This window comes from Scyliorhinus canicula, chromosome 14 (assembly GCF_902713615.1).
Source record: "Scyliorhinus canicula chromosome 14, sScyCan1.1, whole genome shotgun sequence".
Lineage (NCBI taxonomy): Eukaryota > Metazoa > Chordata > Chondrichthyes > Carcharhiniformes > Scyliorhinidae > Scyliorhinus > Scyliorhinus canicula.
The window spans coordinates 103,851,700-103,923,788 of NC_052159.1; positions in this window are offsets into that span (position 1 = coordinate 103,851,700).

Sequence of the window (72,089 nt, forward strand, 5' to 3'; positions counted from 1 at the left end):
GCCAGTCCCTGGTCATGGCTTTGACCTCATCGGTGGAGAAGGGCAGATTGCGGGCCTTAATAAAGTGGGTAAGCCGGGTGAACCCCGGGTGTCAGAGGTCATTGTGGATAGCTCAAGGTAGGTCATCTTGCGCGCTGGCGCATGTACCGTGGGACAGGGTATCTGGGGGCTCGTTGAGCTTCCCAGGACGATATTTGATATCGTAATTGTAGGTGGAGAGTTCGATCCTCCACCTCAGGATTTTGTCATTTTTTATTTTGCCCCGTAGTGCATTGTCAAACATGAAGGCGACTGACCGCTGGTCGGTGACGAGGGTGAACCTCCTACTGGCTAGGTAGTGCCTCCAGTGCCACACGGCTTCCACTATGGCTTGTGCTTCCTTTTCGACCGAGGAGTGTCGAATCTCGGAGGCGTGAAGGGTTCTAGAGATGAATGCTACTGGCCTGCCCGCCTGGTTGAGTGTGGCGGCCAGGGCGACGTCTGACACATCTCTACCTGAAAGGGGACGGACGCGTCCACCACGTGCATTGCGGCCTTGGTGATGTCGGCCTTGATGCGGCTGAAGGCCGAGCGGGCCTCGGCAGTCAGGGGAAACGTGGTGGTTTGAATAAGTGGCTGGGCTTTGTCCGCATAGTTGGGGACCCACTGGGTGTAGTAGGAGCACAGCCCCAGGCATCTGAGGGCCTTGAGGCTGTGGGAAGGGGGGATTTTCGTGAGGGGGCACATACGGTTGGGCCCGAGGACTCCGTTCTCCACGACATAGCCGAGTATAGCCAGTCGTGTAGTGCGGAAAACGCACTTCTCTTTGTCGTACGTGATGTTGAGGGATTGGGCGGCCTGGAGGAACCTCTGAAGTTTGGTGTCATGGTCCTGGTGATCATGGCCACAGATGGTGACATTGTCCAAGTATGGGTATGTAGCCCGCAAACCGTGCTGGTCCGCCATTCGGTCCATCGTTCTCTGAAAGACTGAGACCCCGTTAGTGATGCTGAAGGGGACCCTGAGGAAGTTGAAGAGTCGGCCGGCTACTTCATAAGCAGTGTAGTGGCCTTCTTCCGGGCGAATTGGTAGCTGGTGGGAGGCCGACTTCAGATCGACCGTTGAGAACACCCGGTACTGTACGATCTGGTTGACCATCTCCGTGATGCGGGGGAGGGGGGCATCCAATTGCGTTAATCGGTTAATAGTCTGGCTGTAGTCTACAACCATTTGGTTCTTTTCCCCGGTCCGGACGACCACCACTTGTGCTCTCCAGTGGCTGTTGCTGGCCTCGATAATCCCTTCACTCAACAGTCGCTGGACCTCCGACTTGATAAAAGCCATATCTTGGGAACTGTACCGCCTGCTTCTGGTGGCGATGGGCTGATAGTCGGGAGTGAGGTTCGCAAAGAGCGAAATGGGGGAGACCTTGAGGGTCGTGAGGCTGCATACTGTGAGGTGGGGTAAGGGTCCGCCGACCTGTAGGGTCAGGCTTCGGTGACTGCTTTGGAAGTCTAATCCAAACAGTAGGGGGGCGCAGAGGTGAGGGAGGACGTACAACTTAAAACGGACGTACTCGGCGCCCTGCATCACGAGGTTAGCGATACAGTACCCCCGGATCTGGACCGAATGGGATCCGGAGGCAAGGGAGATGGTTTGGGATGCAGGGTATATGGGAAGGGTGCAGCACCTTACCGTGTCGGGGTGGACAAAGCTCTCCATGCTCCCGGAGTCGAAAAGGCAGGGGGTCTTGTGCCCGTTGATCCGGACAGCCATCATTGAGTTTTACAAGTGCTTCGGCTGTGACTGGTCGAGGGTAACTGCGTCCAGCTGTGGGTAGCCAGCACAGTTGGCAGTGTCGGGCTAACAAAATGGCGGACCCCATGAGTCGCACATGCCGGGCTGGGTCGAAGATAGCGACCAAAATGGCTACCACCACGAATCGCACGTGTTGGGCCGGGTCGAATTTGGCAACCAAGATGGCCGCCCCCTTCGGTCGCACGTGTCGGTCAGTGTTGGAGTCAGCGGGCACGATGGCAGCCCCCACGAGTCGCACGAGGCTGATGACGCGTCTGAAGGGGGTGTTCCGGGCAGGCACGCAGCCACGTTGCGGGATCGGCAGGCCTGTGAGTCCATGGGTCGGGCCTGGTGAGTGTTCGATTTCTGGGCTTTAGGTCAGCCCAGACAGACTCTGGCGAAGTGTCCCTTTTTCCCACATTCGCTGCACATCGCTGTGCGGGCTGGGCAACGCTGCCGGGGGTGTTGACCCTGACCGCAGAAGTAGCACTGCGGTTCCCGGGGCTGGACTGGCAGCCGCGCGGCACAGGCCCGCAACGTCGTCGGGTCCGACGGGGGTTGCAACGATGGCGTCCACGAGGGGTTCGCCGGGTCCTCGGGGAGTGCACTGAGGTACTGGTAGGCCACCTCTAATGAGGTAGCTGGTTTTACCGTGTCCTGCAGGTCAGTGGTCCCCTTTTCCAGCAAGCTCTGCCTGATGTAGTTCGATCGGACCCCAGCCACGTAGGTGTCCCAGATCTGTAGGTTCATGTGTTCCTCCGCGGTCACATCCCGGTAGCTCCAGTTCCTCGCGAGTAGTGTCAGTTTTTCCAGATACTCATCTTGCGATTCCCCAGCGCGGTGATGGTGAGTCGTGAGGAGATATCGGGCATACACCTCATTTACAGGCTGTGGTGAGATAACCACTGTAGTTATGCGTACTGCAGTAGGGGGATGTATGCCTGTACCTGTAATACAGGTTCCTCCGGTAAGCCCCTGCTGGCGAGCTCCGCCCACAGGGAGCTTATGTATAAATGTATGAGAGCTGTTCAGACCCTTAGTCTACTGTTGCAGATGGAGGGACAACATCGTACAACAATAAAGCCTCTATTGTACTAGTCTCTCGGCTTTGAGTATAATTGTTAGTTGTACCTCCATCTGCAACACAGGCTTTACGAAATGCGCCTTGAGGGTTGCGACCGCCGCCTCATACGTGGCCGCTTTCTCCACCATCACAGAAATTCGATGGCTCACACAAGCGTGGAGGAGTCACAGCTTGATGGTTTCAGTGGGAGGCGTTGTGAAGGAGTTGAGGTAGGCCTCGAAGTAGTGGAGCCAATGTTCAAAGATCTCCTTGGCTTCTGATGTGCACGCGGTGAGTTTGAGTTTATCTGGCTTTAGAGCGGCTTCCACGATGCTGTCGGTGGATATTAAATTGCGATACCGTCAATTCACTGTGAGACCGTGAGAACGAGTGAAGATTAGGCTTTAATATCCATGAAGCCACCTGCCAGAGTCGGCTGTACAAATGAGTGCCACCCACAGGTGGCCGGACTATATATGGCCCCGGTGAGGGAAGAACCAGAGGCGAAGCCCACCGGGGTTCCAGTACAGTACCTGGAAGTAGCCCGTATCATCACTTCCAGGTCATGGGTCACATTATTATACCGACAGTACAGACAGCTCATGCATTCGGTGAAGTACATTCACCACAAACTAACAGCAAAACTCTTAACTCCTCACCTTACCAACATGGGCTTTTTATCCCACCCTTGCTGTAGAATGAATGTAAAAATTGAAGGCCACCTGACGGATTGGCACATGCACTGAGCATAAAATTGCATGTGCTGCTGAAAATTGCTGTCAATTGCTCTTTAAATAGATTTAATTGCCACTTTAATTGTCGAAATCAGTGCATGTACACCGACCAAAGTATCACAATGCAATGCGATGACATTGGGACTCCCGCTTGACACCACTGCTCCCCATTCCACGGCCGTTCATGCTGACTGTGTACCCACTCGGCCAGCGCAAAATGGATCAGCCTCAGAGCAGTGAAGAGATTACACTCGTTTCTTAGTGTGCAACAGGTTTTATTCTCAAATGTCTGCTACAATTTAGAGCTCTGACTTTCAACTCTTTTCCAACCGTGTTCAATTTTCTTACACCTAGACTTTATCAATCAAACACAATGGGTATCAACAGTAAATACGTAATCAAACAATTGAACAGTAATGAAACTCCAGTGGAATCTATTGGCTTCCTTCCAAACAAGTGATTTCATGGCCTGCCTTGTGATAGGAAGAAGAGCCTCTGTCCACCTAGAACATAGAACATACTGTGCAGAAGGAGGCCATTCGGCCCATCGAGTCTGCACCGACCCACTTAAGCCCTCACTTCCACCCTATCCCCGTAACCCAATAACCCCTCCTAACCTTTTTGGTCACTAAGGACAATTTATCATGGCCAATTCACCTAACCTGCACGTCTTTGGACTGTGGGAGGAAACCGGAGCACCCGGAGGAAACCCACGCAGATACGGGGAGAACGTGCAGATTCCACACAGACAGTGATCCAGCGGGGAATCGAACCTGGGACCCTGGAGCTGTGAAGCCACAGTGCTATCCACTTGTGCTACCGTGCTGCTCACCTCTTACCAAGCCAATGATCTTCGGTTTTACATCAGCTGGAGGAGGGTGCTTGGGGAGAAACCATCTACACTGGGGGTTTTGCACTCCTGATTCAGTAGATTTCTGATTCATCATTGAGCCAACACTTTCAGTTCCATTGTCAGTTACTTCCAGGCATGTGCAGCTGGGCTCCATTTGTGGGATATGAGATCTGGAGGGGTGAGTCTGTGCACCTCTTTTGACTTCAAGGGACAGTCAAGTGGCTGAAACTGGTGTAGAAATTTCTCGACAAAGAAAGATCCAGGCCCAATGATTGCTTACCTTGTACATACTGATTTTAAAAGTTCTTATTTCAAGCAACTTTGGATTATCAAGCAGAACTTTTTCCACCTTGTTGAAGTCCGATTACTCAAATCATGATAATTAGAAGAGGCAGCGGCGAGTAAGAGTGTCTGATTGTTAAAAAAACCCTATCACATCAATTTTTTAGTTTTACCATCTACCTTGTATAGCAGCCAAATTGTTTTGACATGAACAAGCTCAATACCAATCGGGGAGACTGGATTCACAATTGCTCACTTTTCAGGAAGAATCAGTAGCTAGCAGTGAGAATCAACAAATGCCAGTGAATGTTTCTGTACCTCAGTCTGGGAGACATGAAAGCTATTGATGATGTCCCCACAATCACGAGAATGGAGATCAGTTAACAGAGTGTAGACCAGGGTTCAACTTAGGTCCTTGCTAGGGTGTGTGACTCAGTACTACATCAGATGGTGCATTCACTGACAGAACCACTAGGGAGCCATTACTTTGCATTTCTGATGCTGTGAATGTTTGCAATCGATCCTGGCTAGTACATTTATCTTGTTTAACTGTGGCAGCAGGGGAGTCTTTTTTAAGATTAGGATATTTACTGTGAAGTGGGCACTTGTCATGTGTGACCCAACAGAAGAGCATACAATTGGTTTACTATCAGTCAATTCAAAGAAATGTAACGTTTTATTCACTTCTCAGTTAGAAAGCCATTAAGCTTCACTTCAGAGATTTGTTCGCATAATTGAGACTGACACTCCATTGCGGTAGTGAGGCGGTGCTGCACTGTTGAAGGTATTGGGCTGGATTCTCCCAAAGTAGGGCTATGTCCGCACGCCGGCGTAAAAACGCTGGCGATTCACTCCAAAGGTTCCTGAAGAATGTTTGAGCCGATTCAATGGCTGCAGGGGGCTAGCAGGGACAGAGTGATTAACGCAGCTTTAGCTGCGGATACGGGCCCCCGCATTTCCTGTTTTGAGTCCGCGCATGCGCACGGGCGGCAGCCACGCCGAGCGCCACGGCGGACTCGGATTGCGGAGGCAGATGCAAGATGTAGGCCCCCCGATTGCCCGCGTGCATTTGCATCCGACCTTCTCGATCTGTCCCCTGGCCGTCCATAAGGGCCCCTCCCCGGTGCCGATCCCTCCACCTCCCCACCAGGGCAGCTGTGGATTGAGTCCGCAGCCACCATGCGAGAGTCCCGATCGGCCATCGGGAACTCGGGAACTCGGCCGGTCGGGAGTGGAGAATCACTTGGTGGGCCTCAGGCAATGACTCACCCAACCGTGCGGAGTAATTCGCGGAAACGCCGATTCCCGGGTCCCGGAGAGTTGCCGGACCGTCGCCGGGCCCGATTTTGATGCGGGGCTGCGGAGAATCTAGTCCACTGTCTTTCTGATGAGACATTGAACCAAGGTCCGGTCTTTGATCTTGGCACAGTATCAGAAGAAGAGCAGGGGAGTTCTCCTCATGTTCTGGCCAGTATTTATCCCTGGAACAATCAACATCACTAAAGCGTATTATCTGGTTGTGTTAACATGTGTAGACTAATTGGTGGCTGCATTTCCTACATTACCACAGCGATAATTCAAAAGTACTTCATCGGTGATGAAACACTCTGGGACATCCATAGGTCATGAAAGATGCTGTGTGAATGGAAGTTCTCTCTCCCTGCTTCTTTTCTGCGTTCTTCCTCTTCCTTCCTGCTGCTGGTTGTTTTCTGACATTAATATTAGGTGACAAAAGTCTACGACCAATCTCTCCAGACCACTTAATGGCTGCTGTCAGAAGAATGGAAAACATTTACTTTGAAACCTATTTTTATTGTGTTTATGTGAAATGATAAAATGAATTAGTGAGAGTTGCCAGATATTGCAAGAGTGTTATGCTGGAGACTGGCATTACTTTGCTTCCCTGAGGCATAACTATATCATGAAAACTGAACTAAGATGAAAGAAAGATTGTTTTCTAAGATGCTTACTAACTATTGCCATAACAGTAATAGTAATATATAAGCAACTACAATACCTGTCAAACACATTTACGACTTAAAAACTGGTAAAGGGTCTTTGCGGAAATGCAGTATGACCTTGTTATGACCACCTTCAGCCATTTTGTTCAGCTCTGGTCTTGACCAGTTCCTAATTTTGTTTCTGTGTGACTTTTGTTTGCTCCTTGATTGGTTGTTCCTTCCTGTGATTGGATTTCTTCTCACCCCATTCCTTTCTTCATATTCACACATACAATTTGTATTTATCGCTCACAATAAGAGGAGAAAGACAATGCACTCTTTAAAATCCCTTCTTAATTCTGATCTTAATGATAGTTAGCACTGACCAATAACAGCTCTGCCAATCTTGCCCCAATAATTGTGCAAAACCATTCTATCATCATAAAATCAAAATCTGATGATTCAGACCATTTGACTTGGAAATGTATTGTTGTTTCTTTACTGTCAGTGGGTCACAAATCTAGAACTTTCTTCTTGACAGCTTTATGGGTGTGCTTACAGCACATGAACTGCAGCGGTTCAAGAACACAGTTCACCAGCACCTTCTCACCATTAACGAGGAATAGGCAATAAATGCTGGGCTGGATTCTCCGTTCCTGTTGATGCTGGGGCAGGATTCGTGGACTTACACAGCAGCAAAACTAGTGCTGAACCTGGATTGATTCAACGACTGTGGAAGGGCTAACACCAGGTCCACGTGAAACACAATTGATTCCAATGAGAAATGGTGCAGGAATCGCCGGGTCCATGATTGACACTCAGGAGGCTGACAACTGCAGCCGCATGTCGACATTACAATCCCCAAACACATTCATCCCAGCCAACGAGATGGCACTGGTTGCACTGGAGCATGCCCATCCAACTGCTGGGTCGGCTGGCACCAGGGGGCACCTGGGAGGGGGTGCCCTGGAGGGACACCCATATGACCCATGGCCCTAAGTTCACTGCGCAGTCAGCGACATGCGCAGCTGAATGGCTGCTTTGCAGGCTGCAGCAATGGTGTTCCATGCCCGTCCTACCCGACCCCACAGCCCACCTCCTGGCCAGCCCCCGCTATTCGCTCAGGCTCTGGCAGAAGCCCCCGGCCAGCGGCACAACTGCCAACAAACTATGGTGATGCTAGACACTTTTTCCGTACCCCCTCTCTCTCCCTCATCACCCGGGACACCGATTTCATGCTTTTTAAAAGCACAAGTGAATCACGCCGTCAGGAATTCGACCCATTGGAAGCGGAGAATCGCAGAGGCCCTGGAGAATACTAGGGCCCACTAATGATATGCAAATGGTGTTTACTGTATGAGTGTCCTGGAGCACATTGACGCCGGTGTCGAGGTGATGGAGAATTGCGATTTGGCGTGAAATCAGCACCTGCCCCGATTTTGGTGTCGGAATTGATTCTCTGCCCAATCTCAGTACCTGATTTCACTGTCAGCCAATGGAGAATCCCGCCCACTTTGTTTTTGCGAGAGGCTCCCACATCCTGTGAATGAATATACTTTTTAAAATAAATTCAGAGTATCCAATTATTTTTTTTCCAATTAAGGGGCAATTTAGCGTGGCCAATCCACATACCCTGCACATCTTTTGGATGTGGGGGTGAGAACCATGCAGACACATGGAGAATGTACAAACTCTATACCATCAGTGACCCGGGGTCGGGATCGAACCCGGGTCCTCAGTGCCATAGGAGGCAGTGCTAACCATTGCGCAGCCGTACTGCCCTAGATAAGACTATATACATACAATATTAATTGTGGGCTGAGTATGCACATCTCCCTTCTCGCACTCCCGCTGTATTTGAGTACCAAGTCATATGGTTACATGTCACATGCTGTCTAGAGATGGGTAATGGTTGACAGAAGTTTAAATTGGATTCCTTTAAAGGTACATGTGCATGATATGACAACATCCTTCTTTTGGCCAAACTAGAGGTTTACCTTTAAAGAACATTGTGCCAGAACTTCCAAGCACTGGCAGTCACAGCTGAATTGCTCCACTGTTCTTTTCCCCTACCTTAGTCATAAGTTGTAACTTCCTGACCCAACCTTCCAACTGGAACTGAGTGAGAAAGGTGCAGTGCAATGAGTTTCCCAGGCCTTCAGTTCAGGGTAGCAGCACTGGGGAACAGGAGGCCATCTCTCTTTTTCTACAGCAGAAGCTGCCGTGAAGCTGGTAAGTTTATAGGTCACAGCGTGTTTGGGAATCCAGGGGGAAGGTAAGTGTGTAAGGTGATTGAGTAGGATGGGGGTGGGTGTCAGTGGGTGGGTCAGTCAGGGCAGGGTAAGGTGGTCAGATGGGTGGGTTGGGATTTACTTTCGGGGTCAGGCTGATAGTTAGGGGTAGGGAAGATCGTCGGGGTTGGACAGGATAGTCAGGGAGTCGACTGGGTGTCTGGAGGCTAGTCGGAGGGTGGGGAAGGTAGTCAGGGGTGAAAAGGGTAGTCGGGAGTGGGGGTTGGTCGTGGGGTTGGAAGGATGGTCAGGGGAAGGGTTTAGTTGGAGCATAGTCTGGTGGTCAAGGGGTAGTCGTAGACTGGGAAGGCCAGTCAGGGGATGGGGGTAGTCGGTTAGGTGGGACAGTAGTTGGAAGAGGTGATAGTCAGTGGTTGGGGGGCAGTCAAGGCGTGGGCGGAGTTGGATAGCAGGAGTGTAGTTGTGGAGGGTTTGAGGGGTAATGGGGAGATCAGCAGCTATTGGGGTGGCAGGATAGTCAGGGGATCAGGAAGGTATTTGGGTGGTGAGGGGGTCATCAGGCGGTTGGGAAAGTAGTCATCGTGGTTAATCAGGGATGGTGTGCGGTTGTGGGGAGGGGGATCCATGAGGGTGTGGGATATTAGGGGAGGGGTCCAAATGGTGCTTTGGGGTTTATGGTTCAGTGTTAGTTGTCTCGGTGTTAGAAGGAGTTTAATCTTCTACCTTTCACTGGGTAACTACTCTGGCAGTATAAACACAATCACGTGATTCAAATCGGACTTGTAGAATCTTCCAAACACAACAGTTGAAACTTTCCGGCTATTCACACTGGCGAGATTTCAAGGCGGCAAGCGATGCATTAAATGGGAAACTCCATTGTGAATGGAGGAACCAGAAATCCCACCACTGCCCAGTGGCAGACCATCTCCTACCACCACTAAACACACAGCGGATTGCACAGTAAATTCCGCCCAACATAATTGCTCATTGAAAGTTTGAACTTTCTGGGCAATTCCCATACAGTCCTTGCGTGGGGACCTCCAGGGCAGGAGTGGAATACCCCAGCCCATTCTTGTGTATGATACCCCAGAGATCTGAAGGAATGGGCCATTGATTGTGTCTGAACGTGATTTGACTCCCTGAGTTTACACAGTAAGAAGCCTTCCAACACCAGGTTAAAGTCCAACATGTTTGTTTCAAACACTAGCTTTCGGAGCACTGCTCCTTCCTCAGGTGAATGAAGAGGTATGTTCCAGAAACATATATATAGCCAAATTCAAAGATGCCAGACAATGCTTAGAATGCGAGCATTTGCAGGTAATTAAGTCTTTACAGATCCAGAGATAGGGGTAACCCCAGGTTAAAGAGGTGTGAATTGTCTCAAGCCAGGACAGTTGGTAGGATTTTGCAAGCCAAGGCCAGGTGGTGGGGGATGAATGTAATGCGACATGAATCCCAGGTCCCGGTTGAGGCCACACTCATGTGTGCGGAACTTGGCTATAAGTTTCTGCTCGGCGATTTTGCGTTGTCGCGCATCCTGAAGGCCGCCTTGGAGAACGCTTACCCGGAGATCAGAGGCTGAATGCCCTTGACTGCTAAAGTGTTCCCCGACTGGAAGGGAACATTCCTGCCTGGTGATTGTCGCGCAATGTCCGTTCGTTCATTTGTCTATATGTATGTTTCTGGAACATACCTCTTCATTCATCTGATGAAGGAGCTGTGCTCCGAAAGCTAGTGTTTGAAACAAACATGTTGGACTTTAACCCGGTGTTGTAAGACTTCTTACTGTGCTCACCCCAGTCTAACGCCGGCATCTCCACATCCTGAGTTTACACAGTCACAGCCTTAGCTGGTCATAGGTTGTTGTTTGATTGCAAAGTGATCATCTTGAGCTGTTTTGGCCTTCCTGGGTTTACCTTAAGCTCAACCCACAAAACAATGATAATGGTATGAAAATAGACTGTAGACTTGAAAGTTAAAATTAAACGGAGAAAAACAATATTTTTTCAGCCTTCCTGAAGCTGTTGGCAGCTTCTACAGAGTAGACTCTTTTTCTCTCGTCCAGTGTCCAGTGTTTACTCTGCCCTCAGTCTGCTGAAGAAATGGTCTAAATTTCAATTCTCCTCTGGAGAGAGAGTTCTGCTTAAAGTTAAATTCTCTGGAGCCAGCTATGTAATGACTGTTCCTGCACAAACTGTGCATCAGAAAGGTATAAGTTACTTAAGCTCTCTTTTTGTTCATTCATTTATGGGATGTGAGCACCACTGGCTAGGCCACCATTTATTTCTAATTGCCCTTGAGAAAGTGTTGTCATGTGAGTGTATCTTTAAGAAATGGCTGTTTATAAATGGGTGTGTATATAAATATCTGTAGTGAGAGTACCTATCTGAAATGGCTGTTTATTACTGCAGTGATGTCAGAGAGTGGGTGGAGCTGGGCTGTCTGTCAGCGTTTTACTTTTGTTTTAGGCTGTTTGCTGTAGGGTATGTTTTAGTTTTGTCTTCAGAGCTGGATAGCTGCAGTCTCTCTCGCTGTAATCTAAAGAATGTAAATTGATCCTTTGGTGATTTAAAACTAATAACTGCTCTCAGTAATCACTTTAACCTGATGTGCTTCTGTTTAAAGTTCTTTTTTTTAAGTCTTATGGATGTTAAAAGGAAAGCTTAAAGGATCACTTAGTGTTGTAGTCTTTGGGAGTTGTATTTGAATTGCTAAAATGTTCACTGTATGTTTTAAAAATGTTAACTTGAGTTCATAGAATAAACGTTGTTTTGCTTTTAAAAAATATTTTTCCATTTCTGCTGTACCGCACCTGTAGAGTGGGCTGTGTGCTCTCCATAACACAATCTATTTAAAGTTGTGGGTCAGGGGAACTCCATGATACACTTTGGGGTTCTCTAAACCCTGGCCCATAACACAAATCTTTGTCACATGATTGCTATATTTATGATGACTAGAACACCATAACATTGAAGATTTGACTGAGAAGAATACGAGCCCCAATCTATTCACATGCAGCAGAAGAACTGATGTAGAAATAAAACAACTCGCAAATACTCACCATTTATAAATGATTCTACAACACTGCAGGAATCCTAGACATGGTATCTTCATTCTCAAACATCACACTTGCTCCATTTAGCAAGCATTGCATCTGGTAAACTGTTCAACTCAGCTGGTTGGAGTCATAGCGAGCACAAAACAAACATGAGTGTGGTGGTTGGAGGTCAATCGACTCAGTTCTAGGGCATCACTGCAGGAGTTCTTCAGGGTAGTGTCCTAGGCTCAACCATTTTCAGCTGCTGCATCAATGACCATCCTTCCATCATAAGGCCAGAAGTCAGGATGTCCACTGACGTTTACACAATGTACAACACCATTCGTGACTCATCAGTCACTGAGGCAGTCCATGACCAAATGCAGCAAGATCTGTACAATATCCAGGCTTGGGCTGACAAGTGGGAAGTAACATTTGCACCAAACAAGTGTCAAACAATGAGCATCTCCATCACTCTTTGACATTTAATGGCATTACCATTGCTGAATTCCCCACAACCAACATCCTGACCAGAAGCTGAACAAGCCATATAAATATTAGCCACAGGAACAGATCAGAAGCGAGGAATCCTGCAGTGGGTAACTCACCTCCTGACTCTCCAATGCCTGTCCACCATCTACAAGGTACAAGTCAGGATTGTGATGGAATACTCTCCATTTGCCTTGGTGCATACGGCTTCAACAGCACTCAAGAAGTTTAAGACCACCTGGGTCAAAGCAGCTGTCTTGTTTGGCACCCCATCCACAAACATTCACTCCATCTGCCACTGATGAACAGTGGCAGCAGTGTGTACCATCTACAAAAGGCCCTTCAGGAACTCACCAAGGCTCTTTAGACAGTATCTTCCAAACACACAGCCATAACCATCTAGAAGGACAATGGCAGCAAATACTTGGGAACACCAGCACTGGCAAATTCCCCTCCAAGCCACTCACTATCCTGACTTGGAAATATATTGCCATTCAGTCACTGTGTCAAAATCCTTGAACATCCTCCATAACAGCACAGTGGGTGTACCTACACCACAGGGACTGTAACGGTTCAGGAAGGCAGCTCATCACACTGTTATGGACCAGGGTTTCAGGCAGTCACATACCTGTTGAAAGTCCGCTGTCCGCTGAAATTTTTGATGTGTCTTCAGCAAGTCCATCAGTGGAGCAACCGCGCGACAAAAAGTTTGCACAAATGTTCGATCAAATCCACTCATGCCAAGAAATCGCATTATTTCCCTTCGTCTTGAGGGTATCGGAAACTCCGCAACGAAAGTGACTTGGGCTTTTCCAAATTCACTTTTGGCTAGGTTTATCACCAAACCCGCCTCCTGAAGTCAATCGAATAACTCCATCAGATGTTTTAAATGTTCTTTCCATGTCTAGCTGAAAATTACCAGATCGTTGATGTATACCGCATGGTCTAGCACACTGGGCTAAATCGCTGGCTTTTAAAGCAGACCAAGGCAGGCCAGCAGCACGGTTCAATTCCCGTACCAGCCTCCCTGAACAGGTGCTGGAATGTGGCGACTAGGGGCTTTTCACAGTAACTTCATTGAAGCCTACTCGTGACAATAAACGATTTTCATTTCATTTCATTTCAATTGGGTAATCCTGAAACAAATTTATTCGTTAACCGTTGAAATGTGGCTGGTGCGTTTTTCATGCCAAATGGCATAATTTGAATTGGTATATACCACCTGGAGTCACGTCACAAAAACTGAAATCTCCTTTGCCCTTTCGGATAAAGGTACCTGCCATTAACCTTTAAGTAAATCCAGTTTGGAAATAAAAGTTGATTGCTCCACTTTCTCAATGCAATCCTCCAAACGTGGGATACGATAAGAGTCCGTTCTTGTAACTGCATTGACCTTTCTATAGTCCACACACAACCGTTGTGTACCGTCTGGTTTAGATACCATCACTATGGATGAGCTCCATTGGCTGCAAACCACTTCAATTATGCCATTTGCAAGCATACTCTCAATCTCTTTGTTAATCTGTGCCAATTTTAAAGGGTTAAGTCTACATGGATGTTGTTTCATTGGAACAGCATTTCCCACATCTACATCATGTGTAGCCATTTTAGTACTTCCCAATTTATCTCCACAAACTTACCCACGTGAAATCAATAACTCTTTCAGGTCAGCCCGTTTTTCCTCTGGACGGTTACTCAACAAATTATCCCAATTTTTAAGAACATCCTCGTTTTCCAATTTAATTTGAGTTATGTCAAATTCACAGTCATCTGGATTTGGTTCGTCACTTTGAGTTAGAATCATTAAAACCTCCTCCTTTTTCTCTCCTTCCCTTTCAAAGTACCTTTTAAGCATATTCGCATGACACACTCGGTGAGTCGTCCTTCTATCTGGTGTTTTTACCACATAATTAACCTCACTTAATTTCCTTTCAATCTGATAAGGTCCACAAAATCTTGCTTTTAAAGGTTCACCTACCACTGGTAACAATACTAAAACTTTATCTCCACTGGCAAAACTACGAACTTTGGATTTCTTGTCCGCTACCCGTTTCATCTCATTTTGTGCAACTTTTAAATGTTGTCTGGCCAATTCACCTGCTCCAATTAATCGTTCACTAAAATTTGATACATAATCCAATTATGTAATTTCCGATTTCTCACTCACCAATTTTTCCTTAATCAATTTAAGTGGTCCTCTTACCTCATGACCAGAAATTAGTTCAAAAGGACTGAATTCGGTTGACTCATTAGGTGCATCTGTTGCTCTGTTTATCTGGTTCTAAATATAATGGTCAATATGGTCACCTTCCTTGATCCTAATTGTGTTTGCTCCAGAGTCGCCAGGTATCTTTCGATACCGCCACAAGGTTCAAACCCGAATACTGATCAAAGAGCCAATACACCAGTTAGTTAGTTCAAAGTCATTACTATTTATTTACACACACAATAATATCTACTCATGCACGAAATACCACAAACTAAACTATCTCTAACGCTAACGCCTATACTAAACTTTGGGTGCCCACTCAGTCAGAGGAACAATGGCCGTTGTTCAGATCTGAGGCTGTTGGGTTTGAAGATGGAACAGCAGAACATCTAGGGTCGTCCGTCTGGTAGCGAGCGCTGACCTTGGACTTGCTTGCTTCTGGCGCAGCTGGTGGATGGGCCTCTCCGCTTCGAGAGCCGAATCCAAGAGAGCGATTCTCTCTCGGGGCCTTCTTCTTATACCCGAAGGGGCTTCGCGCACTTTTGGGCGGGTCTTGAACTTGGCCCCGATTAATTGGGCCATATCTTGATCACTCGTATTGATCTTGACCAATAAAGGGGTGGGTGCCCTGATGGCTGGGCATGTCTTTGGTGGCCGTTGGCCTTGCTTTGTTTGCGTCTTTCTGACGCCGGGATGTCTGCAATAGTATCGGTTACTTGAATGTCATTCCTTTGTTCCCGGAGATGGGCCATCAATATGCTAATTGACCTACAGTTTCAGTCTCGCCTGGGAGTTGCCTTCTCAATACGCATACAGGCTCTGTGCCTGCTTGCTTTCCTAACATTGTCCATATTTCCCTACAGTCATTGCGATCATCCATTTTGTATTCTGGAAGTGGCCATTCCAGATGGCTACACATCCCTAATTGCAAACAGTACAAATGGAATTCCTTTTTCCCAATCCTCTGGAGAATCGTGACAATAAGCCCTCAGCATTGTCTTTAATGTCTGATGCCACCTTTCTAACGCTCCCTGCGATTCTGGATGGTATGCAGTTGATTTAAATTGTTTTATTACCAAGCTATCCATAACTTCTTTGAATAACCTTGAGGTAAAATTTGATCCTTGATCCAATTGTATTTCTGTGGATAGTCCATATCTAGTAAAGAATTTAAGTAACTCGTCCACAATCTTTTTAGCTGTAATATTATGTACTGGAATTACCTCTGGAAACCTAGTAGACACATCCATTATAGTCAAAAGATATTTATTCCCAATTTTTGTTTTAGGAAGCAGTCCTACGCAATCAATTAGGATGCTTGTAAAAGGTTCCTCAAATGCTGGAATGGGTATTAAGGGCACTGGTTTTATCACTGCTTGAGATTTCCCTATCACTTGACCTGTGTGACATGATTGACAAAATGTAACTACATCTTTATGTCGTCCAGGCCAATAAAAATGTTTCTGGATTTTAGCGTGAGTTTTCCTTATTCCCAAATGACCTCCCACTGGTACCTCATGTGCAACTCGCAACACCTCCTTTCTATACCTTACCGGCAATACTACTTGATGAACCTCTGCCCACTTTTCATCCGCCTGCATATGTAAAGGTCTCCAGTTTCTCATCAAGACATCAGTTTTACAGTAATAATACTCCGGTATCCTCTTCCGTGTATGCTTTCGGATACATCCGTTTTATTTCTACATCTTTCTGTTGTAACTCCGCCAATTTTCCTGAACTAAAAATATCCACCTCATCCTCCACCTGTTCTTGTTCTTTTTCAACCATCTGATCAAAAATCATTTCTGATAATTGCACTTCAATTTCATCTTCACTCTTTGATTTCTCCTCTTGTCTTAACCTGTGGCTTTGCGACCTTGTTACTACACAATCCAGAAAAGTCCCAGGATATTCGTCCTTCAACACTTCAGTTGTCTGATTTTCCACTGGCTTATCAACCACAGTGGGCATCACTCCCACCTGCATTCCAGCTATATCATTACCCAAGATAAACTGTATTCCTGGACAAGATAGTTTTTCTATTACTCCTACTACCACTTCACGACTCTTCACTGGACTTTCCAACCTTACCTTATATAATGGAACACTACTCCTCTCACCCTGAATTCCATATTTTACCACCTTTTCTGGCAACATTCTTCCCAAACTACATAACTCCTCATCTCTTACCATTATAGATTGACTAGCTCCCGTATCTCTTAAAATTGTGACTTCTTTACCTGCTCCTCCTGATACACATGAATAAACTCTACCCACACAAGTAAATTCTTTAAAGAGATCGGGCACCTTTTTATCAATCACCTCTTGATCAGGCTGTATAATCTTTTTCACCTCCTTCACTTCACTTGGGCTTTCCTTTACCACTTTAACAAACCCCACTGTCTTATCCTGTTTTACCACATCAGCCTTCCCAGTGCTTTTCTTCCACCACCAACACTGTGACTTTACATGGCCTAGTTTATTACAGTGAAAACATTTGAAATTTTCATTTCTATTCCACCCTCCTGGATTTCTTTTTTAACCTGAGGTACACTCTCCTTATTATCTCCCATCAGATCACCTTTACCTTTACCACTTGAGTATTTCTCATGTCCCCAGTTTCTATCCCTCACAGGCTGAAACTGATGTTGGAAACCAAGCTTTGATTAATGAACTAATTCATAATCATCTGCCATTTCTGCTGCTAATCTCGCAGTTTTAACCCTCTGTTCTTCCACATGAGTTCTCACTACATCAGGAATTGATTTTTAAACTCCTCCAAAAGTATAATTTCTCTGAGAGCTTCATACATTTGGTCTATTTTCAAAGCCCTTATCCACCTGTCCAAATTACTCTGTTTGATCCTTTCAAACTCCATGTATGTTTGACCAAATTCTTTCCTTAAATTTCTAAACCTTTGTCTGTAAGCTTCAGGCACTAGTTCATATGCACCTAAGATGGATTTTTTGCCCTCCTCATATGTCTCAGATACCTCCTCCGGTAGTGATGCAAAGACTTCTGTAGCCCTACCTACCAGCTTTGTTTGAATCAGTAATACCCACATGTCCTGTGGCCATTTCATTTGTTTAGCTACCTTCTCAAATGAAATAGAAAATGCTTCTACCTCCTTCTCATCAAACCTTGGCAATGCTTGCACACATTTAAATAGATTCCCACCAAGCTCTTTCTCACTATCCTCATCACTATCATCCAACTCTACGTTTCCCTTTACATCTGCCCATTTTAACTGACTGTCATGTTTCATGGCCATTTTCTGAAGTTCAAACTCTCTCTCTTTATCTTTTTCCCTGCTCTGTATCTCCCTTTCTCTTTCTTTTTGTTCTGTTAGGGCTAGTCTTTCTTTTCTCCTTTCTTCTCTCTCGTTTTCTTTTTCCTCTCTCTCTCTCTCTTACTTTTTCCTCTCTATCTCTTTCTCTCTCTCTTTCATTTTCCTCTCTCTCTCTTTCGTATTTAAGCTGCTTTAATTCTTTCTCATGTTCCATTTGTTTAATTTTTAACTGAATTTTTGTCATTTCCAATGAATCAAACTGCATCTCAGGCAACTTTAAATGCTTAGCTACCGACATAATTATCTCATCTTTTCGCATTTTGTCAGGTAATGTTAACTGCAATGTTTTTGCCAATCTAACAGTCTGCATTTAGTCTGTAAGGTACTGCATGTGACCGTCTCCACCCCCAAAAACCTCTGAGCCTCTGAAAGAGCTATTGTCCACAACACACTCCCTACTTAAACTAAATACCACACCTGAAAAGCGACCACAATATGCTCACCCCTCACTGTCTTTAAGTTCACTAAGCCAATCCAATAGATAGACTTTTATCCCCCTCGAGCCCCCAATTTGTTATGGGCCAGGGTTTAGAGAACCCCAAAATGTATCATGGAGTTCCTCCGACCCATTACTTTTAATAGATTGTGGTATGGGGAGCACACGGCCCACTCTACAGGTGTGGTCCATCAGAAATGGAAAAGTATTTTTTAAAAGCAAAACAATGTTTATTCTATGAACTGAAGTTAACCTTTTTAAATCATACAGTGAACATCTTAGCAACCATCAATTCAAATACAACTCCAAAGAATACACCACTAAGTATCCTTTAAGCTTTCCTTTTAACATTCATAAGACTTAAAACACCTTTTACCAGAAGCACATTAGGTTTGCATCCACTACTGAGAACATTCATAATTCTGAATTCACCAAATGATCAAGAGATAGTCTTTTCATGGCAGAGAGATCAACAGTGCACCTGCTATGTCTGGGTTCAGCTCCAACATTGAAAACAAAACTAAAACACACCCTGCAGCAAACAGCCTAAAACAAAAGCAAAACGCTGACAGACAGCCCAGCTCCACCCACTCTCTGACATCACTGTAGTAGTAAACATCCATTTCTTAAAGGTACTCTCACCACAGATATTTATATACACACCCATTTATAAACATTTATTTCTTAAAGGTACTCTCACATGACATTGGTAAGGTAATAATGTGGGCCCTTTATTTAAAGACAAGATTACATACATAATGTTAACTATAAAGAGAAGTATACACATCTGCGTTGTAGTGCAGCTGCTGTATGTAAGAACAAGTTCATGGGGTTACACATCATATCATGTCTAAAGGTGGATAATTATCGACAGCAGGTTGAAGTAACCTCCTCAAAAGTACATGTGCCTCATTTCACAACAAAGGTTACTGACCTAAGAACAAAGTTACTTTATCTTGGCATTTGTTTTATTTTCAGTTGGTGGATCTCCATAATGCCATGACTTCACTACATTGATGCAAACTTTTAATTGCCCTATTCCAAATAGTTTGTTATTTGACCTTCGTTGATCTTTCACATTCTCACAATTGTCGAACAGGATTTCACAGAATAATTGTGCATTTGACAGGGGTAATTCAGCAAGGCTTTGTCATGACAGCAATTATTTTCAATGGCTTCACGTGGTTTAAACACATTACAATAAGAGAATGTTGTTTGTTTCTTTCTCACAAGTTTGATTATCTCCCAGTGCAGTCTAAAATTTACAAGTATGAAGTTGTTTTCATGTTTTAAACACCTATAGCTTTGGCATTCCAGATGTCATGCTGATGTTTGATATGAATATTTACCGAGGATTGATAATAAACTCCTGAAAAGATTGCATTGTATTATTGATCTTTAGGGGGTAATTTGTAATATAAGATTAATAACTAATAACTAATATTTTGAGATTTAAACAAATTAAGCAGGTTTAAGAATTCTATTTTTAAACAGACCTCCTGGTATTCAAAAATGAGCTGCCACTTAATCATCTGTTTTTTTTCAGGTTCACACTGAGTACTAAATAAGAATGAAGACTCAAAAACATTTAAAGTCTGAGAGTGAATTCTAAATTCATATTGAGCAAATCTAGGGGTGAAAACATTCTGTTTAGCTTTGAACAGTTGCCATATTTTGCTGACTTCTGCAAGCTCATTGATTGAAACAAGGCTGTCTGCTGAGTAACAAGGTGAGTTATGAATGATTCATGGTGACAGGCTGTATAACTGGATTTATTTCTTTGGTTTGATTCACTAATGCAACTGCTCCTATCTTTTCCACAAGGGCATGATATGAATTAGAGCAAGACCTTGATGTGGATTATAAGAGGGTAAAACCGTTGCAGAGTTCTCAACTAGAAGAAGTAATGGATGATATTTCATTATTGTTCAAAGTTTATGTTCATCGTTCATTTTTGCTGTCACATAAGAAGACCTTCTTGTTGGGGAAAAAAACATTTAACTTTCACAGTCCCCTTTATTGGCAATCCACCTGTTGCTCTCATCAATTCTGGATAGTCAGTCAGGTGCTGGAAATATCAGCCTTGGGATAAATTTAGATTGCCATCTCTGTTAATTTGCAAACAGGCCAAGTTGTTATTTGACACTATGAGTTATTTAGCAAATGATGCTCACACATTGAGACTCAGTGTGGTATCCAGCATGCTCTTGTTTATTAGAATGATGATTCCTGAGCCATATGTTGAAGGTGTTATGGTGAAAGACACAATGATAAATGTCTCTTTCAAAGAAAGTAATATCTAAAAACACTGATTTCCACTGAGATACAATGGATTTTTTTATTACTGAGAGACCCAACCAGGTATTATTTTTGGTAAGAAAATAGTTTCGTTGGGGTTGATCATTTAAGCAGCACTTCCTGAGACAATTGACATGGGAATTTATCACTTACGGAAGTTCTGAAAATGATTGAAACTTTTATTTCACTCTCAATGTAGTCAAAGTATTACATGGAGATCAGTTTGACATTTCTCTCCAGGCACAACGTAATTTTAAAAAAATAATGCTTCTGCTTTAAAAATGATATCCCAGAGGTGCGGATGCCTCTTACACAGAGTCTCTGGGACGGAAGGTTTACAGGCTCTGATCCAATGGTCACATCAAGTTCACACCCAAAGTGACGACCTCATCAGGGTTTTAAAAAACATTAAAAAAAATTTTTTTTAAAGTACCCAATTATTTTTTTCTCATTCAGGGGCAATTTAGCGTGGCCAATTCATCGACCCTGCACACCTTTGGGTTATGGGGGCCATACCCACTCAAACACAGGGAGAATGTGCAAACTCCACACGAACAGTGACCCAGAGCCGGGATCGAACCTGGGAACTTGACGCCATGAGGCAACAGTGCTAATCACTGTGCCACCGTGCTGCTCCCTCACCAGGGTTTTAATGATAAACTGAAGGGCATTCTTGTCACCTTGGCACAGGTAAGTGTAAACACATCTTGGGTGCATCTTAATAATTGTCTACCCACACCAGCTGGAAACTCTGCCAACAGCCAGCCTGTCAGGTTGGAGTAGGTGGAGGGGAAGAGTGACCACCCAGGTGTTTACACCTCATTTACCCCCATCACAGCCAATGGATTAGACTGAATGGTGCGGGACAATGAAATGACAAACAGCAGGCGGAGGCTCTACAAATACCCACATCCTCAATGATGGAGGAGCCCAGCACATCGGTGCAAAGGTCATGGTGAAAGCATTTGCAACCAGTAGTACTGGGTGAGTGACCCATCTTGGCCTCCTCCAGAGGGACTCAGCATCATAAATGTCAGTCATCAGACAATTCAATTCACTCCACATGATATCAAGAAATAACTGAAGGCACTGGATACTCTAAATGTTATGGGCCCTGACAATATTCCAGTAATAGTCCTGAAGACTTATGCTCCATAACTAGTTGCTCCCCTAACCAAGCAGTTCCTGTACAGCTACAATAGTGGCATCTACACGACATTGTGGAAAATTGCTTAGATATGTCCTGTCTACAAAAAGCAGGACAAATCCAACCACCCCATAAGTCTACTCTCAATGATCAGCAAAGTGATGGAACTTATTGTTGACAATGATCTCAAGCCATACCTACATTGATGTTCAGTTTGGGTTCTGCCAGGGTCATTTCGCTCCTGACTTCACTACCACCTTGGGTCAAACATGCACAAAAGAGCTGAAGTCAAGAGGAGAGGTGGCAGTGATTTCCCTTGACATCAAGGCAGCATTTGACTGAGTATGGCATCGAGGAGCCTGAGAAAAACTGGAGTCAGTGAGACTCTGGGGAAATCTTTCCACAGGTTGGAGCCATACTTAACACAGAGAAAGATGGTTATGGTTGTTGGAGGTTAATCATCTCAGTCTCAGGATATCACAGTAAGAGTTTGTCAGGGTGGTGTCCGAGACCCAACCATCTTCAACTGATTAATTAATAACTTTCCCTCCATCACAGGAACATAGGAAAAGGAGTAAGCCATTTGACCCATCAAGCCATTTCCACCATTTAATTAGATCATGGATGATCATTTACATCAACACCACTCTCCTGCTATCTCCATATAGATTGGTGCCATTTGTCTCTATATATCTATTGATTTTAGTCTTGAACGTGCTCAATGATTGAGTTTCCGCAGCCCATTGGGGTAAAGAATTCCAAAGACTCACCATCCTCTGAGTGTAGCAATTCCTTTTCATGTTAGTCATTATTTTAATACTGAGCTCTCTGGTTCCAGATTCACCAGCCAGGGTAAATATTCCATGTACATCTACCTTGTCTCGCTGTGTAATTATTTTGAAAGATTCAATAAGATCACGTTTCATTCTTTGAAACTCTTGAGTTTCCTCAATCTCTCCTCATAAAACTATCCTGCCATCCGGGGACTAATCTGCTGAACCTCCTTTGCACTCCCTCAATAGCAAGTATATCCTTGCTCGAATAAGGACCAGAATTTTCCAGCCCCCACCTTCCCTGCAAACCTCTCACCACTCCTGCAGCAGAGTGTCCCATGGTTCATGTGACTTGATTTTAGCCACTGGCGGGATCTTTTGGTCCCATGTATGGCTCGCCCATCCCACCGCCGGGAACCCCTGGTGGGCGTTGACTTCGGTGGGACTGGAAGATCCCACCAATGGGAAGGGCTGGAAATCCAGCCCATAATACCAAAACTGCACACAATGCTCCAGGTATGGTCTCAGCAAAGTTCTATACTCCTGCATTCAAATCCTCTTACGAAGAAGGTTAACACACCATTTGCCTTCCTAATTGCTTTCTGTATGGGCGTGCTAACATTTAATGACTCCTGAACAAAGATACTCAGCTCCCTTTGGACATCAATACATCTCAACATCTCATCATTTCAGAAATACTTTGTCTTTCACCAGATTCACCAGAGGGTGGTACTGAAAAGCATTTTGGGAGAAATCAGTGCAATCACCACAACTTGAACGGAATTGCCCCAAATATTACATTGCTGTAGTATTTCCATCCCGCCGTCCTCCTCAAACCAAATTATAAAAGAGGGAGAGAGAGACAGTACTTTAGGAGAGCTCCCAACCTGCGAGGGCCACTCTTCTGAGTGTGGATTTAAGAAGGCAGCTGATTGGCGAGCATATCCTCATGACTGTTTTTCTTTTATTAAAGTAATTTAATATTTAACAGAGGGTTAGTCGTGACAGTTGGTGGGGCTTGCTGTTTCACCTGCGACATGTGGTCAATCATGAGTGTTGACAACATCGCTGACAATTACATCTGCGGGAAATATATCCAGCTGCACTTGCTGACTGAACGAATGGATGGGTTTGAGCAGCAGCTGGAGGTACTAAGAAGCAACCAAATGGCAGAAAGCACCATAGATAGGAGTTATCGAGACGTGGTCACACCCAAGGTACAGGAAGATAGATGGGTGACCCCTAGATGGGGCAGGTTGTCAGTGCAGGAATCTCCTGTGGCTGTGCCCCTCTCTAGCAAGTATACCCTTTTGGATACTGATGAGGGGGATGGTCCATCAGGTGAAAGCTACAGTAGCCGGAGCACTGGCACCATGGCAGGCCCTGCTCTAGAGAAGAGAGGGGTCAAAGTATAATAGAGTAATACTAATTGGGGATTCGATAGTCAGGACACAGATAGGTGCTTCTGTGGTTGCAAAAGAGATTCCAGAATGGTGTGTTGCCTCCCTGGTGCCAGGGTCATGGATGTCTCTGAGAAGGTACAAAGTATTCTGAAATGGGAGGGCCAACATCAGATGTCATTGTCCACATTGGTACAAATGACATAGGCAGGAAGAGCAACAAGATCCGACAAAGACAGTGGAGGGAATTAGGTGGTAAGCTAAAAAGCAGGACCTCTGGGGTAGTCATTTCAGGATTTCTCCCCGTGCCACATGCTGGTGAGGCTACGAACAGAGAGATTGTACATGTGGCTAAAGAGCTGGTGCAGGGGGGTGGGGATCTTCAGATATGTGGATCATTTAAATATCTTCCAGGAAAGGTGGCACCGACAAGCAGGATGGTTTGCACCTAAACTGGAAGGGCACCAATATCCTGGCCGGGAGGTTTGCTAATGTGGTTCGGGAGGGTTTGAACTAGTATGGCAGTGGGGTGGAAACCGGAGCAGCAGGCCAGCAAGTGTAGAGACTGGGGAAGAGCTTGAAACTAAGTCAGATACAGCTAAGACGGAGAACAGGCAGAGGGAAGTCACACTGATCTCAGTGGGTCTGGAGGTCTGGAGTGCATTTGCTTCAATGCAAGAAGTATAACAGGTAAGGCAGATGAACTTAGAGCTTGGATTAATGTGGGGAATTACAATATTGTTGTTATTACAGAGACATGGTTAAAGGAGCGACAGGACTGACAGCTTAACGTTTCAGGATATCCGTGTTTTCGATGAGACAAAGCGGGTAGCAGAAAGGGTTAGGGAGTTGCATTATTGGTTAGGGAATATATCACAGTTGTGATGAGGGAGGATATCTTGGAGGGATCCTGCAGTGAGGTATTATGGGTAGACCTCATGGATAGGAAGGGTGCAATTGCAATGCTGGGGTTGTACTATAAGCTTCCCAACAACCAGCGGGATGCAGAGTAACAGACGTAGTCAGATTCTAGAAAGATACGAAAATAGCAGGATTGTTGTGGTGGGTGATTTTAATTTCCCCCATACTGACTGGGACTCCCTTAGTGCCAGAGTTTGGATGGAGAGAAATATGTGAGGCGTGTCCAAGAGGGTTTTTTGAATAATATGTTGATAGTCCAACCAGGGAGAGGGCCTTACTGGACCTAATATTGGGGAATGAGCCCAGCCAGGTGACCAAAGAAATAGTGATCATAATTATGTAAGTTTTTGAATACTCATGGATAAGGTCAATTCTTCCAGGTTTTGTGTCATCTGCACATTTTGAAATTGTGCCTCCTGCACTCAAGTTCAAGTCATGAATATAAACCAAGAAAAGCAGTGGTCCTAATACCGATCCCTGGGATGATCATCATTCACCTTAATCCAGTCCGAAAAACAAATCTTCACCACTATTCTTTGTCTCCTGTCACTTACTCCATACTGCCACTGTTCCTTTTATTCCATGGACTTCAAATTTGTTGACAAACCTATAAGGTGCACCTTTTTCAAATTCCACACACACCATCAAATGGATTCCCCTCATCATCCCTCTGTTACCTCAACAAAAATATTCCAGTGTTGGTTAACCACAATATACTTTGAGATGCTGGCGTTGGACTGGGGTGAGCAAAGTAAGAAGTCTTACAACACCAGTTTGAAGTCCAAAAGGTTTGTTTCGAATCACTACTTTCGGAGCGCAGCTCCATCATGCTCTGCCCCACCACTGGGGCTGGCTTAGCACACTGGGCTAAATCGCTGGCTTCGAACGCAGACCAAGGCAGGCCAGCAGCATGGTTCAATTCCTGTATCAGCCTCCCCGAACAGGCGCCGGAATGTGGCGACTAGGGGCTTTTCACAGTAACTTCATTGAAGCCTACTCGTGACAATAAGCGATTTTCATTCATTTCATTTCATTCACCTGCAGAAGGAGCTGCGCTCTGAAAGCTAGTGATTCAAAACAAACCTGTTGGAGTTTAACCTGGTGTTGTAAGACTTCTGACTGTACAATACACTTCAACAAATATTTTCTGTTTTTTCATAATTAATCCACATTTGTCCAAGTGATTGTAAAATTTGTTTCAGATTATTATTTCCAATAGGTTTTCCACTATAGTGGTTAAACTGACTGGCCTATAGTTGTTGGGTTTATCAAGTCACTCTTTTTTCAACAGGGGTGTGATTTCCTTTTGCTGCAGCAGCCATTTTGACTGACGTCCATCACGGTAAAGTCCATTCAGGTTTTGGGCTACACGCAAGCAATGCTCCTGCACGCGTCATTCCAATTTCAGTAACAGCGTGTCCCTCACACTAAGTGACCAGCCATGTATGGTACACATGGAAATCTGTAGTTGGCCTTCACCGTGCTGCTAGAAGTGGGGCTATATTATTAAATTGCATGACCTCAGGGTTTAATGTGAAGAAATTCTGATATTGTCAGCTTCAATCACAGTGGTAAAAACATAGGCTCTGCTTATGAAATAGATTGAAAGAAAAAATAAATATGCTTGAAGGCAGAAAAAACTTGCATTCTAAAGCACTTGCAGGACCTCAGGACATGACAAAGTACCTTCCAGACATGAGATAGTTTTGAAGTTTGGACACTATTACAGTACAGGAATTTGTGCATTGCAAGATCTCACTGACAGCAATAATGCAACGACCAAACAACGGGTGAAATTCTCCGTTTGAGAGACAAGTGTTAACGCCTAGGCTGAATTGCATATGGTTTGCGTTCCCATTGGGGGCGCTGTTTGTGGTCCAATTCAGGACATGCTAATGGGCCAGCACTCTGCCCACGTGAATCTAGAGCAATTCTCATTCCCGCCAGGGTCGGATTCGCTGGGACCGAAATTGGTGTTGGAGAGCTTGACAAGCTGGAGCTGCTTATAAACATTCCATTCCCCACACACATTCATTCTAGCCAAGAGGGTGACACAAAGGAGACCTGCCCCAAGGTTCACAGAGTCAGAGCTTGATAGACTGTTGGATGCGGTGGAGGAGAGGATGGATACCCTCCTCCCAGGGTGAGTGGGAGGCTCAAGCCCGTGATCGTCAACCTGGGAGGAGGTGGCCGAGGCACTCAGTGCTGTCAGCCTCACCAGGCGGACCAGTGTCGGAAGAAGGTGAAACAACGTCCTTACGGAAACTCGGGTGAGTCACTGCCTATGTTCTCCTGGCATCACTCCTGTCCCTCACCTCACACCACATCCCAACTCCCATAGAGGCTAATCAAACCCACCTGCCTACATCTCCCTCACATCACACCCTGCACCAAACCCAAACACCTGTTATTGTTCTCTTTTGTCAGGTGCCTGGCACACACATGCCACCAGCTACAGTGCCCCCCCCCCCTTCCCCCCCCCCCCCCCCCCATGTAACTCGCCTCCATGGTCTCACTATGTCCATTATGTATCCCCTGGAAAAAGGCTGCCCATAACAGAAGTGGGCGAGAGACGATCAAGTGGCCATCCCAGACCTCAGGGTTTTAACCGCGCCGGAACAGAGGGCGATGGAGTTAGCACAGGAGGTGCAGGAGTTGTTATCTCCGAGACAGAGGTTGGCATGCAACAACCAAGTGAGCTCCCAATGTAGAGTGATGTCCCAATAACAGGTGAATCACACCTCTCCCCCAGACCACTCTTTCCCAAGATTACACCACATGTCTTGTCTTTTGTATTGTATCATCAGACCAGGCCGGCCGGTCTGAGATACTTTGCTCCCAGCCACATCCCTAGCATACCTCGGAGCATCAGTCCGGAGAAAACACTGACTTCTCTTCATTGCTGGCACCTGAACCTTCCACCATCGCAGAGACTATAACCTCGGTCGGGCATTTTACTGAAGAGGCTTCTGGGTCACCTTCTGATTCTCACTCCACACATGCTGCAGCACATCAGGTGAAGGTAGGGACTCCCGAGGGAGTTAGAGGGCTGCCCGATCCCAGAAAACTGAAGTATTCCATACAGGTATCTCTCTTCTGGAAAGTATGATCCCATCACTGGTGGAGATGCAGATACGGAGCCAGAATTTACAGCAGGGGAAAGAGAAGGTATATTAGCAAGATGAGTATTCTCTTGCCCATCCAAATCCAACAGATACATGGTGCACTTCAGCTCCACCCTCCACATGTCGCCCTGAAACCCACCTCCGCCCCCTCAGCCATGCCCTGCTGATATTTCCCCTTCAACGCTGCACCCCCATCCCCATCAGTGAGTGACACCAGCCTGTGATGTCGGGAGCCTCTATCCTCACCACCTGTCCCTGTCAGCAGGGTACCTGTGGCTGACACAACCTGTTTCAGCGATAGGTTCTCTGTCCCTTGTCCTGCTTCCCAGTCGGGTGTACTGTGGGTGTCCTCATTGGATGGGCAATGCGTTATCCCACCAGCAGTGTGACACCTGGTTGTAGTGGAGAGGGTCACAGTGTGCTACCAATAGCCTCCATGCTCAGAGTCTTGTGTGTGGGCATGTCCTACAGTTGAGGGTGAGGCAGGGAAGTGTGCGTCTGCTGGGAGCTTAGCTGAAGTTTGATGTGGGTCCTGGGTGTGAGTCACAGATTGTTACAACCTGACTGGGTGCAGGATTGATGGGAGCAGCGGAGCAGCAGGCAGGCAGGACTTGGAGACAGCTGGTGGTCCTGTGGGGTGGGCTCGCTGATAGTGTCAGTGTTGAGGTCTCTTCCCTGACAGGGGCCGTGTTCAGGGAGGGTGCCAAAAGCCAAGGTTCATGTGTCCTTTGTTTAGGATGAGCTCTGCTCCTCCCCAGCTTCCCCTGCAGTGGGGCTGCGCTTCTGATTAGTGAACTAAGGACTGGCAGCACCTGGTTGGCCACTGATTGAGCTTGGCCACGCCCATCCCGTTGACGGGTCAGCTGGGGTCTGAGGGTTTCCAGAGGGGTGGCCTGAGTGGGCTCCGAAATGACCAGAGACACTGTGAACATTTACAGGACACAGTGAGCAGTCAGCAGAGTGAGCAGCCAGGGGCCTGTAACTTGTATCAAATGGGTATGTTTAAAAGAAATACTGCAATGGCAGTCTGAGCCACCTCGATCCCTAGGGGGACACCCCGAATCCACGGAGCTGTCAGCAAGTCGCTCCCCGCTACTCCCCCCGGCCGAAGCAACTACAATTTTTAATACTTTTTCAAACTTTGCTTACTTTCTCTATCCACGTCAGCAGCCATGGTGCCCAGTGCCCGTTTGTGAATACCTGTAGTAAATCATGCCCACGGGATCTCCGTCGGAGTGGGGGTAGAGCATCGTGGAGGTCTGGAGCACAGAGGGTCAAATATGCTAAATATATTTAAATGTATGCAAATGACGGTTTTGCATACTGCCGCCGGCGCAAGGTGCAACCAGGGAGGGTCCAGAGCATGGCCCCCGAATCAGCGTTGGGCACGGGCCTGGATTTTGGGCAGACGCCTGATTCTCCAACGATTGCAGTTCACGTCTGTGATGTCGCGGGTTGGGAATTTCGCCCAAAATGTATTTATGATATTAGTTAAAGGATATATTTTGAGCGGACACAGAGGAATTTCCCTGCTCTTCAGGATGCTGCAGTGGGAAATTCTAAGGCCAAATAAGTGGACAGACAAGGCTTCATGTCTTGTCCATCAAATGACACCACCAACAGCTCAGAGCTCCCCGGAACTGCACTGGAATTGAGACACTTTGCAAAGTTATATACAATCAGCGTTGATATCCATTTGTGATATGCTTCGTGTCTAGTTTTCCGCTTTTCTCAAATCACAACATGGATTTTCACTCAGCTGTACATGCAGAGGGCTGACAGATATCAGTGTAACGATCTGTACAGAATACCCAAATGAGATAGATGGTGCATGAGTTTACATTGAAGATGTATTGATAGACTAGTCTCATATTACTGTTAGGTATGGAGTTGCAAAGGAGTTGCCACAGGTGCATAGCTCAGTCATTTAGCATGTATCTGAACATACCTGTTAGTTTACTTGTTATATTTTATGTAAAGAACTTGCATCTAAGCTGTGCCTGTTATGGCCTCGGAATGTTCCAACATGCTTTACAGTAATTATGTCCTCTTGAAATGTGGTCAATGCTTTAATTTTGGAAGGAAAGCATTGAATATGCTCTCAGTAAGCTCCCACATCCTGCAAGGCAGTAAATGGCCAGATCTTCAACTTTCAATGTTGGATGCGAGATAAATATTGGCTTGGACATCAGGTAGAATTTTCCTGCTCTTTTTGAATGGTTCTATGGAATCTTTAACATCCACTTGAAAGAGCTAACTGGGCTTTGACTTTTCCCCTCATATAAAACGTGGCATCTCTGACAGTGTTGCACCCCCTCAGTATTGCAATGCAGTGTCAGCCTAGCTGATACGTTCAAGTCTCTGGAGCGGTCTTGAACCCATAGCCTTCCAGCTCAGCAGCAAGAATGCTCCTAGCTGGGCCCGTGTTGATCCAATATATGGAGGGAGAGAGAGAGAGAGAGAGAAATCAAGAGGGAATGACTGTATCATGAAGGATTGTGATTTTTATTAAATTGAAGAAAGTGACTGCTAAAGGCAAAAATTTAAAAAAGAATCTTTGTCTGACCATAATGTGTTCACAATGAAAGTCATCAGTTGTATTAGTTTAATTATTGTTATTATTACTATTCGAGTATTATCATAATTATCATAATTCATGTTAAGGTGGTTGAATTCACAGTGTCAAGAAGAAAGCAAAAACCACTTTAATACACTTAGAAGTACTTATTCTAAATACCTGCTGTCACAAAATATATATTATGCATTTGTTGGCAGAAGTAATTGGGCTTCTCAAAGTGGAAATGGAAGGCAACGTTGACAGGTTGATGTCAACTCTCTTTTTCATTGAAATAGTTTATTTCTGGTATTTTCATATGCAATATAGAACACAACGTTTTAGCTCTAGTATTGAAATTGGGCAGTTACCAAGTCCTTGTAAGTAATACTGAGGTGGTTTTTTAATCTAACGTGGCGCCTAATAATGTACAGCACGAAGTGTGAAAAGTAAAACATTAATGTGTCAAGGAGATCAAAATAGTAACCTTGCAAATGAGGCTTAGACAACTGATAGAACCCAGCTCAAAAATATCCAGCACAAAAGTAGATCACTTGTGACATTGTGAATGGTCACTTGATCATAGGTGGGGAGTCAAGCAGGCAGGTGGAGAAGGAATGATGGGTTGGGAGCAGAGTTAGCAGTTGGGTAGGGAATGTACAATTAGCAAGGGAGCAAAAATATGAGCAATCTATTCAGCTTCGTTTTAGATGCGGAAATTGAGAGGATTGTGGATAGGATAGAGAGGGTACAGAAAAATGTTAAGTTCCTAAACCCGACCCTAACAGTTGTTAGGGTACTGGACAAGAACCTCAAAAACTTTTTTTGATTTTGAAAATGGTGAGGAAAGGATACTTCGCTCCAGGAGCGATTCCACTGGCCAATAGGCATCTTTTATATCAAAACAAACTATATTCTTAACACAGTCTCGTAATCGCCTGGGAGACCCCCCCAAGTGCCATTCCGTCTGGTCCCCATTTGTGGAGTCCAAAGCTAAATGCATCTGGCTGGGGTCTCCTTGGCGAGGAGATTTGATCCCTGGCGCTGGTTAGATATATTTAACTGCAGACTTAAATATGCAAATTTGTGTCCCGCCCATTGTGGACGGTATCCAGATCGTGATAGAATAGAACAGTACAGCACAGAACAGGCCCTTCGGCCCTCGATGTTGTGCCGAGCAATGATCACCCTACTTAAACCCACGTAACCCGTATACCCGTAACCCAACAATCCCCCCCATTAACCTTACACTACGGGCAATTTAGCATGGCCAATCCACCTAACCCGCACATCTTTGGACTGTGGGAGGAAACCGGAGCACCCGGAGGAAACCCACGCACACACGGGGAGGACGTGCAGACTCCACACAGACAGTGACCCAGCCGGGAATCGAACCTGGGACCCTGGAGCTGTGAAGCATTGATGCTAACCACCATGCTACCGTGAGGCCCCACGGTAGCATGGTGATGTCTGGTGAGATCCTGTTACACCTCGCGAGGTGTGGCAAGCCGGGTAATTCTCATGAGAGGCCTTTCACAAGATTTACCATCCTCGCCCCATCGGAACTCGGGCACAATGTGGCCATTAGATTGTGCCCAATGTTTCAAATGATGTGCTCTCCAGGGAATCTCCAGGAATCATAACACAATTCCATTAGGCTGCCTTTTGTTAACAAATACCTGGATGGAATGAATGATGATCTCACTTTTATGACATCCTAATTATACCTTTTGCAGATATACCACCTGCCTGTAGGTTAAACCAGCACTTTGTTTAACATTACTGCAACAGATGTATTATACCTTAACCCAGGCTTTTAATAACAATACTGCACTAGATATATATACTACAATCTACATAAAAAATTCTTACATTCATCACAAAAGATGCATAAGGACATTTCAGGAATAGATAATTTCAGCTATAAAACAATTGGAGATGTTGGGTTGTTCACATTGCAACAGAGGAGGATGAGAGGAAATCTGTTTGAGGTGTTTCAATTGAGGGGCTTAGGAAGGAACTTTTCTCCTCAACAGATAAATCAATAACCAGAGGACATAGATTGAAGATAATTGGTGGAAAGATCAGAGGTGAGTTGAGGAGAAACCTTTTCACTGAGAGGTTTGTGGGGACCGAGAACTATTTTCTTGAAAATGTGACAGAGGAAGAAATCCTGATTGCGTTGAGATGAGCATGTGAAATGGCATAGTTTACAATGCTATGAGTCAAGTGTCGGAGTATTCTATATTCAGAAGGAAGCCATTCGGCCCATCGAGTCTGCACCGACCCTCTGAAAAAGTTCCCATTTTCCCATCCTCTGGGCTGCCTCCGCTGCCACGAAGCACACGGCAAGTTGCACGGAAAATGACTTAACCAAAAACGTGAATATGCACTTTAAGTGCTACAACCTGCAGAGCAATGGCCAAGGAAAGTGGGATTGGGCTAGAAAGCTCTTTCCTCATTGATCGAGACATGGTGAGCTGAATGGCCTACTTCTGAGATGAAAGCTTTCTGTTTCAGTTTTTCGATGAGTGACACGAGAGGAGTTGGCAGTGCATGGAAGCTGACATGGCTTCAACCAATTGAACAGGATGGTTTAGAGTGCTGAGGCAGAAAGTGATTACGAGAGCATCAGAGAAATAGAATTTTGGAATGATAAATGCACAAGCTCAAGTGTGGTACAATGAGGAAGGAACATATCAGAAGCAAGGATTTCTGTGGAGGTGAATGGAATTTTGGCAAAGGAGTAGATGTGAATAAAGAAGTTGAATGCTTGGCTGAGTAGTATTCTCAAGTTCCTGATGCAATCTGAGGTAGTAACTGGAAAGGTTAGTGGAATCTACATATAGATGCTGTCTGGAACCAAACAAGTTTGCATGAAGTTGAGGAAATGTTGTTTCCTCTATGTATTGAGGTTAAACAAATGGTTTATTTTCTGTGCCATGGACCCCCATGGCATATCTTCTGGCAGCGGAGGCAGTCTACCATTGGACAGTGGTGGAACCTTCTGGTCCTGCCAATGTCTACAGACTTCTGCCTGTTTCCCAACCCTCCGCCATCAGGGGACGCTCTGCGAGGGATCGCCTTCAGCAGAGCTGGAAGGTCCCATTTGGGGGAAGGGCTGTTGCAAAATGCATAGTGTGCAAAACTGGGAGGTAGAACCATTTACCATCACACATACGGAAACTGATGCTCTGATTGTTAATTAAGTTGAAAGGATAACATATAGATGATTAAGAAAAGATAATAAAGAATGGACCTCTAGCATACACATGTGCCATAGAGAGCATCCTATCTAGTTGCATCACAGCTTGGTATGGCAACTGTTCAGCTCAAGATCGCAAGAAACTGCAGAGTGTGGTGAACTCAGCCCAACGCATCACACAAGCTTGCCACCCTCCCATTGATTCTGTCTATACCTCCTGCTGCCTCAGGAAGGCAGACAGCATTATCAGAGACCCCTCACACCCAGGCTTTGGTCTCTTCCAGACCCTTCCACCAGGCAAAAGATACAGAAGTCTGAAGACCCGCACATCCAGACATCAGAACAGCTTCTTCCCCACAGCTACAAGACTCCTCAACAACTGTCCATCGGACTGATCTTTTCCCTGTAAGAACACTATTCATGATGCCCTATTCTGCTCTCTATAATCATTATTTGTTGATGTACCATTTGTCAATGTACTCTGCCAATATTTTATTTATTTGTTTCCTATGTACGCACTGTGTACGTTCCCTTGGCCGCAGAAGAATACTTTTCACTGTGCTTTGGTACATGTGACAATAACAAATATCAATCAATCAATACACTGGAGATGCCAGTCTGGGCAGAGGGACAGAGGCTGTGGCAGTAATGTGTTTCTGTCACTGTGACAGGTACAAACTCAACTAAGAGAGAACATTGCAACTGAAGTGGACTGCAGAGAAGAGATGTTGGAAGAAAAAGGAATTCTGATAATAGAGGGATCAAACAGGTCAAGGAGAAGAATAAAGCCCTGGTTGCAGTCACACGGGATATTGTTCAACTTTTCAACCAAAGTATAGCACCTCTGAGAGTCCAGCATTCTCTCAGAGCCTCACTAAAGTATCAGCTTAGGTTGTATGTTTAAATTCTGGAGTTGGCATTCTATGTGTCACCCGTTTGAAAATAAAAATATATTACACCTACTGGTTCCCTTTTATCCACCCTGCTTTCATAAAGGCATGTTGATTTTGCTTGATTTATGATTTTCTAAATATCTTGTTTCTACTTGCTTAATAATTCCCCTCCTCTTTTACCCAATGATAGATTTTAAACTAACTAGCCTATTGTTCCTTCTTTTTTGTCTCTCTCCTTTCTAGACAATTTGAAGCTTTCCAATCTGCTGGATTCTTTCTAGAATCTAGGAAATTTTGGAATATTACAATCAATGCGTTCAAGATCCTAGAATTCAGGTCATCAGATCGAGGGAACATGGCTGCCTTTCGTTCCATTTGATTTCCTCATACATTTTCTCTGGTGATTGTTTTAAATTCCTCCTTTCCTTTTACCCTTGATTTTCTATTATTCTTGGGGTGCTTTTAATGTCTTCTCCCGTAAAGACAAATGCAAACTATTTGTTGCATCGTTCTGCTCACCACATTACCGGAAGGACGTCATTGCACGAGAGAGGTAACAGAGGGCATGGACGTGAATGGAGAATTTTGACAATTGGGAATGGTCAGGGAGGCTAGAGTTGCTTTCTTCACATCACAACATAAAAGGCCAAAGGGAGATTGAATTGAGATGTATAAAATCATGAGAGGCCGAGAGAGAGTGGAAGGGAAAGAGGTATTTTCATGAGCAGAGGGATGAATAACCAGCAGGCATAGATTTAAAGTCGAAAGAGAAAATGCTGGAAAATCTCAGCAAGTCTGGCAGCATCTGTAGGGAGAGAAAAGAGCTAACGTTTCGAGTCCGATGGCTCTTTGTCAAAGCCGATAGATTTAAAGTCATTGGCAGAAGAATTAGCAGTGAGTTGAGCAGTGAGTGTTTTTCACCTGGAGTATATAGGGATTCTGGGACTCACGTGCTAAAAGAGTGACAGAGGAAGAAAGTCTTATTGTATTTAAAAGACACTCAGATATTCACATGAGGTGTTAGAACCAACAGGAAAATGGACGAAGAGCTGGAACATGAGATTAAACTGTATAGCTCTGTTTTGGCTAGTTTAGAAAATAGCCTCCTCCAGTGCCGTAAATGTTTCTATGTTTCTTGTCAAAGGAAGTGAATCTCATCTCAAATTACTAGAAGAGGCAGAAGAAGATTGAAACTGAAAAAAAAACAATGGCCGGGTTCTTCGTCGGCCGACGCCAAAATCAGGAAAGGTGAACTTGCAGAAAATCCGTCTTAGCGGCGAAACCATGGCTGCAATTCTCCGATGTCTCGACACGGGCGTCAACGCGTTCCACTCCGCACTTACAGTAAACAGCGTTTATGGGCGGGCCTGACTCAGTATTCTCTGGGGCCTCCGTGGTGCTTCGCCTCCACCGTGGGGAACTCCCGATAGCGAGGTGCACTTGTGCTTTTAAAAATCAGGAAGCAGGTGCCGTGGCTGATGAGGGAGAAAGAGTAGGTAGGACACGCAGAGGCACGACCTTGGTCTGCAGGTCCTGACACTGGCCGGCGGAGTAGTGGTGATGGGAAATGGGCTGTGGGGCCAGGATAACCCCCATAGGACTGAGGCGTATCCAGGCATGGACCTCCATTGCCGCGGCCTGCAAGGCAGCCATCGTGCTGCGCATCCCATTGACCACCATGGCCCGTGGTTCTTCAGGGTAATACTGCCCATATGGGTGCACCCACCCCACAACCCCTGCACAGCAGTCCCCTCTCCCCACCCAAAACCCCCGTATTCCACCTCCTACCCACCACCTCACCACCTCCACGCTGCACACTCCGCCATACCACTCCCTCACCCAACCAACCGCCAACCGCTGGCGGGCCCACACAAGGGAAACGGCCACAATAGACCCATGGGGGTGCCGGATGGGGGCTCTACCACCACGAACAAGGGCAGCACCAGCTGACGGTACCCCTGACAGCAGGGACGGATGCCAGGGCCAATAGCCCCACAGTGACGGGGCCAGGGGTGCAGAGATGGGGGAGGAGGGAGAGGGGGGCATGTGGGGGTAGGCGCAGTGCCAACCAGGACCATCGTGTATCTAACATGTCTGTCTTCACCCGCAGACCACGGATATTGGAATAAAACCAGCAATGGTGGCCTTCCTCCTCGTCGCCGCAGCCCTGGGGGATGTCCTGTGGCTGTACGAGCTGGAGCTGCTAACGGAGGTGGAAGCTGCAGCAGTGGAGTCTGTCCCAGAGGAACAGGAGGCAGCCAGTGAGGGTGGAGAGCCGGCCTCCCAAGTGGATGAGGAGGCAGTAGAAAAGAGGCATTTCATGAGGCCTTGCGTATACCGGCAGCGCCTGTCATTTGAGGACCAGCTGGGCCGGGCATGCCATTGAATACTCTGGCTGAGCAGGGAGACAGTGCAACATATCTGCCGGATCATAGTGCACCTAGCAACATGGAAGAATGGGGGAGGACACCCTCTCATGGTGAAAGTCAAGCTGAACATCTACGCCACTGGGTTCTTCCAGGCACTGAATGGGCACCTGATCGGTGAACAGGTGACTCCCTGCTGTCATGGAGGCCCTCGATGGCCAGTTGGCAAATGGCATCCATTGCAATATGGACCGAGCCCACCAGGATGTCAGGGCAGTGGGGTTCACCACCATCTCTGAGATGCCCTGGGGATGATCGAGAGGATGCATGTCGTCCTATGAGCACCTACAGATGACAGGTCACTCAACACAAACCAAAAGGGTTATCACCGATGAACGTGCGGTTGGTGTGTGACCATGAGATGTGCATCATGCATGTATGTGCCCGATATCTGGGCAGCGTGCACAACACCTTCATCCTGGCACACTCGACTGTTCCTACCTCAAGGAGGCGCACCCCCAGCTGGGGTTTGGCTCCTTGGCGACAGGGGTTATCTGCTGTGGTCGCAGTTGATAATGCCTATCCAGAGGCCACAGACAGACGTGGAGACCCATTACAACCATGCCCATATAGCAATCAGGAGCGTGATCGAGTGGTGCTTCGGCATCCTGAAGATGCAGTTCAGATGCCTGGGCTCCTTTGTGGGGGGATTCCAGTGTAGCACGAAGAGGGTCTCCCACTTCATGGTGGCCTGCTACATCTTCCACATCATCGCATAAATGGGGCGTGAGGTGCTGGAGGAGGAGGGTGAACCCCAGTCCTCGTCCGATGAGAAGGATGCAGGTGAGGGTGAGAATGGGCAGGATATGGGGCCAGGGCTGATACGGGAGGCCGCACACCGTGTGCGCTTGGATTGACATGCACAGGACGCTCTAATCATCTCCCAGTTCACCGACTGGAGGTGACTGGCCAGGGACACGGACACTGCAACCCACCTCCATACCCCTCCCTGGCCAACACCCCCACCCTGCTTGAACTTCCTCCATTATTCCATCTGTCTCACTATGTTGTGCGGGCCCTGCGTTGGCGGTAATTGCGGGTCTGACCCATGTGATGGGGGATGATGACAACCCGCTCTGTGTTCCGCATCATTTGACAACGTCTGACTCCTGCTCACGGTCGCACTTTCCACCTGTGTGGAAACACTTTTTCCTCGCACTTTTCTGTCTGTGGCCTCTGGATAGGCATTATCAACTGCGACCACAGCAGATAACCCCTGTCGCCAAGGAGCCAAACCCCAGCTGGGGGTGCGCCTCCTTGAGGTAGGAACAGTCGAGTGTGCCAGGATGAAGGTGTTGTGCACGCTGCCCAGATATCGGGCACATACATGCATGATGCACATCTCATGGTCACACACCAACCGCACATTCATCGGTGATAACCCTTTTGGTTTGTGTTGAGCGACCCGTCATCTGTAGGTGCTCATAGGACGACATGCATCCTCTCGATCATGTGAGCTGGCCATTCTATCACCCAGTCCGTTCGAATCCCTGAGGTGGCGGAGGTGGGGACGGTGAGGGTGGGGCGGGGGGCGAGGGATGGGGGAGAAACACCAGAGTGCTAAGTTCTGGCTGAACTGCCATCCCCGGGTCAATCCCACCCACAATGTCTGTCCGTTCCCCCACCACCACTCCTCTGCAATCCCTCTGCTGATGGCCCAGGCCAGCCCATGCCTCACACCCACTTTGACTGTTCCATGCTCTGGAGCACCGCTGCAATGTCCAGGTGGCTCTGGTACATGGTTGCCTGTGATAGGGCAGACCTGTGCTTGTCCTTGGCCATCGCCTACACAGATTGCCCCAGGCCTTGGACATGTTAATCCAAGGCTGAAACTTTCGACCCAAGGCCTCCATGGCGGGAGTGACCCATACGGTGTTGGCCTGGGTGGCACGCATGGCCGGCACCATCTCCTGCTTCTGCACGCAGTTGGACTGATCCTGGATATTCGCCGACAACCTCTCATGTAGTTGCTGGCTCTGCGACTTCATCTCCACAATCGATTGGACTGTCCGGTCCAGAAGCCCAAAACCCATCTGGATGGCAACTTGTCCCTTGCGTCGGTTTACCCTCCGACCGTGTGCCCCCTCGGGAGTTCCTATGTGGCAAGTGTGTGGTGGGCACCAGAAAGTGTCCAAGAAGCCTCTTCACTAAAGTGCTCAACCGAGGTGAGTGTCTCTGGTATGGTGGAGTGTGTTGGAGGCAGGCGTGACGGGAACTCAGTGTCCTCCCCGGACTTGAGCTCTGGGGTATCTCGGAATATGGGTCTTGCGTCCCTGTCCCTATCGGTTTCATCTTCGTTGCTGGTCGACTCAAGGGGTTCTGGTTGTGGTTGGGGTCACCCGAAGGGCATGTGCCAACACCAGCAGCTCTTGCAAGCACAAGACAAGACGCATGTTTACACCTTGGGTCGGGGGGAGTGGGAGTGGTGGGCCTGTGTGCGGAGGGCGCAGGGGATGTTGGGGTGGTGGTGGTGGAGATGGAGTGTGGGGGTGGTGTGGGTGTTGGGTAGAAGGGTGGTGGTGAGCATGGTGGCGGGGTGGGGGGTGACCCATGTGCCACGGGGAACCGCAACTCAGTGGGGCCTCACTTCCTCGCTTGCTGCCAACCCCCGTCCGGCGACAATCCTTTTCCCAGGCTCTCCAACGATGCCCAGTGCCCTCTGCCCTGCTGAGCCGTGGGGGGGGGGGGGGGGGGGGGGGGGGGGGGGGGGGGGGACGCGATTCACATGACGCCAGTCCGCCGATTCTCCGGTCATCAGAGAATCGCCGCCATTTGCGCCGGCGCGGCGCGGTCGGGGGCTACTCCATGCAGCCCCCCCACCGCCGATTCTCCATGCGAATGTGCCGAGTGGTTGCCGGGATAGGCCGAGTCCCGCCTGCGCCGTTCAAATGTGGTCCTGCCCGGCGGGACCTCGGCGTTCATCCTGCGGGGGGGGCGACCAGGTGGCGGGGGAAGGGGGTGTCCGATCCCAGGGGTGGGGCCTCCACTGTGGCCTGGCCCACGATCGGGACCTAACGATCGGTGGGCCAGCTTCTCCTGGTGGGGGCCTCTTTTACTCTGCGCTGGGCCCCTGTAGCTCTCTGCCATATTGCGCGGGGCCAGCGCGGAGAAGGCAACAACCAGCGCGCATGCGCGAGTTCGCGCCAGTCATAACGTGCATGTGCAAATTTGCGCCGGCTGCAGCATTCAGTTGCAGATCTGCGGCGCCCATTTGACAACGGTATCGCCAGCTGGTGCTCCATGAGTCACTCCAGTGCTGTGCTGGGCTTCTGTAGGGCGCAGGATCCCTGAATTTGGGGGTCTGTTAATGCCGTCGTAAAATGCGACGGCGTTTACGACGGTGTCAACACTTAGCCTCAGGATCAGAGAACCCCGCCCAAGGTCCTGCTCTCTCTCTCTCTCTCCAGAAAGGCTGTGAGTGCTGTATTTCTGAAACTACTGAGACGTGAATGAATCTAGAGGAAAACCTGGAACTGAAAGCAAAGTTTGAAGAGGGGACAGGTGCTGAAAACCATCATCTGAAATAAAGATTATTTTCATTTTACTTCTGATTTTCTTTTTTTTAAATGTTTTTATTAATTGTTTTCATTTTGTACAATAGAAAATGAACAAATGTCGACCAGATACAATTTACAAAAGCCAAACATTCGACATACAATGTTCTATGTAACCCCCAAAATCCAGAGCACCCCCCCCCCCCCCCCCATCCCCCCACCACCCTTTCCTTTTTTTTGACTATGAAATATTTTTATTGGAATACATAGGGCAGGATTCTCCAATTGCCGGCACCAAAATCCCGTTCGGCAAATTCTCAGGACGTCACCTGAGGCCCTCCCCCAATGTTCTGCCCCCGAAGGGCCAATTTCCCGTAGCCGTTGGCTGTGTGTCCTCTCAATTTTCGGGGACCTTGCATGGCGACTGTATACTGTGTCCAGCACCGCCACAGTCGGGGGGTGGGGGGGAGGAGGTGGGGGGGGGGGGGGGGCGCGGGAGGGGGGGAGCCATTCCACTGGCAGGGGGCTCTTCGGTGGGGGCTGGGGGGACTGGAGGGGGTTGGTCTGGAAGTGGCGAGGGGGGGTTACAGGGGGCACTGTCTGGCAGGCCGGGTCCATGTGTGGCTCGCACCATGCTGTACAGCGGGACTGCCGTAGGTCGCCGGCGTGCACATGCCCAGCCACGGACCCGGCCATTCTGCGTCCGTATCTGCAGGTAAAGCCAGGGGCTTTATGTGGCGCAGCTGCTAGCCCCCCACCAGGCAGAGCATTGGTGCTGGTGTGGCACTGACTTGTTGGTCTAAGACCAGACGCTTCCTCCGGACAGCGGCGCAAAATCGCAGAATCCAGTCCATAGTTTACAAAGGTGATTGTTTGTGTATTTGCATATATATAGTTTTTTCCCCTGTTCCCCTCTTTCCCCTGTCGATAGGCCCCACCATCCCTCTTCCCCTTCCCCCTTGTTTTAGGTGTTCCTTTGGGGTTTTGGTCTATTTAGACTTATTTTCTTGTGCTGGGCCGGCAGGGCCCTAGGCCTTGTAACTGACTCTGCTCGTCTGCCGGTTGGTATGGACTTTTCCGCCCGGGGGTTGGGAAGAGAATTTGGTGCCCCTCCCCGTACCGGTAGGTTGGCCTTGGCCAACCCCCATTTTGTCCTGGGCCCCTCGCCCCTGCCGAGGGGCCCTGTCTTTGTGGCCTTGTTTTTGGCTCCCCCTTGCCTATTACGACTGTTCCCACCCTTCCACTCCTCTCCCTCCCCTTTGCTCTATTATCTGTTGACTTCAAACAGGTCCAAGTTGGTGAATGGTTTTCCACGTTTCGGGTCGCTGGTCTCCTCTCTCAGTAGTGATCCAGGGACCCCTTGCCTTGTTGTTCCACTGATCAGCTCGCTCACCGCCGCCATTTCTAGTGACTCTGCAGCCAGGGCCGGCCCCAAAGGCACCGGCAACTCGGGCAGTCGCCCGGGGCGCCATGTGCTAGGGGGCGCCAGAGACTCGGGTCCCGCGCTATGCGCAGTTGGGCCGGTGCCACCAGCGCATGCGCGGTGGCCGCCCTCCCCCAGGGCGGCCCCCTCTGCCCACCCTGCTCCCGCCCCCCCCGTCCCCCCCCTCCGTCCGCCCCTGCCCCCCCGCCTCGGCCCCGCCCCCCCACCTCGGCCCCCCCCCCCCGCCTACCCCGGAGGGCGCTGAAGTTCAGCTTGCCCGGGGCGTCAGCAACCCTAGGGCCGGCACTGTCTGCAGCCTCTGGGGCTGCTGCTTCCTGGCATCTCTGCTGATCCTTGTATTGTTGAGGCTGAGGGGATGTTTTAGTTCACTTTCAGAGGAGAGCCACCTGATGTGCTACTGCTCAGCATATCGCTGTCACCGGAAGTCTACTTATAATTTTCACCCTTCTCCTCCCCTCTCTGTTTGTCTGTCTTGTATGTGTGTATGTGTGTGTGTGTGTAAATGATGGGAGGCAAGTTAAAGTGGGGAATTAGGAATTTGACAATAATTATCCAGCGATATTGCTGCATATTTAATTATAGTTTGTCAATAAAAAGTAATTGGGTGGGATTCTCCATCCCGCCGCACCAGAAAACTGATGTGGTGTGCCCCCACCGGCAACGAGATTCTCCATCCTGCCAGCCGGCCAATGGGTTTTCCCATTGTGGGCAACTCCATTGGTAAATCCCCAGGCGTGGGTGCGCTGCCAGCGAAATGGAGCATCCCGACATCGGTACATCCAGCCCATTGTCTTTACATTTACAAACCTGGTGACTGGAATCATCGGGCAGCCAGAAGGTCAAAGACTTTGGCTATTTTTCTAAGAATTATTGGTTAATTCACTGGTGTTGCGACTCTGGGTCATGTGGGGCGGGAATTGACCCCGCACTATCCCAGAGTGTCGTAAGATAATTCTAAAGCTCATTTGGGATCTTTGGAATGGTAGATGACAAAGTTTGGTTCACAGTATAAATAGAAAAATGACACCAGGGGCTGGATTCTCCAATTCTGGAGCTATGTCACCATGGCGGCTTGGGAATGATGGGAAACTGGTGCAAAAATGGCCACCGATTCCCCATTTTGCTGGGGGCTAGCAGGAGGCAGCATAGAGCACGGCTGGAGAATAGCCAGGTCTGTGGCTGCACATGCACATGGCGGCGGCCTGTAGAGGCCGCGCCGTGCTTCATGGCAGAGGCCACTCACGGACCCGGCCTGCAAAATAGTCCCCCCTTTCGGCTGGCACACGGGCCCCAGACCACCCCGCTACAGTGCCTCCAGGCCCGAATATGTCTCCCCGCTGCCCTCCCCCGACTGTGGCGGCACTGGACTGAGTCCGCAGCCACCACGCCGAGTTCCCGACGAATGAGACCACACGTGTCCCGCGCCGTCGGGAACTCGGCCGGCTGGGGGCGGAGCATCGAGTGGCGGGCCTCAGGCAATGGCCTGAGGCCATCGATACGTGGCACCGCGTACTCAGAGAGTCCGCCGCTTTGGAGGGTGCAGCGCATCGCGGAAGCAGCGCCGCCCCCTGAGTTTGTTGGGAATTTAGATTCTCCGGCCATTTGCTGAACGCAATTTCGGCGTCGGCGTCCGTAGAATCCAGCCCCAGGTTTGTAGTGATATAACAAGATGGCTGTGGAAACTGCTAAGATTTCTCTTCAGGTGGATGACTTGTCTCCGGTTTATTGGAAAGAGCTTTGAAAAGACAAGCTAGTTGAATTGGCAGGGAAATCAAAAATAGAGTTCCCAGCGAGAGCTAGGAAAGTAGAGATGTTCAACATTTAAATCTGAAAGATGTTAGGAACACAGAAGAGCCCATGAGGTAGTGTAACGTCAAGGACAATTTCTGGAGGGGAAATTGAGCTGGAGAGAATTTGGTTTCATAAGAATTCAGTTGCATAAATGTAAGAATTATTGGTTAATTCACTTGTATTGCGGCTCCGGGTAAAGTGGGACTGGAATTAACCACACACTATCTCAGGATGCTGTAACAGGGTGGCTGGCTGAGTGAAAAAAAAAATGTTTGGCTTGATATGGAGGCTGAATTCAATACACAATGATTGTGTATCAATGATGCTGTGCAAGAGATGGATGCAAATAGAGGGCCCTGCCCCCAAATTGAAAAATCATCTTACTTTCTGTTTTTTAAGATATGCTGGGATAGTTAAATACATGACAGAGGAAGCTGGAAACATTTGGTAGGTCTGCCGGCATCTATCAGGAAAGAAAGTCAGTTAATGGGTGGGATTTTCTGCCCGTTCGTGTTGGCGGTATGATATGGTCCAGCCGCCGGCTATTGGCGAGCTGCTCTCCGCTGTTGCAGAGTATGCCGCGGAGGTGGAAGAAAATCTCGCTCAATGTTTTGAGTCAACAGAAGATCCATGAAGGGTCCATGACGCACAAATTTAACTGTGGGCGAGTTCTTCCGTCTGTTCACGCCGTCAAGATCTCCCAGTCCTGCCGATGGCACACTCCATCGTGGGGTAGATTCAATGGGAAATCAGCAATGGGACCAGAAGATTCTGCTGCTGGCCAACGCGGTAGCATTGTGGATAGCACAATCGCTTCACAGCTCCAGGGTCCCAGGTTCGATTCCGGCTTGGGTCACTGTCTGTGCGGAGTCTGCACATCCTCCCTGTGTGTGCGTGGGTTTCCTCCGGGTGCTCCGGTTCCTCCCACAGTCTAAAGATGTGCAGGTTAGGTGGATTGGACATGATAATTGCCCTTAGTGTCCAAATTGCCCTTAGTGTTGGGTGGGGTTCTGGGTTATGGGGATAGGGTGGAGGTGTTAACCTTGGGAAGGGTGCTCTTTCCAGGAGCCGGTGCAGGACTCGATGGGCCGAATGGCCTCCTTCTGCACTGTAAATTCTATGATTTCTATCCCTCCTGCCGCCGAGAAACAGATTGCAGGGAAACCAGACTATCGATCCCTGTGCTTTGCCAGCTTCCTTGGTTCTTGTTTTAGATTCCAGCCTCAGAATGAGGAGACTTTGAAGATTTATTTGGCAAAGATTATTAGAGATACAAAAAAATCAAGGTGGGGTAAAGGAAGAGGAATACCCGTAGATTTAGAATTTCTTCCATTTACTGTTTTTTTCATGAATTAACAGTGAGCCATAAGGCAAATCTCCTCACGAATTTGCTATCATTATAATGAATCATATTGAATGGAAGAAATTGCATATTATGATGATTAAGCTTTATTATCAAAGTATTCGAACTTTCATGCATTAATAATTGCTTTAAAATGTCTACCTATGAGATTTAAATATTAACTTGGATGGTCTGCCTGAGAACACTGATTTTTATCTTTGTACAAGTCTGAAAACGCAGAATAAATGATAATGTGATGTATTTTGATGGAAGGCTTGTGAAAGGTTATCATTTAGTGGAAGTGAATTGTGCAATATAGGTCGAAAATTGCAAGTTTGTGACATGCCTTTGAACTGCCCAAAACATCCATGAGCAGCTCTGAGCAACAGGCTGGTAATAACATGCTGGACACCAAGAAACGGACAGCACTGCTGTGTCATTCAGTCTGCAAGGACGAAGTGGCTTTGGAGGAAATGAAGTGACTCTTTGTAAAATTGCTAAAAATAGTTACAACATGCCATTAACAAATTGCTATTGTTCGTCATGTTGGATATATTCAAAAATATTGAGTCTGTTGGCAGAGAGGCATCATTCTAATATATTAATATTTTAAATGACCAGTCATTGTGGGATATATATGTAGGATATAACGTATTTTGAGGTCATGACATCCAGACCTTCCAGAAAATTACCAACACTCAAATTATTCCAGCAGCCCTCCAGATTTTGGCAACCCACCTCATTAACAGGAAAAAATCTTCACTTCAAATCCTATGAAAAAAAAGGCAGATAAAAGATTCAGAATATATGAATTATTGTTTGAATTTTAATATTGAATTGGACAAATGTGTCCCATTAACTAATAGAGAATATTGTATTGACTAAGGTTTACCTTCCGTTCTTAAGATGACATGCAGAATTTATTGTTGCTGTTGTGTTATTGGATCAGCTTCATTCATGGGATTAAAATCAGCTCCTCGCTGTACACAATCTTCCATCAGCTCATTTATTCTGAAACATAGTGGCTTCCAATGTCTGTTTTAATTAACAGTTTCGCTGAACAGTTTTCCACAAGTTCCTCCAATGAACAAAGAAACCACTCAACGTCCCTTTCCCTTGCAGTCCTTATATTTTTTCCTAGCTAATCTAAATCGCATGATGCTATGATCACTGTTCCTCAAATGTTTCCCTCGCCGTCACTTTATCCAATTGAGCCATCTCATTCCTCAGAATTACACACCACAGAATTCTTCTCCTCTTCCATGCTTTTGTAGCCACAACTGGTCCAGTTCACCAAAAACACAAGTTGCCATCGCCTTTATCAATAAATATAAGACCCGCATGTAGTTATTAACTACTGAAGGTGAAAAAGTGTCTGCTCTTAAAATAAAAAAATGACTTTCTGAAAGGCACAGTTCCCCAAAATGCAAGGTGCCTGGAATGACAGTTATCGGTCTATCTGAACACACAACATATCTGTGGAAATAATATAATAGAAGGCCATTCGACCCATCAAGTCTATGCTGGCTGTTTGAAAGAGCTATGCCATTATTCAGACTCCCCTACTCTTTCCCTGTTCAAGTTCCCTTTTTAAAGTTACTGTTGAATCTGTTCCCACCAAGCTTTTAGGCAGTGCATTCCAGATTGTAATGAAAAATGAATTGAAAATCGCTTATTGTCACGAGTAGGCTTCAATGAAGTTTACTGTGAAAAGCCCCTAGTCGCCACATTCCGGCACCTGTCCGGGGAGGCTGGTACGGGAATCGAACCATGCTGCTGGCCTGCTTGGTCTGCTTTAAAAGCCAGCGATTAGCCCCTGTGAGCTAAACCAGCCCGTCTTAATAGCTGTGTAAAAGAAAATGGCTCCTTATTTCTTTTCTTGTTCTGCCACCAATTATCTTAATTTTCAGTTTTCTGGCTATTGGTCCACTTTCTGCAATTTGAACTATCAAACCTCCAAATAAATTTGAAAACCTTTATCACATCTGATAAGTTGGCAATACAAGAAATAACCACCCCAGAAAAGCTTAGAGAGATAGTAACATTAGTTGTTGGATTATGTACTTCAAATGCAGTGTAACTCACTATCTTACCTGCAAGGTAATTGTATATTGACACAGGGCAAAATGATTCACAACAATTGATATTGAGTTTCCACAGTAGCTTCATTGCAGCCTACTTGTGACAATAAAGATTATAATTTATAAATAAACACTTTTATTTAAAGTATCTAGAATTAGTGGCCACTGTTTAAAAAAAGGGCCCACCCGTTTAAGACGGAGATGAGGATTTGCTTTCGCCCACAGGGTCTTGAGGCTTTGGAATTCTCTTCCTCAAAAGTTGGTTAAGGCTGAGTCTCTGAACTTCTTTAAGGCAGAAGTAGATAGCTTCTTGACAAGCAAGGGGGTGAAAGGTTATTGGGGTAAGCAGGAATGTGAATTTGCAATTAAAACTAGAACAGCCATGATCTAATTGAATGGTGGAGTACGCTAAATGGGCCGAATGGCCTACTCCTGCTCCTAATTTGTATGTTCGTATTTATGTTCATATGACTTGTCTGTTAGTTTATGTTTAAGTTATGTTTGTTCTGATTTGCGTTAAAATAAATGTTGCAAACAATGATATATTATTAGATAAAAGCAAATTACTGCGGATGCTGGAATGTGAAACAAAAACAGAAAATACTGGCCAATCTCAGCAGGTCTGACAGCAACTGTGGAGAGAGGAGGGAGCTAAAGTCTCGAGTCTGGAGTCTAGAGAGAGCTGGAAATGGGGTCAGATTTATACTGTCGTTGGGGAGGGGGAGCGGGGAGAATGGTGCAGTGGTGCTGGATAGGGGTCCAGCAATAGGTAGAGATTGACAAAGATGTTGAGGACAGAAGACAAAGGGAATGTAAATGGTGGTGATTAAGGCTAAGAAGAGTGCTGAAAGTAGCACATAAAGAGATTAGAATGTGTGGATGGCAGAACAAAGGTGAGCAGTGTGTCAAAGGGCAACTAGGAACAGATGGCCCAAGTGGAGTGGGGGAAAGGGGAACAATGGTGAGGGAAAAACAGGTCAATGAAAGAAATGAAAATAAATCGATAGAAATAAAAATGGGATGAACGTGGAGGAGAGAGTTCACAGTCTGAAGTTGTTGAACTCAATGTTATGCCCGGAAGGCTCTAATGTTCCGAATTGAAAGATGAGGTGCTGTTCCTCCAGTTTGCGCTGGATTTACTGGAACATTAGAGCAGGCCAAGGACTGACATGTGGACGTAGGAGCAGGATGGTGAGTTGAGATGGCAAGTGACAGGAAGGTCTGGGGCCTGCTTGCAAAGCGGTCACCCAGTCTGCGGTTAGTCTCTCCAGTGAGGAGTGGACTGCATTGGAAGCAGCAAAAGCACAAGACCAGATTGAAGAAGGTGCGCGAGAAGCACTGCCTCACTTGGAAGAGAGTGTTAGTGGATGGGGATTGTTCAGGCCTCTGTTCGAGGATGAAGCGGAGAGCCCTCAGACCATTCTGGTGGGAAATGGAGGTATAGAGGGATTGGATATCCATAGCAAAGAAGAGGCGGTTACGATTCGTGAAATGAAAGTTGTTGATATGGTGTTGGGCATTGGAGGATTCATGAATGTAGGTGGGAATGGACTGGACAAGAGGAGAGAGTATGGAGTCAAGATAGAAAGAAATTAGTTTTGTGTGGAAGGAATAGGTTGACATGATGGGCCTACTGGGACAATCCTGTTTGGGGATTTGGGGGAGGAGGTAGAAGCGGGCTGTCTGGTGTTGAGAGACTATGAGGTTGGAAGCTGTGGAGAGAAGATCTCCAGAGGAGACGAGGCCAGGGATAGCCTTGGAAACAATGGCTTGATGCTCGGTGGTGGGCCCATGGCCCAGAGGGTGATAGGAGGAAGTGTCTGAGAGTTGGCGCTCAGTCTCTGTGAGGTAGACATCAGTACGGCAGACAACAACAGCCCCACCCATGGCGGCATATTTGATGACATAGTCAGGGTTGGACCTGAGAGAGCGGAGTGCAACAAGTTCAGAAGGCGACAGATCAGAGTGGGAGAGAGGAGCAGAGAAATTAAGACGGTTGATGTCATGCTGACAGTTCTGAATGAAAAGATAATTGTTGGAAATTTCTGCATTTGGGGGTCATTTGGTAAATTTGATTATTTTGTTTACGGTTTACCCATGAGAATTGTAACAATATTGGGGCTTGGATCAGGGATAATAGAACTCAGATATAAAATAAGTTCACTGGAACTTTCCACAATTTAAGCAAACAAGATTTCCCATTTTCCTTTGCTACATTGTATTGGAAAACCAACAAGAGTGCCTTTGAGGCTCAAACCTTTGTCAAAAGAGAGAATCTGACTTTCAGAGACTTGTAACAGTTGAGAAAAGAGGATTTACCGGCTGTAGCGGACCAGGTGGGGATTAACGTAAAATAGGAGCTGAGAGGGATGGGGTCCTTGAAGCATTCGTGAGGTACCTGAGGCTTGTGTTTAAGTACCACTGGTCTGAATTGAAAAAGAAACAGAACCAAGAAAGATTGACTTTGAGGGAGAAAAATCAGCAAGAGAAATAAGAGATAGGGAAAAAGAGGAAAGGGATAAAAAGAGAGAGAAAGACAAGAACCTTGAACTGGAGTATGATTTTTGATTATGCAAACTTGAGATGACAAGGGGAAGTGAGACTGACTCAGATAGATTTTACTTTGTACCCAATTTAAATTGCCACAAATCTGAATTGGCTGAGAGAACAGTGACTATTCTCCCACAAAGCTGTTTGGTAAGGAAGGCTACCCGGCGGAGTGGGGGGTCCCGGCGTGTTGGAGTGGCGTGAACCACTTCGGCGTCGTGTTGCCCCAAAGGTGAAGACGTCTCCGCACATTTAGGGACCAAGCCCTCACATTGAGGGGCTAGGCCCGCGCCGGAGTGGTTGGCGCTCCGCCGGCTGGCGTGAACGGCCTTTGGCGCCACACCAGCCGGGGCCGAAAGGACTTCGTCGGCCGGCGTATGTCCGCGCATGCGCCGGAGCGTCAGCAGCTGCTGACGTCATCCCGGCGCATGCGGAGGGGAGTGGGTCACTTCCGCCTCCACCATGGTGAAGACCATGGCGAAGGCAGAAGGAAAAGAGTGCCCCCACGGCACAGACCCACCAGCCGATTGGTGGGCCCCGATCGCGGGCCAGGCCACCGTGGGGACGCCCCCTGGGGTCAGATCGCCCCGCGTCCTCCCCAGGACCCCGGTGCCCACCCGCGCCGCCAATCCCACCGGTCAGGTAGGTGTTTTGATTCCCACCGGCGGAGAGGCTTGACAGCGGCGGGACTTTGGCCCATCGCGGGCTGGAGAATCGCCGGGGGTGGGCCCGCCGACCGGCGTGGCGCGATTCCTGCCCCCGCTGAATCTCCGGTGGCGGAGAATTTGGGACACGGCGGGGGCTGGATTGACGCCGGCCCCTAAAATGGCCGCCCGCAAAGGATAATGGGAATTGTGGTCAAGTTGGGACACAGACAGTACACAGCCCCTGTGTATTGTGGAAAGGAAAACCAGACCAAACTGAAACTTGCACCTGTTAAAGGTCAATCACCAATTTCTCCAGAACAATAGACTCAAATCAAGGAATAGCAATAGTAGCAGACTCACCAGCACTGTCTTCCCTTATTTGGAAAGGCATACGTATTTGGGACAATGGTAACTAGGACCTGCCCAGTCATTGAGGTATCCGCTCCTAATTGGCGAGAATTGATTAGGGTGATCAAGACCATATCGATCCATTGGATCCTGAGTTTGCACTGCCCAAAAGGACGCGAAAAGGAGAAGGATAAGAGGCACTGCGCCACTAGGGATCGGTCTCTTTTGGGACTGGCCCGTGCCCACACCAACTGCAGCATAACGACCAGCCAAGTTCAAGACCCGCGATCGCTACTTGAGGAAGAGACAAGCCGCAGCCGAGATGAACCTGACGATTTCCAGCCGACATATGTGGGGACTCAGATAAAGGCCTTATCTACCTGCACAGAGCCGGTCACCCAGAAGTTAAGTCAAGGTCATCTTAGTTGATAGGTGTAGTTTAATGCGTAGCTGTGTGTATCATTGCACATAAAGATAAGTTTTGTGTTTAATAACAAATGTATTTTGAACTAATATACTGGTTGTGTGGTCATTTGGTCAATGCAACAAACATACTCGCAGCTTGTGGTTTGTTAGTAGAAGTAGCAACAGGTGAACTCACCTCTTTCAGCAGGGCACTCATGTGATTACGAGACATTAATGATCACTGTACTCACTGCTTATGATTGGTCCCAAAGGCCGAAAGACAGAAATTTGAATAAGAGCAGGCACACTTGTGGAGTTTACCAGGGGAAAGGAAATGGAGTTTGACTGATGGTGTAGGTTGATGAAAATGCGACATAACTTTGATAACCCGAGGGAGATGATGTTGGTGATGAATTCAAAAACAGTGGCTAAGCCCCAACTGCGAGACTACGAAGTCTGTAAGATAAGAGAAACCTTGCTAATGCCAGATGACTCGTAAGATGATTTCTAACTAGCCTTGGTATGGAACCTTCCAGAGAAACTTGAATTGAGAGGAACATTGATGATGAGCAGAGGTCAGGCCCTGCTAAGAAATGGGAAGAAGGTAAAGGCCCTAATCCTTCTCGGGTGAGTAGGAGTGAAGATTTGGGGGATAGGTTTAGTTCACAGGGACCAACATGCTACTTTTGTCAGAAGAAAGGGCCTGGAAATTCAAAAAGCATGTCAAGCATTAGTACAGCTGCATAATACTGCCCCCCACCCCCAAAAAATCTTCCCCAGCAGATAAAGCTTCTGACAAGCAAACAATTTGTCCTCTGCTTACTGAGATAGTGAATCGGGGGGGGTCAGGAAATGATAAGGGTGTTCTGTATGAGGCAAACTTTTCCCAGCTTTTGACTAGTGAGGCAGGCAATTCAGGCGTTACCCTGAGCATACGGGGGCAACACAGGCTGTATTTTACATGCCTCTGCTGGGCACATTTCCGGCAGGACGTGGGCGGAGAAGGGGGGGGGGGCAGGTAAAATAGGGTAGTTGCTCAGCACACCACCTGTCCACCCACCTCTGAACTCACCCCCATCATACAGAGGGGTGGGTAGGCAGCTAAATTGGCAATACACCCGCCACATTCAAATGGATAATCAAGGGACAATTAGGCTTGTTACAAAGCACTGCTAATAGGCTGCCCATACCATAAAATGTTTGGTGTGGACAGCCAAGCAGTAACAAGCAGCGCACTTTATAAAATGCAACCTTTAAAGGGCGGGAAGGAAGGGGGTTCCATCTTTGGGACTACCCTTTTTGGACCGGGACTACCACCACAAGATCTAACCCCCCCCCTTTCTTCCGAACTCCCCACAGTCTGAAATTCCCGATCTACCCAAATCTTACTTGTCCAAGACGCAGTACTTACCAATTTTGTATATCCATTGCGTGGCATTATGACACAGTGGTTAGCATTGCTGCCTCACAGCATCAGGAACTTGGGTTCGATCCCGACCTCATGTGTCTGTCTTTCTATGTCTGAGTGGGTTTTCGCCGGGTGCTCCGGTTTCCTCCCACAGTCCAACGATGTGCAGGTTAGGTGGGTGTGCCATGTTAAATTGACCCTTTTTGTCCAAAGGTTAGATGGGGTTATGGGATAGGGCAGGGGATTGGGCCTCTCTTTTGGAGGATTGGTGCAGACTCAATGGGTCACAAGGCCTTCTTCTGCACTGTAGGGATTCGATGATTCTTCTATGATTGAGCCTTCTTCCTCCTTGATGCAGTTCCGCCAGTGGCCACTAACATGCCCTTGATGCTTCCAGACATGGTGAAGCTGCCGGAAGTCCCACTTGGTCCCTGTTCAGCTCACCTGCAGCACTTTATGGCTGAGCAGTGAGTTGGCATGGAGCAGGTCAGCTTCACACGGATATTACTTCCAGGGCATAATATTGGCCCAAAACCGGACTACCCTCCAGATAGCTTTATGAATAACAAGAAATTAGGTCGTGGGATCAATAGAAGCTGTTTACCCATACCTTTGTAAGAAATTAATAGAAAATGTGTCTTTGTTTGCTGGCCTGTAATTGTTGATATTGTTCCTATTTATTGGCGGTGTACATTTCTTGGGTGGGATTCTCTGATCCCACGCCGGGTTGGAGAATTGGCGGGTGGAGCGTGAATCCTGCCGCGCCGCTCCGACGCCGGGCCGCCGATTCTCTGGTGACCGGAGAATCAGCGCCAATCGCATTGGCCCGGTCGCTGCGGCGCTGGTCGGGGACCATTGAACGTGCCCCCCCCCGCCGATTCTCCTCGCTCGACGGGCCATGTGCCCGCTGAGTTCCGCCGAGTCTACCCTTTTTCGCTAATTCAGAAAATGTTTTGTTAAACTGACATTTGCAATAAGGAGAGGAAGTGCTTTGTATTGTATGTCTGGTCTGGCTTGAATACTTTGCGAACCATTGCATTATGGGACTGCAGGACCCATACTTCCCTGTTAGTTCGACTGCTGAAACAATAAAGAATATTGGCCATGTTTATCACCCGCTGTGCCCAGATGGGTACTGATACATTTTGAAAGAAAAAAACATAACAACTCTCATGTCTCCTTAGCAACAACATTTTGCTCACCCTTATGTGGTACATCATGTGTGTCCAGAGCCTGATGTCTCTCATCTGAGTCCTTGCTGGATTCTTTCTCTGTGGAAAGGAGAGCTGTGCAGTACACAGAAAATGACAGTGTGGTCATCTAAAATGGCCGTCCACAAAGGATAATGGGAATTGTGGTCAGGTTGGGACACAGACGGTACACAGTCCCTGTGCATTGTGCAAAGGGAAACCAGACCGAACTGAAACTCACACCTGCTAAAGGTTAATCACCGATTTCCCCAGGACAATTGGACACAGATTGAAACATAGCAGCAGTAGCAGACTTGGGGGCGCCTATTTACCCTATTTGGGAGTGCACAGTTGCCTTGGACAATAACAGCGAGGACCCGCCCAGCCATTGAGCTACCCACCCCTAATTGGCCAGAATTGATTAGGGTGATCAAAACCCTATCGATCCATTGGATACCAAATTGGGACCACCCAAAAGAGCGCGAAAGATTGGGGGATACGAAGAACTGTGCAACCAGTATTCAGCCTCTTTTGGGACCGGCCTCTGCTCCGACCAACTACAGCATATCGACCAGCCAATTTCAAGGACCCGCGATCGCTACCTGAAGGACGAGCCGCAGCCGAGACGAACCTGAAGACTTCCAGCCGACACATGTGAGGATCCAGATAAAGGCCTTGTCTAACCTGTACAGAGCCGGTCACTTGGAAGTGAAGTAAAGGTCATTTTAGTTGTTAGATGTAGTTTAATAAGTAGCCGCATGTAGATTATTAGGCATAGAACCAAGCCTGTGTTTAATAATAAACAATAATTGAACTAACATACTGGTTGTGTGGTCATTTGTCCAATACAAGGAACGTACTTGTGTTTTGTAGTTCGGATAAAAGAGCAACAACAGCAATCCGGGACACCTGAGCCCATGGATACTGCAGGATGCCAGCATCAGAATTACATTTTCAGATTGATGTCATGAGACAGCTCTTTAATGGATAGCCCTTGTTTCCAAGGGGCCAACCATCCAGTTGTGCGAGTGGCACAAACAGCTGTAGCACTTGGCAATGCCTGAGGCTAGAAGCATCATGGCTACTCGCAGGGTACCAGGCATAAGCTACAGGATCTTCAAGCAGAGGTCACATCTGATGTCCATATTAAAGGAATGAAATCCCTTTCAATGGACAAACATTCTTGGCTGTCGCTCTGGTGACTTGATGAACTCATGCCGACAGTAAATGCCCATTGTACAGTAGGGAATTCTGGAATGGCCCCAAAGCCTCTTACTGTCTTGGCTTGGCTGTCTTTATTAGTGCTGAACTTGAGGAAGTTGTCCGCCTTCCTGAATAATGCATCAGTTACAAGGCTGGAGCAATGATGGGCTGTTGATTGTGAGCCACTGCAGAGATCTCCAGCTGGATTCCCGTTCCTGAGACTAAGTGTTGACGCTGGGGCAGAATTAGTAAAGTTCCACAATAGCAAAACTGACGGTTCAGCTGGATCGATTCCCCCATTGTTAAAGGGCTAGCACCGGGGCCACATGGAACACAATTGATTCCAATAAGAAACGGTACCTGATTCGCCAGGTTTGGGATTGGCACTCAGGAGGCGGACAAGCTGCAGCCGCACATACAGACTTCACTCCCCACACACACCACCCCTACCAACAAGATGGCAGCAAGACAAGCGGCCTCGAGATTCACCGACACGGAACTGGAGACCCTGTAGATTCACCTTCGCGGAACTGGAGACCATGTTGGACGCTGTGGTGGAGAGGCGGGCGACCCTGTACCTCGGGGAGGGAAGGAGACTGCCAGCCGCCGCTGTTCGCCGGGCTTGAATACAGGTGGCAGAGGTGGTCAGCGCCATGGGTAACACCATCCGGAGGCAACAGTGCTGGGATAAACTGCACAACCCTCTCAGGTCAGCCAGGGTGAGTAGGCAGCATCCAAAAGAAAATGCTGGAAAATCTCAGCAGGTCTGGCAGCATCAGTAGGGAGAGAAAAGAGCTAACGTTTCGAGTCGAGATGACCCTTTGAGTAGGCAGCTCTGTGCCCCTGGCACTAACACTATCCCACACACCTGCACCCCCCACCAACCGGAGGGTGGTCGAACCATCACCCTGCACCACATGCCAGCATCCATACCGGCCACCATGGCTGGGTGCCCTGCCCACTGAAGCCAGCAGCTGCCCACCATTTGGGCTGCATGCGTCAGACTGTCTCGTTTTCTGGTTATCCCCTCCCCCACCTCAGGAGAAGACCACCCACAATCGCCGGGAGTGGGAGAAGACTGGAGGGGAACGGCCGCACCTGTGACCCATCACCACAGCAGACCAGAGGGAACTGGAGGCCGTCGGTGGCCCGAAGAAAGGGTAGTCGTATGTGTCACCGCCCCTTCCCACCGCCACTCTCACACCCACACCACCACCACATCCAAACCAGCCCCACACCCACTCCCACATCAGCCCACATGCACATCACCCCAAACTCCACTCCACCACCACCCCTATTCCACCCCCCTCCCCCCACATACTTCCACCACCACACTCCCTCCCGGCCCGCGATGCAATCATGTGTCTTGTTTTGTGTGTTGCAGGAGCTGCTGGTGACGGCGTGGGCCCTTTTGGTGTCCCCGTCCCCAGCCCCAGCCACAGCCAGAACAAGGACCAGGGACAAGGATGAGACTGACACGAATGGGAGCCCTCGATCCGCATCCCGCAACACACACGGAGCTCGAGTCTGGGGATGACTCTGACTGCCTGTCACAACTGTCTCCAACACCCTCCACCATCCCAGAGTCACTCACCTGGGCTGGTCACTTTAGTGAAGAAGCTGCTGGGCACAATCTGGTGTGCACCACACACATGATCCGATACAGCAAGTGGAGGGAGAAACTCCCAAGGGGGCGGAAGGTCGGAGGGAAGACCGACCCAGGGAGTAGCTGCCACCCAAATGGGTTTCGGGCTCCTGGAATGGTGGATGGTCAGTGGGATGCGCAGCAAGATGGCTGACTTGCAGGCAACAGCAATGGTGATCTTTGCCTAGACATTGCCACAGTCCCATGGGGGGTCACCTTGGCACCATGACCCTTCCCCCGACATTCCCCATCCCCCCCCCCCCCACCCGCCCCCAGCCAGCCCCGGCCAGTGTCAGGACCTGTAGCCGATGGTCGTGCCTCCACACGTCCTACCCCGTCTCTCTCGCTCATTAGCCATGGCGCCTGTTTCCCGATTTTTAAGTGTACAAGTGAATCTCGCCGTTGGGAATTCCCCCCAGTGGAGGAAGAACATCGTGGAGACCCAGAGGATACCGGGTCAGGCCCGCTAATGATATGCAAACGGCATTTACTGTTTGTGCCGGGTGGAATGCATTGACGCTGCCTTTGAGGCACCGGAGAATTGCGATTTAGCGTGAACCCGGTGCTCACCACGATTTCGGCATTCAAACCGATGCTCCACCCAATTGCCTTTCCCGATTCCGGCATTGGCCAACAGAGAATCCTGTCCGTCTGCTCATTCTTGAATAGATCTCTCAATTCTTCGAAATTCAACGCAACTGTGGGACGGGATTCTCCCCTACCCAGCGGGGCGGGCGGGGCGGGCGGGGCGGGCGGGGCGGGCAGTCCCAGCGCCGAGGAGTGGCATGACTACTCTGGCGTCGGGCTGCCCGGAAGGTGCGGACTCCTCCGCACGTTTAGGGGCTAGGCCAGCGCCGGCGGGGTTGGTGCCGCGCCAACCGGCGCCGAAGAGCCTCCACCGGCCGGCACGAATTGGCGCCTGCGCAGAAGCGCCAGTGTGTGCTGGCGTCATCCCAGCACGTGCTCAGGGGGGTTTGTCTCTGCACCGGCCATGGCGGAGGTCCACAGCAGCCGGTGCAGAGGGAAAGAGTGCCCCCACGGCACAGGCCCGCCTGCGGATCGATGGGCCCTGATCCGGGGAGGTGAGTTACTCACCATCGGATTCCTAGCCTTTGACCCACCCTGGTAGCCGCAGTATTAATATGGCTAGTACAGTTCACTTTCAAATCAATGGCAACCTCCAGGATGTTGATAGTGGGGGATTCAGCGATGGTAATGCCATTGAATATCAAGAGGTGATGGTTAGATCCTCACTTGTAGGAGGTGGTCATTGCCTGGCACTTGTGTGGCATGAATGTAACTTGTCACTTCTCAGCCCAAGCCTGGATATTGTCCAGGTCTTGCTGCATTTGGACATGGACTGCTTCATTATCTGAGGAGTCGAGAATGGTGCTGAACATTGTGCAGTCATCTGCAAACATCCCCACTTTTGACCTTATGATGGAAGGCAGGTCATTGATGAAGCAGCTGAAGATGGTTGGGCCTTGGACACTACCCTAAGGAACTCCTGCAGTTATCTCCTGCAGCTGAGATGATTGACCTCCAACCACCAGAACCATCTTCCTTTGTGCCAGGTATGACTCCAACCTGTGGAGAGTTTTCCCCCTGATTTCCATTGACTTCAGTTTAGCTAGGGCTCCTTGATGCCATACTCAGTCAAATGCTGCCTTGATGTCAAGGGCAGTCACTCTCACCTCACCGCTGACATTCAGCTGTTTTGTCCATGTTTGAACTAAGGCTGTAATGAGGTCAGGAAGGAGTGACCCTGGCGGAACCCAAACTGAGCGTCTGTGAGCAGGTTATTGCCGAGTAAGTGCTGCTTGATGGCACTGTTGATGACTCCTGCCATCACTTTGCTGATGATGGAGAGTGGACTGTTGGGTGGTAATTGGCTGCATTCGATTTGTCCTGTTTCTTGTGCACAGGCACAGGACATACCTGGGCAATTTTCCACATTGCCGGGTACTGGAACAGCTTGGCTAGTGGTGTGGCAAGTTCTGGACCACTAGCCTTTAGTATTATTGCTGGGCTATTATCAGGGCCACATTGCTGAGAATCTGTCACTTGGCCAGACCAGGTAAGAGCGGCATGTTTCCATAGTGAACCTGTTAAATTTTTATGACAATGGTTTTATGGTCGTCATTCGACTTATAATTGAATTTGAATTCCGCTATCTGGGATTCAAACCTGGGTACCCAGAACATGAAACTGGATCTCTGGATTAATACCAACAAGGGGCAGCACGGTAGCATTGTGGATAGCACAATCGCTTCACAGCTCCAGGGTCCCAGGTTCAATTTCAACTTGGGTCACTGTCTGTGCGGAGTCTGCACATCCTCCCCGTGTGTGCGTGGGTTTCCTCCGGGTGCTCCGGTTTCCTCCCACAGTCCAAAAGATGTGCAGGTTAGGTGGATTGGCCATGATAAATTGCCCTTAGTGTCCAAAATTGCCCTTAGTGTTGGGTGGGCTTACTGGGTTATGGGGATAGGGTGGAGGTGTTGACCTTGGGTAGGGTGCTCTTTCAGAGCCGGTGCAGACTTGATGGGCTGAATGGCCTCCTTCTGCACTGTAAATTCTATGAAAATCTATGAATAATACAACCCCACCGCCGCCACTATTTGCATGTCTCAAATAGATGCAACTGCCTCCTTAGAAAGATGCAACCATCTACGATACTGGTTCTCAGATATGTGGAGATAAGTTGAGCTCTGCCTATATTTAATTGAACACTTACCTCATCCCTTTAAACTGTCCCTTTAAACGCCGCCTTTATGGCAGCTAGTGCTGTAAAAAGGGGGCATGTTTTTCCTCTGAGCTCCAGTTTCTCCTTGCTGATACAACGGTGAGCACCCTTCATTGCTCCTGTCTTACGCAGCCTCTGTGAGGAAGATTGGGAAAACAAAGGATTGCAATTTTGAGGTGGGTAAGTGAAATGAAAAATGAAATGAAAATCGCTTATTGTCACGAGTAGGCTTCAATGAAGTTACTGTGAAAAGCCCCTAGTCGCCACATTCCGGCACCTGTCCGGGGAGGCTGGTACGGGAATCAAACCGTGCTGCTGGCCTGCTTGGTCTGCTTTAAAAGCCAGCGATTTAGCCGAGTGAGTTAAACCAGCCCCTGTCCGTCGAGAGTGGCAATCCGCTGGAGATTGACACTCTGAAGAAGTTATAGGCCAATGTTCTTTGTACATTAGTCAGTGAGAACAGGAGAATATTTGCTGATGGAAAAAGTCTTTTGCATAAGTAACAAAGTGGTATTGAAAAAAAATTAATGGATTTCATCCTTTTCATAGGCTGTTTCAACATTGTGAAATTGCAACAGATGTTTTCTTTGCCCCTTTGTGGAAGTATTGAATTCATAAGCCCACTTTGATTTGTTTATTGCTGTATCTCTTGACCTAGAGTCTTTGTTGTGCATTCAAACGCATTATAGTAATGGAATATGCTGAAGATTAGTTGCCAAAGAATCTCAAAAATTGACTGTATCCATAGAATTCACAACATAATTACTACTCATTTGTTGCAGAAACCAACAAACGTATTGGAGAGGGGGAAACTAATTGGAACACACGGATCAAGCAGGGAAATGGTACATCAAAATGGTTTTATCTGAAACTGGTGTTGCTGAATGATTATACTGTGTTCAAGGGAAAACAAAGATTTACTTTCAAAGCAGAGTGATTTTTACAGAATAGCAGAGAAAAAAGTGTACTGCGATTCACCCAATTACAATTCAGAATTTTTACCATCAGATACTATGGGCGGAATTCTCCGCTCCCGGGAAAAATCGGGAGGGCCGTCGTGAACTCGGCCGAGTTTCATGACGGCCTCGGAGGCCGCTCCTCGCCTCCTATTCTCCCCTCCCGGTGTGGCTAGGAGCGGCGCTCCGTAACTCATGGCCGTGGGGGTGTCGCGCCAAGAATGACGCGGCCGGCGCGCCTAAGACAACAGCCGCGCACGCGCAGGTTGGCCGGCTCCAATCCGCGCATGCGCGGCTGACGTCAATGCACTGACAGCACGAACCCGCGCATGCGCAGTGGCCGTCTTTCCCCTCAGCCGCCCCGCAAGACGTGGCGGCTTGATCTTGCGGGGCGGCAGAGGGGAAATAGTGCGTCCGATTTGGACGCTGGCCCGACGATCTGTGGGCACTGATCGCGGGCCTGTCCCCTCCCGAGCACAGTCGTGGTGCTCTTACCCGAAACGGCCCCGTAGAAGCCCCAAACGGGCATCTGGCACCCGTTTCACGACGGCAAAGACCAGGTGTGTTTGCCGCTGTCGTCAAACGGTCGTGAACGGCCGGTCGCTCGGCCCATCGGGGTCGGAGAATCGCCGTTCGGCGAGTGGCGATTCTTCCGAGCGGTGGGGGGGGGGGGGGGGGGGGGGGGGGGGGGGTGCGGGGGAGAGAATCGCGGGGGGGTGCCGGGGGGGAGTGAAAATGTCAGGGGGCCCTCCCGCGATTCTCCCACGCCGCGTGGGGAGCCGGAGAATTCCGCTCCATTTCTTCTCACAATACAGTAGAAAACTAATGGGTTCATCATTTAGAAACATAGAATCCCTACAGTGCAGAATGAGACCATTGAGTCTGCACCAACACTCTGAACGAGCACCCTAACTAGGCCTATCCCTGTAACCCCACAACCCCCACCTGACCAACACATCTTTGGACACTGAGGGGAAAGTCAACATGGCTAATCCACCTAACCTGCACTTCTTCGACTGTGGGAGGAAACCGGAGCACCCGGAGGAAACCCTCACAGGCAGAGAGAAAGTGGAAACTGCACACAGACAGTCGCCAAAGGCCAGGATTGAACCCTGGTCTCTGGCACTATGAGGCAACAGTGCTATCCACTGTTCCACCGTGCCCCCCATTTTCTGTTTTAAACTGGTGAAATATCCTTTGTTGGCAAAGCAAAAGGTGTAATATGTAGGATACTATAAACTACAGATGATGTAGAACTTAATGCAAGAGCTCTCACAGTGGTACAAAGCACCATACTGTGTGGGTACCCATGTGCACCTTCAGAGTGAGTTCTTCAAAGGTGAAAATATACTAGAAAATGCCAATGCAGAAAAGGCTATATTAATTCATTGATCTACCTAAGGCAGATACATTTTAAGAGATTGCTTCAGTAAATTATTGCTATTAAGTTACTTGCAATGTTTAATTTTGCAATGTTCAATTTTTTTATCATGAAAAAGTATGAGGAAAGTAATATTTTACTTGAATGCCAATGAAACTGTAAATGGAAAAAATGAATAAAACTTCATTGAATTTTTAAAACATTAATTTGTGAATGTCTTATTTGAAGATATTTGATCGGTCTCTTCTTCATGAGTTTAGACAGCAGATGTATAATTACACATCTAAATAGCTTATGTTATAACATTTTCTGACAGCTGATTATAATGACACATCTGTCTTTTTACGATGGGTTCATTTCTCTGATGGAACTTCTTACCAAAGCATGGAAGGGCCACATTTGCAATTGCCAAATAATGTGCAGGCAATGGATAGATGGAGTGGATGAATTATTGGCTGAAAAAACATCATTTGGCAGTCATTTATCATGAAACACAGGGCAATTCTTCTTCTATGATTCAAACATTAGCGCCATGATGTACAGCCATGCTAAATTATCCCTTAGTGTTAAAAGGTTAGATGGAGTTACAGGGATAGGGTGGGGCATGGGTCTAGGTAGGGTGCTCTTCGGAAGGTTGGTGAATGGCACCCTTCTGCACTGTAGGGTTTCTAGGATAAGAGACTTATGAGTAGCGGTGTATGGGAAGTTATCCATTCATCATGATTGTTTACCCTATATCACTCATTCCCATCATAAGGCTGATGCACGATCAATCACTACTGAAGCGAGATTGTAGTCCAATTGAAGGCTTTAATGAACAAGTAGTTACCCCAGCAGCTCCAGTACAGAATGACTGCTGTGGGTGAAACACAGACTCTTATGCTCCGCTTGCTGGGCGGAACCAGCAGGCAGGTTCTACCACTCATACTACAGTATAATGTATCCGCCAGGTACCGCGATACCCCTAATATAGCCGACCACATTCACCCCCTGTTTAAAAAAGTGTCCAGCGGGGGTGGTGGCCCTGCTTTTACAGTGGTAGAGGTTATAGCGGTACCCTTCGGTGCCTTTACATGCAATACACATATTTACATAATGACAATTATTTACAAGTTTATTTTACAATGGAAATATCAGCCGGTCGGGGCACTGGTCGTCCTCTGCGATCGTCGCAGTCCCGGCGGTGATGCTGGCGTCGGCTCGGGCATCCGTGGCTCTGGGAGCGTATCGTCTTCAGCTTCATTGCATCCGGATGGGGCCAGTGGGAGGACAGATCCTCCTGGGAAGGGGGCTGTGGTGGTGTGCACCGGTAGAAAAATGGTTGGGGTTGGTGGGGGGGGGGGGGGGGGTGGGAGGGGATCCAGCAGGGGCCAGATCCCAGAGGGAGACCGTGTCTTGTCGGCCGTCGGGGTGCGCCACATAGGTGTACTGGGGGTTAGCATGGAGGAGATGTACCCTCTCGACCAGTGGGTCTGGCTTGTGGGCCCGTACGTGTTTGCGGAGTAGGATGGGTCCGGGGGCTGCCAGCCATGTTGGGAGCGAGGTCCCCAAGGAGGTCATCCTGGGGAAGGCAAGGAGACGTTCATGAGGTGTTTCGTTGGTAGTAGTGCACAGTAGTGATCGAATGGAGTGAAGTGCATCGGGGAGGACCTCCTGCCATCGGGACACTGGGAGATTCTTAGACCGAAGGGCCAGCAGGACAGCCTTCCAGACCGTCCCGTTATCCCTCTCTACCTGCCCGTTTCCCCGGGGGTTGTAACTCATCGTCCTGCTGGAGGCAATGCCCTTGCTGAGCAGGAATTGACGCAGCTTGTCACTCATGAAGGAGGACCCCCTATTGATATGGATGTAGGCGGGGAAACCGAACAGGGTAAAGATGCTGTGGAGGACTTTAATGATGGTGGCAGCCGTCATGTCGGGACAGGGGATGGCGAAAGGGAACCGGGAGTACTCATCAATCACGTTTGAGAAATACGTGTTGCGGTCGGTGAAGGGAAGGGGCCCTTTGAAATCCACGTTCAAAGGGGCGGGAAGCCTTCATCAGGTGCGCTTTCTCTGGCCTGTAGAATGCGCCTTGCGCTCCGCGCAGATTTGGCAGTTTCTGGTTACGGCCCTGACCTCCTCGATGGAATAGGGCAGATTGCGGGTTTTAACAAAGTGGAAGAACCAGGTGACCCCCGGGTGGCAGAGGTTGTCGCGGAGGGTCTGGAGTTGATATACTTGCAGACTGGCATGGGACAGGGCATTAGTTGAGCTTCCCGGGACGGTACAAGATCTCGTAATTATAGGTGGAAAGCTCACTCCTCCACCGTAAGATCTTATACTTCTTAATTTTGCCCCGCTATGCATTGTCAAACATGAAGGCTACCGACCGTTGGTCAGTGAGGAGAGTGAATCTCCTGCCGGCCAGGTAATGACTCAGCCGGCCAGGTAATGCCGCACAGCTTCGATGATGGCTTTGGTCTCGTTCTCGACGGAGGAATGGCGGATTTCTGAGGCTTGGAGGGTGCGTGAAAAGAAGGCAACGGGTCTGCCCGCCTGATTGAGGGTGGCAGCCAGAGCTACGTTTGATGCGCCGCTCTCGACCTGGTAGGGAGGAACTCATCGATTGCGTGCATCCTCACCCTGGCGATGTCTGCTTTGATGGAACTGAAAGCCTGGCGGGCCTCTGCCGATAGGGGAAAAATCGTGGACTGGATTAGTGCGCAGGCCTTGTCCGCATAATTGAGGACCCACTGGGCGTAATAAGAAAAGAAGCCCAGGCAACGTTTCAGGGCCTTGGGGCAGTGGGGGAGGAGAAACTCCATGAGGGGGCGCATGCGTTCGGGATCTGGGCCTATGGCTCCATCATGCACTACGTAGCCGAGGATGGCTAGGCAATCGGTGCTAAACACACATTTGTCCTTGTTATAGGTTAAGTTAAGGATTTTTGCGGTATGGAGGAATTTGCGGAGGTTGGTGTCGTGGTCCTGCTGGTCGTGGCTGCAGATGGTGACATTGTCGAGGTACGGAAACGTGGCCTGCAGACCGTACCGGTCAACCATTCGGTCCATCTCCCGTTGGAAGACCGAGGCCCCATTTGTGACACCAAAGGGAACCCTTAGAAAGTGATAGAGCTGCCCATCTGCTTTGAATGCAGTGTACTTGCGGTCGTCCGGGCAAATGGGGAGCTGGTGGTAGGCTGATTTAAGGTCTACTGTGGGGAAAACCTTGTATTGCGCTATCTGGTTGACCATTTCAGATATGCGGGGGAGAGGGTATGTGACGAGCTGCGTATACCTGTTGATGGTCTGACTGTAGTCTATGACCATCCTATGCTTCTCCCCGGTCTTTACAATCACCACTTGATCTCTCCAGGGGCTGTTGCTGGCCTCGATAATGCCTTCCTTTAGTAACCGTTGGACTTCCAACCTAATGAAGGTTCTGTCCTGAGCACTGTACCGTCTGCTCCTGGTGGCGATGGGTTTGCATTCGGGGGTAAGGTTTGCAAACAGGAAAGGCGGGTCGACCTTGAGGGTCGCGAGGCCGCAGACAGTGAGGGGGGGTATGTGGCCGCCGAATTTGAACGTTAAACTTTGCAGGTTACACTGGAAGTCCAGTCCCAGGAGTGTGGCAGCGCAGAGATGGGGAGGCCGTAGAGTCGGAAGTTATTGAACTCCACGCCCTGGACCGTGAGGTTGGCTATGCAGTACTCCCGGATCTCCAAAAAGTGGGACCCAGACGCAGGGAGATCTTTTGTTTAATTGGGTGTACAACGAGGGAGCAGTGTCTTACTGTATTGGGATGGATGAAGCTCTCCGTGCTCCCAGAGTCGATCAAGCAGGATGTCTTGTGCCCGTTGATGAGAACCGACGTCATAGGAGTTGAAAGTGCTCGGGGCCGAGGCTGGTCCAGTGCCACTGAGGCAAGTCGTGGCAGAAGCTGAGAGATCTCGTTGGGCGATACACAGCCACCCGAGTCGGGGTCCTGAGACGTCATCCAAGATGGCTGCTCTCATGAATCGCACATGGCCAGCTGGGAGATCTCATCAGGCGATACATGGCCAGCCGAGTCGGGGTCCTGAGGCGTCATCCAAGATGGCTGCCCCATGAATCGCACATGATCTGTGAGGAGAGGAATGGAAACGGGCCCGATTCGCCTGTGGAGACAGCGGTGGCCGACCTGGCCTGGCATACTGCCACGAGGTGCCCCTTCTTCCCGCAGCCCTTGCAGATTGCGGATCTGGCCGGGCACTGTTGCCGGGGGTGTTTGTTTTGTCTGCAAAAATAGCATTGCCCCCACCCGCCCCCCGGGGTTTCCTGGCTGCCGCACTGCACAAGCTTGTGGGGAATTTAGGGGTGCTTTGGAATCGGCCGCGGGTGGGGTCCACCCTGTCCATGCGGGTACCGCGCGGTCAGGAATGTAGGCCTGGGCATTGCGGGAGTGCGTAAGTTTCCGTGCCTTTTTAAGCCCTAGCGTGTCATTTTCCAGCAGGCGCTGGCAGATTTTAGAGGACAGCATGCCCGCAACAAAAGCATTCCGTACTAAGAGTTCGGTGTGGTCATTGGCTGAGACTTGTGGACAGTTACAGTTTCTACCTAACACTAACAATGTGCGGTAAAAATCGTCCAGTGATTCCCCTGGGATCTGCCGTCTGGTAGCTAAAAGATGCCGAGCGTAAAGCTGATTCACAGTGCGGACGTAGTGCTCTTTTAACAAAGTAATTGCGTCCTCGAAACTGTCCGCGTCTTCGATAAGCGTGTAGATTTCTGGGCTCACCCTTGAGTGGAGTACTTGCATTTTCTGTTCCTCCGTGGGGGTAGTCGGGGCCTCCTGATGTACCGTTGAAACATGCCAGCCAATGTTTAAAAGTTGCTGCTGCATTTGCCGCGTGGGGGTTCATTTGTAGACACTCTGGCTTGATGCGGAGAGCAGCCATTCTTCAATTTTGTTCATTAAATTGATAAACGATCAATCACTGCTGAAGCAAGATTGTCATCCAATTGAAGGCTTTAATGAACAAGTAGTTACCCCAGCAGCTCCGGTACAGAATGACTGCTGTGGGTGAAATACAGACACTTATGCTCCGCCTGCTGGGTGGAACAAGCAGGCAGGTTCTACCACCCATACTACAGTATGAGGTACATCCCACCTAGGTACCGCAATACCCCTAATATAGCCGACCACAAAGGCCAATCAATTTAAAGCTGGATTATTTTTATAAAGTTTCAAAGAATCCACACCGGGTTGCAGAAATGAAAACATACTTTGTTTTACACCTACTCTTATACAGAGCTTCAGTAGCTCCCAACTGGGTCTTCACGAGTTGGTGCCTTATGGCCGACTCTATTTTATACACAGCCAGACATTGTTAGAGGTCCCCCGCCCATTATCTGGGGGAGCTCATATTCTGCAAGGTCCATGGGGAAGTTAATCATTCCCATCCCATAGGACCTATGCGGGTTATAACAGTCATGCAGCTGACTTCCAATTGAATTGATGAATAAGCATTTGGAAATGATTGTGGATTATGCTAATAGTAAAAAAAAAGTACTGATGGGCAAAAACCTAATGAAAGTACTCTGCCTTAGGAATTCTCATTGTTTTCTGTCAAGGCAAACTACTGATTACAACTAAATAACTTTAAAGCATTATTAACAGCTAAGATTAAACTAATTGATCTCTTATATAACTGTTTACGGAAAATATAAATTTCTTTTCCTGCTCCTGCCTGTTTGCTTCCTATTGTTTAATACTTTCCATCCCTTCTTTCTGTCTTTCTGTTTGTCTTCTAATATAACCATCCCTTTCTTTCTCACTCTCTTTCCACATGTTCCCTACATTGGGGTCTTTTTCTTTATTACCATTTATCATGAGGCTATAATTGGACAATAGCAGATCTGTGGTCTGTTTTTTATACTGTGCATTGACTTCAATAGAAATGTGATTTGCTACAACTTGCTTTCTGTCTAGTGAGAAACAGATAAGTTCAAGTTATCCTATTTTCATTTATTCTCAACCATATTTTTCTATAAACTACTTTGGGAATCGCATATGTGCACAGACTAGGATTCTTCTATTGACAAACTATCAATTCACTGTTACTTTACTGTTTTTTGCCATTCCTGATAATGTCACAGAATTCCAATACTTGAGTACGAACTCATCAGACCATTGCTTACCTTTTGAAATCAATTAGACTTCTATTTTCTTTTCGGTAGGCTATTATCATAACCTTTATTGATACTTGTAAATACTGAAAGTACTCTGTTACTAACGGAATCACTATGATTATACTTTTTGATCATTTGCTACTTTCATAACATTTATTGCAATGGCAGGTTTAACAGTTTGTAAAAATGGGGCCTGTAATTATGCTAACACACCAGAGATTAGACGAGTGTGGGCCTGACTGTTTCCAATGGTTAAGTTGAAGCTTAAGTCAAAATGTATTTGTCCCATATTTTTCCCTGTTTTCTTTGCCTTTCCCAGGAGATTACATAACTGTGTGGGTGGATGGTTGGGCCGGAAGGGACAAGTGTTTATTCATGAATGTTTAACCACCATAGTGCTGGGAAGGCTTGATCAATCAACCGGTCTTTTCCTACTCATCAGCTTCATATGTTTGTATTTCATAAGACTGAGGCTGGCATTTTCCAGCCCTTCCCGCTAGTATGATTTTCCGGTTCCACTGATCCCCGTGGCAGGTTCCTCGGCAGCATAGCCGGTGAGCAACGCAAATGGCCATTGACATCAATGGGACCAGAAGATTCTGCCTGCGGTCAATGGCGAGTCACTTCCGCCACTGGAAAACTCACCATGGGAGGGGCTGGAAAACGTTGGCCTGAGGAGTGGCTAGACAGGCAAAGAGAAGATGTTAAGCCATGCTAGGATTCCAAGCATGGGGCTAAGATGCTGTGGGAATATTATTACGACCTCCTTGGGAATCAATCAAGTGAAATAACCAAACTTCCCAAACAATCCCAATGGATGAAGCCAGTAGACAAGATATCACCTTTTCAAACATTTTCTGGAATAATCAAGCTAAAATCAAAGTAAACAGGAACTAACAGGAAATTGTATTCAATAAAATCCACAAATCAGACTTTGAAAAGCTGATACATCAAAGGTAAATCTTGTGGAGTTCTCAGCTCGACCTCTCAGAACATATGTGGCACCATGTGGAGTCTCAAAGTGTTTCACAACCCTCATCCTCTGATAGTGTTCAACCACTCCTCATCACACAAGACCAGGGCCGGGATTCTCCCCTACCCGGCGGGGCAGGGGGTGCCGGTGTGTTTGAGTGGCGTGAACCACTCCTGCGTTGGGCCTCCTCAAAGATGCGGACGTGTCCACACCTTTAAGGGGCAAGCCCTCACATTGAGGGGCTAGGCCCGCACCGGAGTGGTTCCAACTCCGCCGAATGGCATGAACGGCCTTTGGCGCCACGCCAGCTGGGGCCGAAAGGATTTCGCCAGCCGGTGTACGTCTGCGCATGCCCCGGAGCATCAGCGGCTGCTGGGGAGGGGATCTCTTCCGCCTCCGCCATGGTGAAGACCATGGCGAAGGCGGAAGAAAAAGAGTGTCCCCATGGCACAGGCCCGACCGCCGATCGGTGGGCCCCGATCGCGGGCCAGGCCACCGTGGGGGCAACCCCCCCGGGGTCAGATCGCCCGTGCCCCCCCCCCCCCCCCAGGACCCCGGCGCCCGCCCGCGCCGCCAATCCCACCAATAAGAGAGGTAGTTTAATCCACACCGGCAGGAGAGGCTGGTCAACGGCGGGACTTCGACCGCCGCAGGGGACCCGCCGAACGGCGCGATTCCCGCACCCGCCGAATCTTGGGGGGCAGAGAATTCGGGACACGGCGGGGGCGGGATTGACGCCGGCCCCGGGCGATTCTCCGACCCGGCAGGGGGGGTCGGAGAATCCCGCCCCAGATCTTTCAATTAGCTTCGTTCAATTAGCTTCCTCCAGCCATGTTATTCCATCTGAGTTCCTTCATTTGATTTTCATTAACAAGGCACATTCCTGTGGAAGTTTCTTCACTTGTGTCATGACAGTCCTGATGATGTAGGTTTCCCACAGTCACTTTCTCCCAATCACTGACTCCTCATTACACAAAATCGTTGGCTCTGATAAAAAATAACTCAGCTCCTAATTGTGTCTGGATTACTCACACACAGGATAAAAGCAAATTCCCTTTTGCATGGGAAGGTGCCTTCCCATGTAATCGCAGAAGGTGTAACACCTGCCCCTTTACCTCTTCCATGCTTAACATTCCAGGCCCAAAACACTCATTCCAGGTTAAGCAGCGTTTCACTTGCACCTCTTTCAATCTGGTCTATGCATTCGCTGCTCCCAATGTGGGCTCCTCTATATCGGAGAGACCAAACACAGACTGGGTGATGGCTTTGCTGAGCATCTTCGGTCTGTGCGCATTCAGGATCCTGACGTTCCTGTTGCTTGCCATTTTAACAAAAGACCCTGCTCCTATGCCCACATGTCTGTTCTTGGCCTGCTGCAATGTTCCAGTGAAGTGCAACGCAAACTGGAGGAACAACATCTCATCTTCCGGTTAGGCACGCTACAGCTTTCCGGCCTGAACATCGAATTCAACAACTTCAGATGATCAGCCCCACCTGAACCCATTTGTTTTCATTTCATTTTAACTGTCTTTTACCATTTCTTTCTTTCTTAATATACATTTAATTCCCCCCCCCCCAATCTTATCCACCTTTCCTGCACCTTTCTCCCCTTTGCTTCCCCCTTCCCCTCCCCCCATACCTACAGTTCATCCTCTGATGTTAGTTTCCCTGCTGTTTGAACTTTCACATCTTTTGTCCTCTCTGGGGACTGCCATTAACACTCTTTCTCCTTAGTATCCGTGCCCATTAGCACCCAGTTTCCCTCGGTTTCTGTGGCTATGAGTCATCTTTCATTCTCACTCCACAGTATAAATATTTCCCACTCTCTGGGCGAAATTCTCCGACCCCCACGACGGGTCGGAGAATAGTGGGAGGGCCTTCCCGACATTTTTCCCGCCCTCCCGCTATTCTCCCCACCCCCCGCCCAACTCCCGACCCGAATCGCTGCCGCCGTTTTTTTACGGCCGGCAGCGATTCACAGCTGTTCGATGGGCCGAAGCCCCAGCCCTTTACGCCGTTTTTACGAACGGCAAACACACCTGGGGCGCGATTCTCCCAAAACGGGAGAAATCGTAAAGCTGACGTCAAACCCGGGAGGGTTTGACGCCAGCGCGCCCCTTCCCGACCGGGAACCGATTCTGGTCCCCGGTCGGGGCTAGCAGCCCGACGCCGTAGGCTCTGGCATGATGGGCTTAACGATATTCGTTAAGCCCGCTTGCCGGAGTTAGCGCCGGCTGACGCGTCATATGACGTCAGCCGCGCATGCGTGGATTGGAAGACTCCAACCCGCACATGCGCGGATGACGTCATCGCGTATTTGCGCAAAACCCGCGCATGCGCGGGCCGGGATGCCCCTCAGCCGCCCCGCGAATGGATACTGCGGGGCGGCGGAAGGAGAAAGAGTGCGCGGGCATCGGGCCCGCTGCCCGCGATCGGTGCCCACCGATCGTGGGCCCATGGCACCCTTGTCATGGCCGTGGTACTGCCGTGCCAATCGGTGCCATGGTTATGAAAAGCGAGTTTGTGACGCCGTTTTTACGAACGGCCAGACCAGGTGTGTTTGCCGTTCGTAAAAACGGTGTAAAGGGCTGGGACTTCGGCCCATCGAACAGCTGTGAATCGCTGCCGGCCGTAAAAAAATGGCGGCAGCGATTCGGGTCGGGAGTTGGGCGGGGGGTGGGGAGAATAGCGGGAGGGCGGGAAAAATGTCGGGAAGGCCCTCCCGCTATTCTCCGACCCGTCGTGGGGGTCGGAGAATTTCGCCCTAGGTCTGGCCGTTCGTAAAAACGGCGTCACAAACTCGCTTTTCATAACCATGGCACCGATTGGCACGGCAGTACCACGGCCGTGCCAAGGGTGCCATGGGCCCGCGATCGGTGGGCACCGATCGCGGGCAGCGGGCCCGATGCCCGCGCACTCTTTCTCCTTCCGCCGCCCCGCAGTATCCATTCGCGGGGTGGCTGAGGGGCAACCCGGCCCGCGCATGCGCGGGTTTCACGCAAATACGCGATGACGTCATCCGCGCATGCGCGGGTTGGAGTCTTCCAATCCGCGCATGCGCGGCTGACGTCATATGACGCGTCAGCCGGCGCTAACTCCGGCAAGCGGGCTTAACGATATTCGTTAAGCCCGTCATGCCGGAGCCTACGGCGTCGGGCTGCTAGCCCCGACCGGGGA